Source organism: Chamaea fasciata, unplaced genomic scaffold, assembly GCF_029207755.1.
Source record: "Chamaea fasciata isolate MVZ Bird 193981 ecotype frontalis unplaced genomic scaffold, bChaFas1.0.hap1 SCAF_17, whole genome shotgun sequence".
NCBI lineage: Eukaryota > Metazoa > Chordata > Aves > Passeriformes > Sylviidae > Chamaea > Chamaea fasciata.
Window position 1 is genome coordinate 8,915,648 of NW_027094102.1, and position 69,085 is coordinate 8,984,732.

General features: G+C 49.9%; 4 protein-coding genes across 8 annotated transcripts in view; 3 read left to right on the forward strand and 1 right to left on the reverse strand.

Annotated features, from left to right (window-relative positions):
* The first annotated feature begins 918 nt into the window (after positions 1-918).
* On the forward strand, positions 919-4,709 carry R3HDML (R3H domain containing like). Its single transcript, XM_066199043.1, has 5 exons — positions 919-1,179; positions 2,194-2,312; positions 2,844-2,976; positions 4,017-4,132; positions 4,229-4,709. The coding sequence occupies exons 1-5, from the start codon at positions 919-921 to the stop codon at positions 4,359-4,361; spliced, it is 762 nt and encodes a 253-aa protein (XP_066055140.1). The 3' UTR covers positions 4,362-4,709.
* Positions 4,710-22,011: 17,302 nt separating this feature from the next.
* HNF4A (hepatocyte nuclear factor 4 alpha) lies at positions 22,012-43,240 on the forward strand. Its single transcript, XM_066199102.1, has 10 exons — positions 22,012-23,808; positions 27,400-27,574; positions 29,812-29,906; positions 31,983-32,089; positions 34,578-34,733; positions 37,667-37,754; positions 38,276-38,431; positions 39,320-39,556; positions 40,219-40,341; positions 40,989-43,240. The coding sequence occupies exons 1-10, from the start codon at positions 23,694-23,696 to the stop codon at positions 41,129-41,131; spliced, it is 1,395 nt and encodes a 464-aa protein (XP_066055199.1). The 5' UTR covers positions 22,012-23,693; the 3' UTR covers positions 41,132-43,240.
* Positions 43,241-51,125: 7,885 nt separating this feature from the next.
* Positions 51,126-60,492, forward strand: TTPAL (alpha tocopherol transfer protein like). 5 transcript variants are annotated; one of them, XM_066199321.1, is made up of 7 exons: positions 51,314-51,615; positions 52,345-52,797; positions 53,513-53,706; positions 55,457-55,567; positions 56,292-56,489; positions 57,764-57,803; positions 58,194-60,492. In XM_066199321.1, exons 1-6 carry the CDS (start codon positions 51,609-51,611, stop codon positions 57,773-57,775), a joined length of 975 nt encoding a protein of 324 aa, XP_066055418.1. In that variant the 5' UTR covers positions 51,314-51,608; the 3' UTR covers positions 57,776-57,803; positions 58,194-60,492. The 5 variants fall into 5 exon arrangements, with proteins under 5 accessions (XP_066055415.1, XP_066055418.1, XP_066055417.1 ...); XM_066199320.1 differs by having other exon boundaries at positions 57,764-60,492; XM_066199318.1 differs by lacking the exon at positions 51,314-51,615 and adding an exon at positions 51,126-51,173 and having other exon boundaries at positions 56,292-60,492.
* A 77-nt stretch (positions 60,493-60,569) lies between these two features.
* SERINC3 (serine incorporator 3) overlaps positions 60,570-69,085 on the reverse strand; it is a 14,965-nt gene continuing 6,449 nt past the window's right edge. Inside the window, exons 7-10 of the mRNA XM_066199316.1 lie at positions 63,855-63,945; positions 63,276-63,453; positions 62,251-62,478; positions 60,570-61,494 (exon numbers count right to left, since the gene is read on the reverse strand). Of these exons, the coding sequence (XP_066055413.1) occupies positions 61,356-61,494; positions 62,251-62,478; positions 63,276-63,453; positions 63,855-63,945 (636 nt within the window). The 3' untranslated portion in view covers positions 60,570-61,355. The remainder of the gene's footprint in view (positions 61,495-62,250; positions 62,479-63,275; positions 63,454-63,854; positions 63,946-69,085) is intronic.

Here is a 69,085-nt window from a genome sequence, read left to right on the forward strand (position 1 = left end):
AACTTCAGGACGTTCCCCGGGGGAAGAGTTAAGATGCAGCTTGTGCGTCAGCGGCCGCAGCGGGCTGCCCGCCGGGGCTGAGCCGAGCCTCCGCATCTGCCCCAGCGGGTTGTTCCCGGAGGTCAATCCCACCGCCGCCGCCGCGCTCCGCCGCTCCGGGCTCAGTGCTCACGGTACGTAGGAACATCCTCCCGCTGCTCCGGGAAGGGCTGGCAGGGATGCTAGGAGGTGTATCGGCTGACGGATGAGGGGATATTCCAGCGTTTTTTCCAGTTTTTTTTTTTTTAATAAAATACTTTGCTTTTGCAGTGGCTATTTTTCTTTTCCCGAGATAAAAGAGTTGTTAGGATTTCTCGTCAATCCTTTTAAGTCTTGCCGTGCGTCTCTTTATCTGTGTGAGATTTCTGATTGTGCTGGGGATTTATTCAACAAACTAAACTCCTGGGAAGTTACAGGGCAGGCGGCTGCAGTGACTCTCAGCATACTCCTAACTATTCCCTTGTGCCACAGGTACGTGCCATAAGTGAAAAAAAACGGGGGAGACTTTACTGATTTTATCTTAAAAAAAAAAAAAACAATCAAGAAAACCGATTCCCTAGCCATCTCCCTGCCAGTCCTGGGGAATTTTGCTCTAATAGGGTTATTAAAGAGATTAATTTTAAATATTATATAATATTTTAATAGGGGGAAACTACTATTATTAATAGGGAGAAAAAAAAACAACAAAAAGAAAATTTGTTTCCACCTCATTTTGGGAAGCGGTGCTTGCATGGTGTTTGCAATCCTGAGTGGTGCCTGTATTGTCTTCTCTCCTAGATCTGCACATCAGCAGCAAGGACCATCAATCCCCCTTGTCCTTGCTTAACTCCAGAACAGGAGCAGATTCCAGAACAGGCTGATTCCACCGGGTGGGCTGGCATGGCTGTGCTGCACTTGCACCTGTACCTCACGGCCCTGGGCTGCTGGGTGACACAGCTGTCCAGCTCCTTCCTGCTGCCCAACGCCACGGAGCTGCTGTCCCCGCCCGGGGACGCGGCGGCGGGCCGGCTCTGGGGCGAGGGGCTCCCGCGGAGCCGGCGGAGGCGATACCTCTCGCCCCAGGACATGAGTGTCATCCTGGACTTCCACAACCAAGTGCGGGCGCAGGTGTCCCCCCCTGCTGCCAACATGGAATATATGGTGAGTCGGGCTGTGGCAGGGGAGTTTTGGGTCCACAGCTCTGGTGGGCTCAAGGGGCTCAACTCTGATGTGGGAGCCTCAGCCTAGTAGGGATGTCAGGGTGCTGGCCAGATTCCTGGCTGGACACGTGCCCTGGGCGATTTTTGGTGTCCCAGGGGCTGAGCAGACCCATGCAGCCTCTGTGCAGGAGGGATGGAGTCCCAGAACAGAGACATTTCCCCATGAGGGAAGATTTAGGATCTGTGGACCTGTGTCTGGGACATCTGGGAGGTGGCTACAAGCATGAAAAGGTCAGGTCCCAACCCAAAGCCCAGGTAGGAGCCTCTCCCCTGATTGCATCTGTGAGAGATGATCCCATCACAATCTCCAGGGTCTCTTTTGAGAGTTCCAAGTGGTGCCAGCTCCCAGGAGAAGAAACATGCAGGAGTGAGTCAAGGAGGGGACATGCAGCCTTGACAGGCTGGGTATCTCCAGAGGGTCACCCTGGGCAAAGCTTTCCTCAAGTTCTGTCCACCCTGCTTGGAGCTCCTGACCCAGCCCTAAAGGTCCTCCAAGAGGAGCTATTTCCAGCCTACACGGGGCAGGACTCTCAGGGTAGGAGGTGCCACATGCTGCTCTGCTCCCAGGAAGGGGACCAGAGTTCTGAGGGAGCAGTTGGGTGGTCCCTGGATGTGGTTTGGGAGAAGCACACAGCAGCCCAGCTTGCTGGGTACCAGGGCAGGTCAGACATGCCTGGGAGCATCCTGCACTGCTTCTTGCTTGGCCTAAATTCCTGCCTTCCAAAATAACTCACACAGGCATCTCCCCAGAGGCGTTCAGGATGGGTGAGGAAGCTTTAAATAATGCATGAAGGAACCAGCTGTGCTCACTGGTCAGGGCTGCACTGAGGGCTGGGACAGCTGTGACCTGCAGTGACTGCACAGGGCTGCAGGGTTTCACAAGGGAGCAGGTTTCTCCTCTTCCATCGTCTGGGAAGCCAAAACTCCTGCCTGCCTTTTCCTTTCCTGTGGCCAGGTGTGGGATGAGCGGCTGGCCAGGGCAGCAGAGGCGTGGGCTGCACGCTGCCTGTGGGACCACGGCCCCCCCGAGCTGATGAAGTATGTGGGACAGAACCTCTCCATCCAATCGGGCAGGTGAGTGCCCTGCAGGCAGAGTGAGCTCCTGGGAAATTCCCACGCCCCACAATGCTGCAGGAGGAGCAGCAGCAGCCCCTCAGTCAAGGAGCAGAGGGGCTCTGAGCTGGCATTGCACAGGAGTGAGATAGAGCTGAGAGGCACATCATGGACCCCGGGGTGCAGGAGGATGGCCCAGCTCCTGCAGAGGGGTAAATACAGGAAAGCAGATGTGCCTGCTGCTCGTTTGGGAAGTATGCCATTATCCCCCTCTCTGCCAGGTGCCTGGACCGGGGGGTATGAGTCCTGCATCTCCTCCATGTGTGTCTGAGCCCTCAGGTGTCTCTGGTCTTGTGGCCTCCAGCACAAGTGGGCTTGGCACAAGGACGTCATTGCCCTCTTTTTCCCAGGAATGCTCATTCCCAATGAGCCCTGGCTCCAAACCATTTCTCTCCTCCACTTCCTCAGTGTGGAGCTTTCCCTTCCTTTCCTTTGTCCATGACCTGTGATGAGGAGAATATCCACCACACCTCACCTGTAGCCCCGTTGCAGGTACCGCTCTGTCATGGACATGGTGAAATCCTGGCACCAGGAGAAGCAGCACTACTCCTTCCCCCACCCCCACGAGTGCAACCCCCGCTGCCCCTCCAAATGCAGCGGCTCCGTCTGCAGCCACTACACACAGGTGAGCACTGCAGCCTCCCAGGATCCAGATGCAAAGGGGGGCCTTGTGCAGCTCACAGCAGCAGCTGGGATCCAGGATCAAACCCCGGCAGCTGCCAGCTTCAGATCAGGCAGCGGTCCTGGCAGCTGGAGGGATGCTGGGGATGCCCTCCCACCCTGGGCTTTTCCAGCATTTGGGCTGTTGCAGGAAGGTCCCGGGGTTCACAACCCAGCTGTGAGCTTCTGGCCAGTTGACACGGAGGTTTCCATTTTTTTAAAAGCTTTTTTCCCGTCCTTTGGCCTTTCTCTCCTCACTGCACCTCTGGCACCTTAAAGGTGGTGAGGAGAAAAAATAAGCCGCTTTGTACTTTTGCCAAGCATGAATCCTCATCTCTGTGATGGAACAGCTTCATAGCACCCAGCTGATTCTAGCTCCCTGGGAATGCAGCCCCTTCATCCCTTGGCACATCCCCACAGAGCCTGGCCAGAAGAAGGTGGAAAACTCCTCTGTTTCTCTGCCTGGCAGCAGAGCTGTGCCAACTCCTAATTACCTCTTCTTCATGGCTCCAACCTTTATCTGAACATCTGCATCCCCATGTGGCTCATCCATGGGGATACTCAGAGATGCTTTCGGTTGCAGAAGGGGAATATACACTTTTTATGGAAGAGATTTGACTGGGAGAGGCTTTAAGAAAAGCTTTTGTCATTGCTTGACAACCCTGTGTGCAGGGTAAACTGTTGGCCATGATTCAGTGGGAGGTTTAGGAGCTAATCTGGGTAAATTGGAGCAGTGACCCAGACTCTGCTGCTCATGGATGTGAGCTCAGCAAGGCAGTTCCATGCAGGGTAGTGCAGGTTCCAGGTAGGAGAGGGAGAGCAAAAAGTCACCCTCTGGTAACAAAGCACTGCCTGCGATGAGACAGCATCCAGCCAAAGAGACTGGGGCAGTTGGGATGCAGTTCCCTGGTGGGACAGAGCCCTGTAGTGACATCCTGGGACTATCAGCTGCGGGATGTCTGGGTAGATGGACACCAACAGTGTCTGTTCTCTGTCCTGGCACAGATGGTGTGGGCAACCTCCAGCCGCCTGGGCTGTGCCCTGGGCACCTGTGCCAACGTGCGGGTGTGGGGCAGCACGTGGCGTCACGCCATCCTCCTCGTCTGCAACTATGCCATCAAGTAAGTGACTGAGGGACAGTCCCCCGTGCCATCCTCCCTCCCCACACCAGTGTCAGCTGATGATGCTCAGAGGTGACCCCCCTCCTCTCTTTTTAGGGGCAACTGGCTCGGAGAAGCACCCTACAAGGTGGGGCGGCCGTGCTCAGCCTGCCCCCCCACCTACGGCGGGGGCTGCTCCAACAACATGTGCTTCACCGGAGTCAAATCCAACCAAGTCAGCTGGTTCTAGGGCTGCAGCCCCAGGAGGAGCCCTGGGAATGGAGATGGGGTGAACAAGAATTATTTATAACACTGACCCCCCCGGCAGCCTGGCTGTCCAACCTGCTTCATCCCTAATGCCACGTAGGAAAACGCTTTTCTAACACACCTCTCCAGCAGGGTTGTCTGGCTGCTTCCCACTTTGGGGGAACCCGAGACAGTTCAGGTCCCTATTTTCTGAAATAGGGATGGTTTAGGGGTGCATGGAGGGAGTGGGGCTGGCTGGCATGGTCCCTGCTCTGCAGACTCGGGGGGCTTTCCCCACTGCCCCCCCCCCCCCGGTGCTAAGGCAGAGCCTGGTGTAAATGAATACCAAGATGTTCCCCTCGTGGTGAGCAGCTGGATAAGTGGGGAGCCCCAAGCATGCTCCTGCTTCACAGCAGCCCCTCTGAGTGTGGGGCCCCCAGCTCTGAGCCCCCCAATAAAGCAGCCTGGAGACCCCCATGCTGTTGGTTCTCCCTCACTCGCAGCCTGAAGCCTCGGGGTATCACTGAGCTGGTGCCTTTGCTCTGGTTTTGGGGGTAAGCAGCAAAGGAGGGGCAGAAGCCCTTGGTGGGGCCACGGGCTATGAGATGCCTGGGCGCTTTGCTCCATCGTGTGGGAGAAGCCAGCACTGCTGGGACACGGGGTGATGACGACGCTGAAGGGCCACAAGCTCCCTGTCCCGCCCAGGCTGACCCACACCATCCCACTTCTCCACCTCACCCCCAGTGCCACTGAGCATCTCATTTTCCACATCCCCTCCCTCTCTAGAACCTCTCAGCACTCAGCAAACTCATTACAAGTTTTGAATTACAAGTCCTTGGATTTGAGCATCTAGCTGTGGATTCCTGTGCTGCAGCCCTCTGCATCCAGCAGCACTCCCCTCACTGCATGCTCCCTTGGGATGTGCTTTTCCATTCAGAGGAGCAGATATCCTTATTTTTTCCCACTCAGGGCTGCAGGGTTTCAATAGCTGAGGTGTTAAAGGGATTCTGGGACTGCCAAGGACCCCTCTGTGCTTCCTCCAGCCTGGCCTCTTCCTGAGGTGTACAGGAGATACGGAAGGCTCTGTGCTGATGGATAATCATTTTTGCAGCCTCAGTTCTGGATTCCCCATGTGTATGGTGTCCTCTCAGCAACACTTCTTGCACATGGCCGTGCTGGCCTCAGCACAGCCCCTGGCAGCCTGGACTGCTCCTGTCATGACACAGGGGCTGCCACAGCCTCCTGGGGAGGTTGGGGAGCCCATCTGCACATCTGCCACCATGAGGTCTGGCAGAAGTCCCAGAGGGAGCACAGATTGTGGCACATAGGTGGCTGTGGCACCTCATGAGTACCCCCAGTTTGGGGAGCAGGGAGACAAGGGAGAAGTTGCAAGCATCCAGTGCCCAGTCCTGCGCTCAGGGAATCACCCTGCATGCCCCCACAGCATCCCTGCAGCTCCCCATCCCCAAACAACCTCTCTGGTTTGGCATCAGGTGGACAAGCCCCGACTAACGGCCTGGGCATTTAGCTCCTTGTGCCTCAGCCAGGCTCTGCTCTGCCCTTGCCAGTCCCTACACTTGTCCCAGGGTCCCTGGCCCCCCATGCTGTGTTTGCCCTTCGCTGTGTACAGGCTCAGACCTGGATTTCCAGTCTTGGGTGGGTGATGGCACAAAACGCAGCAGCACCCGGGGCACTGCAGAGTTGGATCTGGATGCTCTGACTCCTCGTGGCCAGGGGTGAACCCCAGCCCAGCAGCTGCCCCGGCCTTGACACCATCTGCAAGCGGGAGCCCCAAAAGAGTCCAGTAAAAGCCGTGTTTGAGTTTCTAGCTTGGCAGCAGTTACTATAGCTACAGCAACGGCACCTTGCAGATTGGTTTCCATAAGAGCTTGGTTACTATTTAACATCTCCACCCACATTAGCCCTGATTAAGCGAATCAATAAGATAACAGGAGAGGCAGGTTTCCTCGCCCTGCCTCTCCGCGCTGCCTCCTGCCTTCACCCAGTTCCTTAGTGAGAGACATTTTTTTATTTATTTATTTAGATTTCTTTTTTTATTCCTCTACTTCCTCTGGTTTTCGCCCCAAGTGTGCCCATAGCAGTAGCCGGCGAGACATGGTCAATGTAAGCACCCAGCTAAGCGCTAAGATGGAGGCTCCATATGGTGAGTACAGCCTTCCCCCCGCCTGCCGTTGCCCGCGGGGAGCGGGGCCGGGAGCGCCCGGCAGCCCCCAGCCCCATGGCCCGGCCATCCCACTGGCCCAGGCGCCTGCAAAAAGCTGGAGATGGAGGCAGGAGAAGGGTTCTGGTTGGTTTTGGTACGATGTAAATCCTCTGTGTGTGTGTGTGTGTGTTTTCTCCCTTTCACTCGGCTTGACCCAAAGAGGAAGGCACGTGCCCCAGGGAGCAGGGCGGCCCCACGTGCTGGCAGAGGGGCTGCAGCAGGAGTGGCAGCAGTGGAGAGAAGGCGAAGTGCTGCCCTAGGACACACAGCCAGCCCTGATGCACAGGCTGCGGGTGGCCCGTGGCATGCTCGGGCTGCAAGTGGGCACAGCGGGCTCCTGCCGAGGGCTGGCGTTACTCCTGCCGAGTGCTGGTGTTATGGCTGGGCAGGTTTCCCAGCAGGGAGTGTAGAGCCTGGACAAGCAGCAGCCTCCAGCCTCTGTGGGGCACAGCATCAGGTGGCACAATGCTGCCTGGGCACCTGGCCACAGCGAGATGCCTGCCAGACCTGTGTCCATGCTCCTGGCATGGCACAGTGAGCACCACCCTGAAACAGCCTGGTGTTGTGCTCCTTGTCTGTGCCAGCTGCCAAGAAATGCACGTGGGCCCCAGGGGACAGGAGCCCCTGCCTGGGCTGACATCAGCCCTCAGTTATCCTCAGGATGTGCCTGTGCTGCAGCATCCCCACATGACTGGTTTGGTCCCATGTGTTCTGAGAATCCCAGTTCCTGGGCACGGCCAGGGTGTGGAGTGAGGTCCCAGCAGCTGAGGTCTCATAGTTACAAGGTTCTCCATCACATCCTCATGGCTCTCCAGCACTTCCTTGTGGCTCTCCATCAGATCCTCATGGCTCTCCATCACTCTCAAGGGCTCTCCATTGCTTCCCCTGGCTTTCCATCACGCTCCATGGAGCTCTCCATCATACTACCTTGCCTTTCCTCACTCTATTTTTCATGTCCTTCTCCTCCTCTTTTACAAGCATGCAGCCCCTGTCCAGTCCACCTTTCAGGTACTATGTGTGCAAACCCAAGTCCCAAGAGGGTTTGTGGGACACCCAGGCCACCTTCTTGCACTTTGTTCGTGGCCTCTCTTTGGGTGGTTCCTTCCCTTGATCCAGGCCTGCAGCCTCCCATGGGTGTCACCTCCAGCCCTAACCCACCTCTGTTGTGGCATTCATGCTGCCTTGCGCCTCCCTGCCCCAGCCCCCAGCACTTTAGTACCCTGCAGATCACTTTATTTCAGGTCACATCACCCCATGGTGAGCCATGGCCAGGCATGGGGCATATCAGCATTTCAGTGGGTCCATGGCCTGTGGCAATGGAAATGTGTAGGAATTGTACAGACTCTGCTGTAGTGTCACTGCGCTGGGCTGGGCTAGAGCAGGCAGGTGTGATCAAGCAGTTGTGGAATGCTGACTTTTAGTCTGCTTTTATCAGGTTGCTCATTTGTGCATCCCCAGCCTGCAGGAGTCAGCTCTCTGGAGGAGCTCTGTTCACTCCTGCCTCTGAGCTGCAGGAGCCAGCAGCAGGAAAAGGCCCAGAAAACTGTCCAGGTTTGGTCTGTTTAGTGAAGGTTGTGTCTTTGTGTCCAGCTGGTGCTGCATGGACAAAATGCAAAGAGCTACATGGTGAAGGACACACGTGAGCTGGTGAAACAAAGGATTGGTACCTCTGAGATGTGCAGAGGGTCAGATCCTGGAGTGAGAACTGGCCCAGGAGGAGCCGGTGTTGAGCATCCTCCAGGCTGAAGCCCCTGCTGCTGGTGGGGGGTGGCTCCTGACCCACCCAGCTCACAGGGACTGACTTGCACTTCATTTGCAGGAAAAGGGGATTTTCAAGGGATGTTCCCATCAGCCTGGGAGACCTGGTGGTGCAGGGTGGCTGGGTCTGGCTGTTCCCACATCCAAGGTGCCTGCATCCAGCTTTGCCCCAGGGTGCAAAGCCAATTTCATTTCTGCAGTGAGCAACCAGCTTTGCCTGACACAAGCAGCATGAGGAGCTGAACCAGCTCTTTAATCACTTAGGATGAAGTTATTCTGTCCACTTGCAGCTGGTTCTAATGTGAGCAGTCACTTGCCAGCCCTGGCACACCAGTGACCTTAAACACAGGCAGTAATTTCTGACAGTAATTTTCTCTTGATCTTTTTAACAATTATTTTTATAAATTATGATTTTTAAAGTTGTTTTTGTTTTAATTATTTAAGTCTGAGAGTCAGTAACTGAGCCACGTGCTGAGGTTGGGCAAGTGCAGGCAGAGCCAGGTGCTGTGGGGTGGATGGGGAGGAATCTCTGCCCATCCCACCTCTGCCACTCTCCCCATCTGCTCCCGTGGCCCAACAAAAGCAGGCTCTGGCCAGCACCCTCTGCAAGCCTGGGGCCAGGCAAGGGGGAGACAGAAATAATAAGAATAAAAAAGTGAGATGGGCCTCCCAGACTAAAGTGAGAGGAAACTGAGAGTGTTGGTAGAAGGAAGGGAGTCCTCATAAAGAAAATGGGTGAAAAAGTTATCCAAATAGAGGTGAGGAAGAGTTGGTGGGATGGAGAACTGGGCAGTGCCTGGCTTCCCTCACAGCTCTGTAGTGTTGGGCTGGGACTGGGCAGCAGAGTGGGCACAGCACAGTAGGATGCACCATCCTGCAGATGGCAAAGTGGTGGCCAAACCCTTCCCAGGGTCACTGGGAAGTTTATTCCCTTGCAAAGTGGTGTGGAAGCCCACACAGCAGTGGTGGTGCTGAGCCCCAGCCGTGCCCATAATGATGCCCTTGCTGCCAGCAGCTCCCTGCCCTCAGCAGGACAGGCCATGGAGCTGGCATGCCTGATGGAGGCACACCAGAGTCCTCCAGAAGAGCCTTCAGCCTTGGAGAGGGTCACAGAGTTATTTTCAATTTCTTCTGGTAGATAGAAAGATTTTTCTGATTTTCCCTTCTCCCCATCCATCTTAGGAGCTTCAGGATTTCAGCATCCATCTGAAGCCAGGGATATATTCTAATGGGGAAGCTTGGCACTGGCATTCAGCCTCGGGACAGTGAGCAGGTCTGGCCCTCTCTTGGCAGTGGTGGCATCAGTAAGAGCATCCCCCCACTGCAGATACTCCTACCCTCCCCATCCATCCCTGCCCCAGACTGTCACCAGCATTTCTCCTAAATGACACCTTGGGGGCACTTACTTCCCTCCCATCAGACCTGTGCCTTGTGTAAAGGACTTGGAGGATGCCCTTCCGGGCATAGCTGGCCTGACCCCAGCAAGCTGGGTGGGTCCCCAGGGGAGAAGGGAGTGATGCTGCAGCTCTGGAGAGATGTGGAGCTGGAGGCACATTCAAAATCCTCACCAGCAGCTGCTGAGGACAGGCTGTGAGTTGGAAAGGGCTCCACTGGTGGTAGATCCCTGCAGGAAGCTGCAAATAGGTGTGTGAGAAGGTAGAGGATGGAGAGAGGACAAGGGGAACATTTCCTCCTGGGCAGAGAGGAAGAGATGAGCCCTTTGATCCACCTTTTTCCTCCCACTGAGACTTCGGCACAATTTGGGCAATTGGTCTCAATCCCAGTGCAGGCAACACCACTCCTTCATATTTTGGATCTTCTCAGAGCTGGAGATCCCCCGGGCCAGTGGTTACAGCAGGGGCCAGTGCATGATCAGGGCTGGCCCAGATCAGTAAAGCAGCTTTGGAAAACAGCTGAAAAATGTGAGACGTCATCGCTGCCCTGGAGCTCTGGTCAGATGTGGGGAATAGTTTCAACTGAGAAACATAAGAGGGGGCTGATTTTCTGAGTATTTTTAATTTTCACTGCCAAACGCATCAAATTTTTTACAGCTTTCCTCTAGATATGACCTGAACTGAGCTTTTCCTCTTCGACTGCTCATGTCAGCTGCTCTTTAATCCCTCTGTTTACTCCTTGTTCTCTGTGTCCATGGCCTAGCAGCCATCAGGGACCGATAGGTCTTAGGACACCGGGGACAGCCCCCTTCCTTGTCCCCACTCTGGCCATCCCTGCTGGATGTTAGGGTGGCTGTAACACCAGTGCTGGCAAGGTCAGCACTTTCCAGTGCCTGAGCAGAGTATTGGTGCAGCCAGGAATAAGCACAGGTATTTGCTGGGATGCAAAAGGGACGATCACTGTGTTAGCACCTTGGTCTGCTCCCAAGAGCTGTTTGCTGGTGCTTGGTGGAGGTTTTCTTGGGGAAGAGCTGGGATGCTGCTCAGTGTCACAGGGTGTCTGCACTTGCCCACAGGGCTGTGACTTCTCCCACCTCATTTCAGCCATTTATGGGGCCAGCAGCACACCCTCAACTTTGGCTTTGCTTGAAACACAACGGTATTTTTATAGGGGAAATGAGCCCAGAGGGCTGCTGTCTGCAGGAAATGAACTCCAGCTCTGGAAGATGAGCAGCAAGAGGCTCAGGAAGGCTTGAGGAGTGTCTGAAAGATGTTCTGAGCTCAGGAGGGCAGGTGCAGGTCTGCCAGTCATACTCTGTTAGTCATCTGCTGACATTTCTTAAATGGCATTAAAAATGTTTACTTAGCATGAGAGCAAAGGGGTGGTGAGTGATGGTGGTCCCACAGACAGCAAGGGCTGGGTGAGTTTCTTTTACATACAGCAGTATTTGCAGCAGGAGCAGGGCCAGCAGTGGGGGACAGGGCAGCACACAGGGCAGAGCCAAGGGGTACATCAGGGGATGCCTGCAAGTATCTCTGCCTGCAGGCTTGGGGTTAGAACAGGGCAAAGACTGCAAAAAAACATCCATGACTGTTTGTGTTCAGGCTCCTTCTCTGTTTGCTTTCCTCAAATATTCAAGCTAACAAGGTTGCTGGCAGAAATGTATGTGGAAATGGCAAATGTTGCAGAATTTTCAGGGCAGGTGGATTTCAAGGTAGCAGTTGTATGGTGAACCTGGGGCTGAGGGCTCTGCCCTCCTGCCCTGGGCAGAGGCACTGGGGCCTCTGAGCAAATCTGGGTCCCAGAAGAAATTATTCCCAGGAACAGCTCCTGTCCAAGCTTCAGCCTGAGCATCAACAGAGATTACTCAGCAAATCCCTTCAGGAAATACATGTCTCAAAAAGTAAAGGTAGGTTCAGGATGCTGCACCAAAGGGGCGGGAGGAGGAGCTCATGCAGAGCAAGTGGCTGTGGAAATGCACCAGCAGTCAAGGAGCAAACAGACCCTGGTTCTGTGAGGCTGGACCAGATTTTCTATCCCCAAATCCTGCAGTCGCCAGAGGGATTTCAGCTGCATCCCCACAGTAACGGAACTCTGGTGCTGACAGACAGATGGGGACCATCCTTGTGAGCTCAAGCCCTCTGACCCTCCAGCACCAAGGTGTCCCTGAGGGCACAACTGCTGCTGGCAGCTCCTTCTGGGAAGAGGATTGGAGGTAGGGAATGGGTGATAGAGCGTGCTTCCATTGTAGGTGACCAGGCATAGCCCATATCCTCTGTGACAGTGCTCTGGGAGCATCTTCTCCTTCTCTGCCCATCCAAGTTGGTTTGACAGCTTGTTTCTCATCACAGCCCTACAGACCTCAGACCTTGCTCGCTCCACTCCAGATTTCCCAGGGCAGCACCTTCTCTGCAGCTTTGCTCATCCATCTGTCAGGGTGGGTGGCTCATCTCCTGTCACTGAGCACAAGAACCCAAACCCACCAACCAGTGGTGGGGACCAGCAGACACCTTTCACCTGCCTCTGCACCAGAAACCTGTCCCAGCCATGGGTGTGTGTGAGATTTTATAGGTGATAACCCCAGGGAAAGTGGGAAACACAAGGAGAGAGGCACACTCAGCTTCCTGGCATGGCCCAACGCTCTGGTTAGGAGAGCCAATGTCAACAGATAGACCTGAAGGAAGGAGCAAAACCAAATACATGGCACTTCTCAGAACAAGGGCTGTAAAACCTGCACAAACCTGAACAAGTGCCACAACACTGGTTTATATGGTCAGAATCAATAGTCAAGCCCACTCAACGTGTTTGCCGACACACAAACGACACTGTGCTGGGTTTATGGCCCAGGGCCCTTCAGGGAGGCAGAGCCAGCCCCTCCTGCCCCACTCAGCCACTTCTCTCCCCCTCTGCTCCCAAGGGATGCTGATCATTTTGCCACACGGTCCCCAAAGCCTTGATACCCCATGTAAGAGGCTGCTGCTGCTCCTCTGCAGCATTCCAGCCTGCCCTGGCTTTCATCCAGCAGGTGGGATGGCAGCATCCACCCCAACCACCCTGGTGAAAAGCAGGAGCTCAGCATGGGAAGAGGATTCACTGGTGCCAACAGCACCCATGGAACCTTGCCATGGGCTGTGAGGCTGGGCATGGTGTCAGGATAATGGACAGGGCAGCACCAGGGGGCTCAGCAGAAGGCGTGAAGTAACAACTGCTGCAGGACCCCATGCAGCTCAGCAGCCTCTCACCTGCAGTCACTGCAGCTGGAGCAGGTCCTGTGCCAGGGACAGGCACACTCAGGTGGAGGTGGCCCAGCAGGGAAGAATGGACAAAGCACTGATGGATGCCTGAGGGAACCAGCTCATGCAGAGTTTAGTGTTGGCAGGCCAAAGGCAGCAACAGGAATGGAAGAGTGGAATGAGGAGGCAGGAGGGACAAGGGGACAAACAGCTGGGCTTCAGATCCGCAGCCCTGGCTACTCCCCTGCCTAGAGTCTGCTGCCACCAAGGAGGTGGGACTGAGGTGGTGGAAGCAGAGCTGAGTTCTGCCTGTGGCTCATCCATGGGTGTGTGCCTGCAGACTGCCATTGTCTGGGAGAAATGTCTGTTGACTTGGGTGTGGTTCCCTGTTACAGCCACTAAAACCTGTGTGGCAACACAGGGGTGCAGGGAGGTGTCACGGGGTTACACACAGTTCAGTCCCAGCCCTGCCTTGATGCTGCTCCCTGCTCCACATGGGAATGTTGGGCATCAGCCCCTGTTGCCAGCACCCCACTCCCTGGGCACAGCTCTGAGGGACAGAGCTGCTGCTCACTCCCCGTTCCTGGCCCACCAGGAGCATTCTGGAAGTTGCTGACTGTGGGCACTCCAAATTAACTCAAATTCACCTCAGGCAGGCCTGAGTGGAGGCAGAAGCTTGTGGAGATGGGACAGGAATGATTTAGGAACGGTTTTGCTGCATTAGACCGGTGCCTTTGAGGTGGTGCTTGAGGCCCAATATCTGGAGGGCAGGAATTGAGCTCTCTTCTCCTTGGCACAGCAAAAGCAGAGGTGGGCTGGGCAGGAAGAGAGTCATCCGAGGAGGAAGGAAAAGGGGTGTTTCAGATGGGCTTGTCCCTGAGTTGGCTCTTCTGGGCACAGAGGCTGATGAGACCTGGCCCTAGTCGGGTCACAGCCATGCAGCCCAAGGCTGAATTCAGAGGTGCCCAGGTTTCCCTTTCAGCAATTCAGTCACTCAGTGCCCGTGAAACCCTAGTGAAGTGCCACTCTATTCCCTCACATGATTTTCCTCCTTCATTATAAACAGGGCCACACTTGCCAGAACACACTTCCTGCAGAGGAGAAAACTCTGGGTGCTCAGCAGCCTCCCTGCTCCCCTCTGGGCTGAGCCACCCTGTGTTGTGATGTTAGCTGGGAGGGGAGCCCAAGGTTGTTGCTCAAGGATATGGTGTTCTGGCTATTGATATGGAAACACTTTAAAGCAGAAGCAGACAGCCTCTCCCTGAGGAGCCAGACCCACTCCTGCTGTTAGACACACCCAGGCAGATTTTCTGCATCAACCTCCTGAGCTGCACATACAGTCAGCTACCCCCTGCCCCAAAGAAACCCAGTGTCAGACCAGAGACCAGGTGAGGGATCTCAGAAAGGAGGCCCAGAGAGCAGCGGGCATTGCTGCGGGCCCTGGCAGCAGGGCACGCACCCAGAGCCACCTTATAATTCTCCTCCGGGTGGTGGCCAGAACCCTTTAAAACCAGCAGCTCTGCGGCACAAACTCCTGCTCCCCATCAAATCTCATTGTGACCAGCATTAAGGGATTAGCCTGGCCCTGCCTCTGCGCCACAACCAGCTCCTGGGCATGGCTGGTGCCCCGCTGCCCGCGCGGGGCTCGCCGGCTGCTTGGCCCCAGCCAGGGCCCAGACTTCCCTAGCTCTGCCCACGGAGCTCAGCGCCCCTGGAAGATGAATGGCAGCAGATACGACCTGTTCCAGGAAACACCAGGTACCCCCCTGCTCCCCCAGCACCTGCAGCAGGGAGAGAAGCAGCTGCATAACCAGCGCTGCAGAGTTTATGTGAGTGAAGGGTGTTGACAGGATCTCCAGTGTGGGTTTGGAGCTGCCAAAATACGCTCATTCCCACTGCTATTGCTGGTCCCCATCGGATGAGACCCCCATGTGTCTGGTTTCTGTTTTGCTTTGTGCAGGGTGAACATACTGGGTTTGTGGGTGGTGATGGCTCATGTCCCCAGGTTGGTTCTGGGGCTCAAGAGAGAGACACCCCAACATGGGCAGCATGGTGGGTGCTGTGACTCCTGGGGGGGAGGTGGTAGGCTCAGGCTGGTGTCCCATGGATACTCCAGTGATTGCCTGTGCTGTCTGAGAAGTGGTTCAGCTATTCTCAGGCCAGTTCCCAGTGGCTGGCATTACTGCCCCGGGCTGCAGCCTCAGCTGGCCTGGGGACAGATCCTGCCATTCACAGCACAGCCTCTACTCCTGAGCCAGGTCTGCAGCGGGACTTCCCAACCCTCATAATGAAAGCTTCAAAGCAACTGAGAGAAGAATACTTCAAACTTTACTGGTTGCATGGAGTCCTTACCAGAAAGGTTTTTAGGGTTCTCCTCTGTGGCCCCCTCCAGCCAGCTCTGTGCTCAGCCCCTCAGCCCCAGCACCCACGGGGACCTTGGTGTGGAGGCCAGGAGGCTGGGTGGGCTTGGGATGCCCCAAACAAATGCAGGTTCCTGCAGACCACTGCCAGCACCGTGAGAAACTTGGACATATTTGGTGCTTCCTGAGCTCTAGACCCCTGTGCCTCACAGAACCTCATCCCCAAAACACCCCAGCAGCCTCCATTCCACTCCGGGACTCAGCAGAAATTGAGCTGCTCCTCTCGCTTGAGCAATTCCTCCCAAGCAGGGCTTGTGCTGGTGGTGGGGTTCATGCTTCCCAGGGTAGCCTGCACCCCCAGTCACCATCCCATGATGCTCCCCATGCCAGTGGGGAGTCACATGCTGGGGGCTGCTCCCAGCAGTACCTGCGCTCTTTATCAGCTGGCAATTGATTTAGGAAAGTTCATGGCTTCAGCGTCCCATGATACGTTTACTTGAAGTGGTTCATTTCCTCAAATGATGTAGTTTATGGTCATAATATATTTTAATTTCTTTATGATTCAGGAGGCCAATGGCACTGCGACTTGCAGGAATGTCAAGAAACAAACAATAGTGTTATCCAGTGTTGCAGACCTGGGTCGAATACTCACAGGCTGATTAGCAGTTTCCCATGTTGTTAGCTGGCAGCCAGGCAGTTGGCCCTGCAGTGTCCTGGCCGTGGGTTTCTGGATCTGCAGGGACATGTGATGCCCTGCCCTTGCTGTCCCCCATGCCACAAACCTTGCATGTAGATGGCTCCCAAGTTCCCATACCTTGATTTCTGCTGTGTTTTTGTTTCTCTGGCAGGGGACAGGAGAGTTGTGTCACACAGGAGGGTGTGTGGTGGGCGTGCAGCTGCTGTGGACATGGAGCTCCTGAGTGTTGTCTGGTTCTCACTCACCCCTTGCTGTGCTCTGGTGATTGAGGACTGGGGACATGACAGGTTATTCAGGCACTCTGCACACTCCTGCAGAGAAAAAGCATTTTGCACTAACTTGTTTCCTTCTGTCTCCAGAAACTAGAATCTCCCAAATTTTAACCCCCTTGTGGGGTTTTTTGTTCCATGCCCAGCCTACCTTTCCCAATTCAGACCTGCCAGTGCTCCCACCTGCAGCAGCCTCCCTCCTTCCTTGTGCTTCCTCCCAGCAGGCACACATGGCCCTGTCCTGAGATGTTCCCCAAGTTCAGCTCCCCAGCTGGGGCTGACTTTGCCAGCCAGCCCAGGGCAGGAGGGCAGCTGGAGCTGTTGGGTCCAGGAAGATGCTTATTGCCCTTGAGGTGCCCTTGACTTGCCGTCCTCCAGGGCCGTGGGCTCAGACTGTTCCATGACACCCTCGCCCTGTTGCAGCTCTCCCTCCACCCCACAGCAGCACTGCTGACTTTTGCCTTAATTTTGAGGGAGGGCTGATCCCAAGAGCCCCAGCAGCCACTGGAGGTCACTTCCAGATACAGCTTGGTCATGCACCCAGCTTTCCAAAAAGATATTTGAAAAAAAAAAAAAAAAAAAAGTAAAACTTGATGTGTAACCAATGTTGATTTTGGCTGTTCTCCTCCTTCACCTATTGCTCCACAGCTGAAACGATTCAGGAGCTGTTTCATGTGTGTATAATGAATGTATAAAGTCAATGAAACGCAAAAGCCCTGCAAACAGCTGGCAGGGCTGAAGGGAGAGACTCACTGGCCTGCCAGACTGTGAGCTCAGTAGGGATCCTTTTCCTTGGAAGCTTCAGGATTACTTCAGGCCCCAAGGAATCATATCCACCTGCTGAACAAGTTTTCCCCAGGTCCAGAGCGGGCAGCTGAGATCCCTACCACACTAAAGGTGTGAGCTGGTGAGGCATGGAGAGCAACAGTTGTCTCTTGCTGGCAGAAAACCCTCTCTTCACTGCTGCTGCTTCCCTGAGGCTCCTGATCCCCCATTTAAATGGGGCTTAAACCAGCCAAGCTTTTGCCAGTGTAGTCAGTGAACCTGGAACAGCACATGGCAAAGTCAAAGCTTTTCTGGACTTCTCCCAAACAGGCAGGAGAGTGTTTAGCAGGAAAGTGTCCGTGTCTCTGCTGGGTTTGGGGATTGGATGGAGTGCAGTGTTGTGGTGTAGGGTTTTAAGGGGGCAAGTGGGATCAGTGGTGGGAGCTGTAGCTTGGGCCATGTTGCAGCCTGTGGTGTAATGGAAGAAGATGAATCTATTCCCCTTCCTCTCCTGGTCCCGGGCTCATTGAGCGACAAATGATATGAAAACAGAGCAGACGGATTTGCAGAGTCACAAAACTGCAGGCCCCAGAGCCAGATGCTGCTGTCAGGGGCTGCAGTGCAGGCAGGGTGATGGCAAACACACATCAGCAAATGCCCTGGCATTTTCAAGTACAGCCACCCTTCTGGGAACAGCTCAAATTTACTGTCCTTGCATAATAACAGCTCCCAGGAGAAATAATAATTACTTCCTCAAGAGTTCAGAGCCCTTGTTAGGCAGGGTAATAAACCCCTCTCCAGTCCTGGGAGGAAAGGCAAGCACAGTGTTATCACCAGAGCAGTATATGCTGAAATGGTCTGTCTGTCTCCATGTCTGCAGTTCTTTCCCTACCACTTCTGCAGAGCAGCTATTTATTTTAGCTCCAATAATTGCCTCCAGGCCCAACATCATCCCAGCTTTGGCTGAAATGCAGGTTGCTTTTGGAAAGAACTTCAGGCAGAAGTTCTCTCCAAAAGTCTTATACCTTCTTTAAAATAACTCTTGCCTGTGCCCAAAAGCTGCCTTGATTCTCCATACAGGGATTTTGTGGTCTAGGGACCAGGACAATATTGGTTGGTTTGGCTAATTTGTGATAACTTTGGTCAGAAACAGTCTAAGGTTGCAATGAAGCTGCCTCTGCCACCCCCAGCTGTGCTGGAGAGCCTGGGGTGCCACCACATGTCACATGCTCATTAGTGACAATGTGTCTAGGCTCTGCTCAGGGATTGTCTGTCCTGGGCATTGCCCCCAGCTCCAAACAGCAAATCTGCCCCAAGCCCAGCTGGGGCCCCTCAGCCCTGGGGAAAGTAAATCACCAAGAGTGATTGCTGCTGAACAGGATGATAAAATTGATTGCATCTTCCCCAGGCAAGGTCTGGCACATGGCTGTGATCTTCTCCTGCCTCTCATTGCTGGATCTTTCCAATCCACCTCCCTGGATGGGGCTGGTGGCTCATTTTCACCTCCACAAAGTGTTTTGCTGGGGCAGGGATGTACAGTGTGTAGCTGGCAAGGGTCAAACAGACCCTAAACAACCTCTGCTGAATCATCTGTTTTCCTGGAGCCTTCTCAGAGCTTCTGGGGACGTTCTGGGGAGGGACATGGGAGCAGACCCCCATCTGTGTGTCTGTCATATGATTGCCCAGAGCAAAGGCAAAGATCTGCCACCTGAGCTGGGGGCTTGTGCAGCTGCACTGACCTGCAGCCCCCCAGCCCCAACAAATTCCTTGGAGCTGCTTATTAACACACGGACAACTCTGCCCTGGAGTCATGGCATGCCGAGGTAGAAGGCAGGAGGGTTTGACAGTATGGCCTAAATACCCCTGTTTACAAAAAGTCTGACAAAACACAAGCCCTTGGCTTTATCTTTCCCATTTGGAAATAGTCACCGAGCAAATATACTCAAGGCATGAAAGGAGGGGGGTTTATATTGACTTTAGAAAAAGCTGTTCTTTAAAAACAGGAAAAAAAGCTCATCCTCGAGCTGTGCAGACTGGCTGCGAGACCCAAAAGTCCTGTGTAGGGGCTTAAAGCATGCCTGCTAATCTGTAGCAGTTCTGTGTGAGCAAGTCATGCAGTAAACTGCTCTCTGTTAATTTTTTAATGCAGAATAAACAGGTCAAGAAATGATTAGCATGAGAATAAGTTGAGCTTAATTGGGAGAATCAGAAAAGATGAGAGGGAAGAGGCAAATTGGAGTTATCAGTTAACCATACAGAGTGGCTCTGCCTCCACAAGCTCATGTTCCCTCTTGTTTTTCATCCCCTCTGAAGCTGTTTTCCCCCCACCTTCCCTTACTTAAATGATGAGCTAAAATTGCTGGTACAAGCACAATGGAAGCCCTTGTTTCTCCTTCTCATTTTCTCTCTGCAATGGCTGGCCAAATGAATTGCAGGTGATAAGGCTCCTACCTGGTTATTCCTGAGGTTCTTCCCAGAAAGGAAGCTGCTGACATTAAGAGCAAAATCCACTTCGTGCAAGTACCAATGCTGTGCTCCAGTGCAAAATTTTCAGCATGATTCTAGGAGATCCAAGGGCTGAGCAGACAGGTCCGTGGGCAAGGGGAAGAGCAGTCCTCGGGACTGCTTCAAGTGGAGTTTGGTCAGTGGTCGGAGATCTATATTCTCAGATAGGCAGGACTTTGTCCACAAACTGGAATTTGAAATTTCAAAGGGGAAAAAAAAAAAAGGCAGAAGGGACCTTTGCATGTGTGGAGATGACTACGCCAATGACGTTCCCCTGGGACTTTTGTTCTTTGTCTTGTGTCTGGGCTTCCTGCTTCCCCACAGCTGGCTTGTGAAATGGCGACGGGCTGAGCAGGGCCCTGGCCGTGTTCAGGGCTTTGCTGCTCTGGAGAGGTTTCACACCTGAGCCCATCTCTGCTTTGTGTGCATGTGGGGAAAAAAGAAAAAAAAAAAAAAAAAAAGGAAAAAAAAAAGAAGAAGAAGAAAAAAAAAGCCATGTGAAATATTCCAGCTCTACAGTGGCCCCTTGGAGCTGTGAGTGACACGGGAGCAGAGCTCTGGAGCCAGGGCTGCCAGGGCCAGGGCATTGCCAGTGAAAGCTGAGGGGGGTCCTGCTGGCTCTGGACACTGGCTTTTCTGCTGGGCATTTCTTAAGAGTGCAGAGCTGAGAGTGAAAAGCAAAAGGCCAGGAGGGCCCCTGGTCATGGTCTGAAGAAAGCCTGCAGGCAAGCCCAGACTGGGGTGCCTGGTCAATCCACTGGCAGGAAGGGCTGTGTCCTGCATCGGGCGGGAGAGATGGGCCAGCAGGAATTGCAGGAGCATAGCACACACAGGGGCATCAAAAAGATGGGTCCAGGCTCCTCACAGGGTGTATGGCTGGAGATCAAGGGGCATAAAAACTAGAGAGATGTTCAGCCAGTGTCTAACCATGAGGCCAGTCATGCACCAGCTGGCTGCTGAGGCTGCTCTCCATCCTCAGAGGTGTTCAAGACCTAACTAGATAAGGCTGCAAGGAACCCATGCTGCTCTCACAGCTGGCCCTGCTTCCAGCAGGAGCCTGGAGCAGAGCCTCTAAGGTCCCTTCCAACATCAATTATCCTCTGATCCTACGGCACCCCTGTTCAAGAAGCAACAGGGAGGAGCCCCTTGAGAGGAGCCTGCTCACCTGCTTGACATGCGGAGCTAGCAAGCACAGTATATGCTTACAGCACCCCTACCAAAAACGGTCTATTAAATACTCTGTTCCTGATCTTCACCTATTGAGTAGCACAGATCTTATTTTCAGGGAATCCCCTTTAGGTTTGCATACATTTGCCAGATGGGGGCATATAGATAAGGCAGAATTAGTGCCATGATGTTCCAGTTGGGAAAGGATTTACTGCTCAACAGATAAAAATTGAATTACTCACTTGGCACAGAACAGATCATGGCCCAGAGCTGTCATGGTCTCCTTTGCAACCATGTCCTGACATAGGCAACAGTGGGTGGAGCGTAGAGAAAATGGGGACAGGAGAGTGGAGCAGATCTGGGAGCTGAACTTCCCTGGAGCACCTAGCCTGGGAACAGCCTTCACCTATCAGTGGGGGTATTCCAGCTACGAGTTGTCTCTCTGTGGAATAAAAATGGCAAAACCTCTTCTGTAGCCAGAGGTGTTTGTGACAGGCCCACAAGCAGCTGCTGACTCGAACATCTCCCACCTAAAACAGCTGTGGGGTCTTGTTGGCCAGTACAAGTCGTGATTGCATTGGCAAGCTGTCCCAAAACTCACCACACCAGGATGCCAGGGGGAGACAAGGACTCCCCAGGCAGAAGACACCAGGGGAGACATCATCTCCAGCAACAGTGCCCAGGGAGCAGACAGTGCATTTCCATCAGAGCCCATCTCCAGAGCAAAGAAAGTGTGTGGTGTCCTTGGCTGGTCTGGCCCTTGACCTCCACACCAACATGAGGGATTTGGGAGGGGGCACTGCTGACTCACAGAGGACACTGGCAGTGAGAAAACAACAGTCAACACAACCCTGGGAGGAAAACACCACGTCCCATTGACAGCCTTGGCCTCGTGAGCCACCTAATGCTCTCCAAACTTCCCCGCTCCTTATCTGCCGCTGTCCCGCACACGCTGCCTCTCTAATTTCTATTCCTGGCCCTTTTAATCCTTCCTGCCTGGGAAGTAAATGGCCTTTGCAGCCTCCTTGCTCAGCAGGCTATTGAAGCAAAAGGTTTGTTTTGCTGAGCAGAGCAGAACAGGCCCTGTTTTTACGATATTTTACTAGACGCTGTGGCAAATCCTGCACATATTTGACCTGGTGTCTGTAGCATTTATCTAATCAAAGGGATCACCATGGCCTGGCTGGGATTGAGATGGAGGTCTCTGGGATGAGGCTATGGAGGGGGCTATGCTCTATTCTTGCATCTCCATCCCAGTCTGCAAATCGTAAAACCAATTTTTGGCAAGGACTGTGTCTGCCTAAAGGAAGAGCCACCAGCACATGAGCTCTGGCCTGTCCCTCAGGAGCACTGACTGACTGAATGACTGTTTCCCCTGCAGCAAAGGCTCATTTATCACCATTCCCAAGTGAGAAAGAAGGGGCTCTCTCCTGTGCTCAGATTCACTCCTGCAAACCTGTAGCCTCAGGCTAGAAGAGGTGTTTAGAAGTGCTATGTAGGTCATGGTTTTGGGGAGCAAAGAGCTGCTTGAACAATTCTGTGTGCTCCTAAAATGTGAATAGAAAATCATCACTAGCATAACGGCCCAAAGGCATGTACTGGTGTGGAGCCAGAGACCTTGGATTCATGTTGTGGCAGTGATGGCACTGTGGCCAGGGCAGCTTGTGGTGCCAGGGGGGTTGGGGCTGCATTGGGGTGCCTGGGAAGAACAAACACAAGGCACTGGGAGCCCAGATCAGCAGCGTGTGGACTCAGTCGCTGCTGGTTGCGAAACCATGGGGCTGTTTTCAATGCAGAGTGAACTGATACCAAATCATTAATTGCTGGTTCTCTTGCGCCATGCAGCCAGTGTCATTCAGAGATCGATTAAATTCCCACTCAATGATCCCTCAATTGCACTGAAAAGTCTCAGTTCTGGCTGAAGCGAAGGAGTGATGTGCCACGGGGCAGCTGGGGAGGAGAGCACAAGGCAGCTCTGGCCCCAACTGCCCAGCACCAGCGGGGTCAGACCCAACATCTGGGCGAGGCACAGAACCACTGTTGGTGCTGACAGCAGAAGGAAAACTCCTGCTGTTCTGTTGTAACACGTCTCATGAAACTTTTATGACATATCAGCCAAAACCCAAGGCTGGGGGGTTGTCTGGCATGGAGTGATTTCAGCTGTGGGACAGGAGCCACCCTGGCGATTCCCAGGGTGTCTGTGCCACCCATCGGCCCCGCTCACTGTTTGGGCATGGCTGCAGAATGGGATCTGTTTATAGGGCATCCAGCCCCCTGTAAAACTTGGTTTATAGGGAAGTAAAAGGAGTCATATGTTTTACTTTGCATAGCAACGTATGAATTTCTAGGCAGGAGCTGACCTTCTCTGACCGTGAGGGAGAGAAAAGGAGAAGGAGCAGAAGGGATGGAGAGAGTAAAATAAGGGAAAACCGGGGGTGTAGGCAACCAGTGGTGAGGAGAGGAAGGCAATGACAGAAGTGGAGAAGAACTTTGCTCTCTTGGTAGGGTTTTTCCCAAGTTTTCCACCCCAGGTAGAATTAAGAGCAACACCAGCAGCTCAGCATCAAGGTCAATAGCCCTTGGTGAGTGCCTGCTCCCCTGGTGCTGCCTACACCCAGGAGTCAGGATCAGAAACGCCTTGAGATTCAATAATAAACAGTCAACAAGAATCACTGCTGCTCCACCAAAAAAAAAAAAAAAAAGAAAAAAGAAAAAGAAAAAAAAAGAAAAAGAAACCAGCTTTGCAGTATTCGGCAATGGGTGAGATGATTAAAGATTAACCCCCTGCCTCCTGCCTCCACCCCTCTGGGAGTATAGGCCTTGAGGCTCAGCAAATCCTTTCAGAGAAATATCTGAATTAAAAGACAACAGGTAGGGGACGCAGTGAAGGCACAGGAAGGCAGCAGGGCCAATAGCCTCGGGCAAGGGAATCGGTACAATCTGGCCCGTGTTTGCCGAGGATAATGCGCCTTTCCAAAGCCCTCATAGACATGGAGATGGCAGATTATAGCGCAGCGCTTGACCCGGCTTACACCACCCTGGAGTTTGAGAACATGCAGGTGCTGGCTATGGGCAATGGTAAGTCAGTCCCCTCTGTCTTCTCCCCTCTGCTGGGTGGGATGAGCCGGGGGCTGCAGGAGAAGTCCCTGGGGTGGCCACAAAAATGTTCCCGGGGAGGGAAGGGGTGTCAGAGGGGAGCTCCTGGGGGGTTTCTGTTTCCCCAGGGGAAAATAGTGCGGGCAGTGCAGAGCTGTGTTTGGTACAGGTGGGATGGTGTCCTGCAGCCCAGTCCTTGGGAGCAGGGACACACCAGGAGCTGGGTGGAATGAGAGGTCCCCTCCAAACATTCCGCCCAGGGAATGGGGCTGAGGCTGGGGCTGGGGCTGAACATGGTGGGGATCTCCCAGACCCCAGGCAAAAGTTTCTGTGTGAAGTGCTATTGATGGTTCACCAGACAGACAACTGGCCCTGTGTCTCCAGATTTGAGAGCCAGTCCCTGGAGCAGAAAGGCATTTAGCACCTGGAAAAGGTGAAAATCACTATCAGAAGTGATTCAGGCACTGCCGCTGCAGCTGCTGTGAGACCACTGCTCTTCCCCAGTGCGGCGCTGGGGTGTGGGGTGGTATCCCCTTTCCTGGCTCAGCTCCCGGTAAGAGGGACAAGGGGACCTTGAGAGGATAGACAAATGTTGCCATTTCTTCAGGAGGGTAGCATCACACCTAACCCTCCAGAATTCACAATGCTGGCCCACCCATTTGGGGACCAAAGAGTTTTGGTGATTAAATCTTCAGAGGTAACAAGAGATTCCTCTCCAAGTCCCCCCTAAAGTCTCTCTAAAAATGAGGTTAATGACTGAATAAAGCCACAGAAAGTGGCCCTCTGAGCTCTTTCCTCCCATTGCTGTGTCACCGGGGCTGCTGGGTACCTCTCCCCCAGAAGGGCTGTGCTGGCTGTGTGGACTCTTCCATCACAGCCTGTGTGGGTCTTCCCTGGGTTATGGCTGTGCTCTGTCAGGGATGTAACACTGTGCTGCCAAAGTGGCTCTGCTGTGTAATGACCCCCCACCACTCTGGGTCCCAACCCCTTCTCCACTCCTGGGGGCTGGTCCTACCCATTCATGTGCCTCGGGGCCAAAAGTCAGCCCCTTTGGCTCTGCTGATATCCATCTGGACACTCTGGGACCAGCTCAGGCCTTGCTCCCTCTCTGTGCCCCTCTCCCATCCAGGAGGCATCTGCACAAGGGGCTGTGTGGGATCTGCCCACCCTGGACCCAGGGCTCCATGGAGCACGGGGACAGGACAATTTCCTGTGACAAGATCCAGTGTGCTGTGACACTCCGGGGGTGGATGAGTCAGCTGGGGCAGGCAGCACCAACTCCTCTCCTGCTGGGCCCAGCTCCAGGCCAGGGACAGCCCTTGCTTCCAGGGCTGTTTTGGCACTGCAGCAGCTGCCCTGGAGGACACACCTCCTGCAGGACCTCCACCTGCACAACTCGTGCCTCTTCTTCTGGCCAAGGACTGCATCAGAGCCCAGCCACTGCCCTGCACAGCTCTGCAGCTCCAGCCCCGGGGCAGCTGCTCCGCAGGGACCAAGTTTGCCTCTCACAGGAAAAATGTATCCCGTGTCCAGACAGGCTCAGGAACCTCTAGAGCAGCTCCTGTCCTAACACAAGGGTCAGCTGGGAGGTCTCAAAGTTTTTTCTTTCCTCTATTTACCTTAACTCCAGCCACTTGATTGCAGCAGCCAGAGCTCACATTTTTGGCACATATTTGGCAAAATAAACTTAATTGGAAAATTATCCATTAGGCAATAATTTCATTGTTGTTGACTATTAGACTGAGATGTTGCAATTTCTTTGATAAGAGTGCCAGTTTTTCCTGCTCTATGTCCATCTGATAACAGCGTGATAGATTGCTAAAAAGGGATTTATCTGGGCTGTCACAGATATACAAGTAATGGGATTACAGGCAGATCAGCTCTTCCTCTCACATCTGAGTCCTATGTTTAGCTGAAACTGGGAATCTGACTTTCCTTCTGCAGTGACCTGCATCCAGCTGAGCCCTCAGGATATGTATGGAGGAAGGATGTTTTCAGAAGCAAGCTGCGCACAGGGACAAGAGTCAGCCAGGACAGCCTCGGGAAAGCTCAGGGCTTTGGGATTGGGGACAGGAGCTTTGCACTGCCATTGCTGTAGCTGTGTGGCAGGGTGTGGCAGGCAGGGACACAGGAGACAGCAAACTCACTCAGAAATACAGGAGGGACACGAGGAATTGGAAAGACAGAAAACAGGCAGGGAAATGAAAGATGCTGACAGAGGTAGGGAAGGCTCAAGAGCCCCAGTGCTCACTCACTGCTGGTTCTGTGCCAGTTACTCCTGCTGAGGGGTGACATGAGTGGGATGTGCACCACCTCCTGAAATACCCCTTTCTCTGCAAAACAGAAGCTAAAAACGCAGCCCTGCCCCAGCCAGACTTGCCTTAGCACCCCCAGCACCCACAGCTGGGCTACCATGGGGAGCCCAACTGTGACCAGCCCCTCTGCTGGGTGCCAGGTGGGAGCAGCTGTGGCCCTTCCAGGGTGAGCTTTAACTGAGTCCCTACAAAAACCCAGAAATCGGGGGCCAATAGACTCAAGCATTAAAAATCCCAGCAGGTTTCTATGGTTTTGTAGATCCTGGGTATGATCTGTGACTGGCATTTCCACTGAGGGAGGGGGATGTGCCTGTGCTGACACACAAAAATGTACATGGGAGGGGACAATTACATCAACTGAATTAAGGGCTGATCCCTTCAGCCTTGAGGTTTGTTTGGCTTGCTGGAGGGGTTTAGTGTAGCCCTTGTATGGTTTTTAGCCTTTCAGATGTCCTTTCCTCCAAAGGCTGCTGCCATTCCCTATCCTCCAAAAAAAAGCTGTGCAAGTCCCAGTCCCCCTTGGTCTGTAAGGACTTCAAGACATCAATGTCCACTGTGATCCTACCAGAGTCTGGAAGACACCCAGCCTACAGCCTTCTCCATGCCAGAGTGACACTTTTTTTTCTTTAATCAGTCCTTCCTTGCATGGGCAGCCTTTGCCCACATGGGGTTTCCAGCTGAAGTCATTTGAGTTTGTCATTTACCTAAAGTCTTGTTTTCCAAAAGAAGGGCAGTGCAGGCTGGAGCTCCGTGCCTGAAGAAGGGAACTGTTCCCCTCATCTGTGCAGAGCTGTCTTGGCCTCTTTCAGTGCTGTAACAAAAACACCTCCCTAGTAAATCAGCCGCTCACCCTGAGCTGTAATACCTCAGCTTTAACTCTGCATCAGCTTTTTCTCTGGCCACACTAGTGCAGCCCAAAGTGTCTGCAAATCCCCGAGGAATTTTGGCTCTGACCTGTGACTCCTGCAAATGGGCTTCCACTTTATTGAAAGGCATTGCTGCAGCCAGAAGAGCTGGGTCTCACCATGGAGAAAAGGGGTCTCACCATGGAGTACAGGATGTTTTAGTACACCCAAAATGCCATTACTTAAGCATTGAGAGCTTACGCCCTCCCGCCTTACACACCTCTCTGACCGTCCCCTGCCACACAGCCAGGCTGCAGCTGCCTGGTTTCTCCAAAGAGTCTCTGACAGGTAGCTGAGCTAGCAAATATTGGCTGTCTCACTGCTTTCTTCATGCTGTGTCCTTCCCCAAGCAGACACGTCTCCATCAGAGGCAGCCAACCTCAGCACCTCCAGCAGCCTTGGGGTGAGCACGCTGTGTGCCATCTGCGGGGACCGCGCCACGGGGAAGCACTACGGTGCTTCCAGCTGCGATGGCTGCAAGGGCTTCTTCAGGAGGAGCGTCAGGAAGAACCACATGTACTCCTGCAGGTAAGGACAGAGGGCACAGGGACCCATGGCCCAGACAGAACAGCCCCTCACAGCTCAACAGCAAAGCCCTCAAAGCGCACAGCATGGCCCTGTGGGTGTAGGACACGAAAGAAAGATGAGAGTCTCCGAATATTTTGGAAGGCAAAGAGCATAGAAAAAAGGCTGTTTTGTCTAATTCTTACTACCTTTTATTGTCTAATTCTTACTACCTTTTATAAGGTGTTTCAATACAGACATGATTGGTGAATAGGAAGGACACCTCTCTAATCCCACTGGTTAAACTAGAGAAACAGCAAAAACACCGCCTGGAGAAAGATTGCTTTGATAAAGGAGAGTTGTTTGCCAAGATTGTTTTGAGAAGAAGCTTTCTTGAGAAATTTTTCCTTGGGAAAAAGTTAGCAGCTGCTAGCAGGCTAAAATCTCTCAGACCCAGAAATATCAGGCCCACACGGCCCTTCATCCTCTTCATCCTCCCTGCATCCTCCTCCACTTTCCCTGACCTAAGCCCTCAGCTGGGAGGGGTCAGTGGCTGCCCTGACTTTGGGACTGCCCTCCACTGATCACTGGGTAAAATCCCTGGCAGGTCTTGCCCCATACTTTAGGGGCCAAGCACATGTTCTTGCAAATGAGTATGGCCAACCATGGATGTGGTCAGCAAGCAGCAAGATGCCAGGGGAGAAGCCCCATGTCAGGGACTTAGCACCTCACTACTCAGTGCCCTGAGTGCAGCACAAACCTTGCTCACTCCCTGGGGGCAATCCTTCTCCATCAGGAGATGGGTGTGTGCCTGCCATCCAGCTACAATGCTGTCACTGCCTGTTCCATGCAAGAACACCCGAGGGGCACCATGAGGAGCAGCACAACATGCACTTTTCTGAGGATCAGGCACTTGTGTTGCTCCTGAAACTCATGCACTGCACCTTGTGCCATTGGTGGTAGCCCATGGCTCTCCTGTGCCATCAACAGCTGGGACCTGCTTACTGCTGGCTTTGAGCAACTCACATCTAGAGAGTCCCAGAGAAAACTGAACAATCCTCAGTTCAGTGTCTAAATCCCTTGGGCTTTTTGAGTCAGTTACTCCTGATGGTCTGACAGCCCCTTGGAGAGCATGAAGAGCAACATGACTCTAAAACCTGAGTGACAGAAGGAAGGCCCAGGTTTATGAGTGCCTGTGAAGCACATAATCACTTCCACCCCAGGGTTATTTAAGGTGGCTGCCCAGGGAGCCCCCTCCCCACAACTCCATCAGAAAAGCCAAGGTGCCCGGTTCTCTGGAAGCTGAGGCTTTTATATGCACTACAGAAATATTTTAAAAGCTGCTTTCAGGCATCCATGGGGATGATTTGGGCAAATCATGGCTTGGAGGTTTTAAAAAGCACAGTAGAAGGAAGCCTTTTCAAAAGCTACAGAATTCAGCATGCCTGGGACGCATGGCTGGGAGCTCTTCTCCAGCTCTGTACTACATTGTCTTTACTCTGCAAGCTGGATCAATCTGCTGTAAATTAGAGCAAATTTGCAAGTGAAATTCCTGCTGCAAGTGGCCACCAGGCTCATGAGTCACACACATGGGAGATCAGTGTTTTCCCCACCATGTGTAGAGGATTTGATGACACAAGCCTGGAGGGAAGGAGCTGGTTCCTTCCCAAGTCCTCTCTGAAGTGCAAGTGGCAGCAGAGCAGCTTGCACACCAGCAATGCTGTCCAGAGGTCAGAAACAACCTCTAAGAATCCCAAACACAGCCCTGGAGAGATGCAGGGACTTAAACTGATTTCTTAACCTCACAAATGGGCTATTACAACCTTCCACCTCTTTTTAAAATTCAGAATAAAAGCATTTTTGCTTCCATTCTACTGGGATCTAACTTGTAACCCCAGCTTCCAAGATGGTTCTCACCCTCCTAGATCACACTTCCCTGGGGTTTGTTAGTCCACTACAGATATTCTATCCCTAATGGTTACAGAGTAAGACCAGCAGCCTGAGCTCCTGCTTGTGTCTCAGTTCTAGTCTGTCCTTATTGAACATCCGGAGGTAGAGGGGAGAGCTGAGGTGTTTGGTGCAAAAAAGAAACCACAAGCTAAAGCAAGAGTGGAAACATCACAGACTGGGGCTCCTTTCTCAGCCTCTGGGAACCTGCTCTGAGCATGGCTTGGAGCTTGGGGCCCTGTCTTGTCCTGCCTTCAGCCTCAGTCTTGCTGCTCCTCACACCTTTCTTTCTTTCTTTGTTTCTTCCTTCCCAGGTTTAGCAGGCAGTGTGTGGTAGACAAAGACAAAAGAAACCAGTGCCGGTACTGCAGGCTTAAGAAGTGCTTCCGAGCAGGAATGAAGAAGGAAGGTGGGTGACTCTGGCTTTCCTCCAGCAGCAGTCCCTCATGTTGTGTATGTTTGAGGAAGCCCTTGCAGTCCTGGTCCCTGCCAGGTGCACACTTGCCCAGCCACCTTAGTCCTGTCTTCCCTCCACAGTGCTCTCCTGGGCACAGAGCCTGACCCCCACCACAGGGGGATTGAGGGAGAGTCCTTGCCTGTGTCTCAGAACTGCCCCTTTGTGCACACAAATCACACCCAGGGCTCTTCAACTCGCTCTTGCTCACACTGACGCACACATCACCTGGGCTCCCACACAGCCAGTCCATTGGAGGGGTTTGGGAGTGCTTCTCCACATCACTGAGGAGCAGAAACTTCAAAAAAGCCTGGAAATTTGGGAGACTTTGATCAACCTGCTCCAAGTGCTGTTGTCCCAGAGCCACCACAAAATCCACAGCTGGATGGGTGAGTCCAGCAAAAGTCACATTGATATTTTGCACCTTTTTTCCCTGATAGATATATCAGTTCTTGCTGACCCTCTGCAGAGAGGCTGTGAGTTTAGTTTAGTTTCAGCCATAGCAGAAAGGATCCAGAGTGAAGTGGAGCATTTTTGCTATTTAACTGTATGAAAAGAGTAGAGATATCCCTACATGGCCCATGCTCACCCCTCAGCTCCCTTACCTCCCTGTCTCTGCCCTCACAGGTCCATGGCAGGATTCTTCCCGTGTTTAGCCCCGTTTTGATAAGTAGCAGGAAAACCTGGTGGCTTTGATGGTGGTCCTGTTAGTGGAGGGACAAACTGCCAGGAGCAGAGGCATCCCACAGAGCTCACCCCACTCATGTCTGAGAAGGGACAACTGGGAGGCATTTGGCCCTATTATTCCATGCAGGGAAATTAAACCCCATGCTCCTCCCAGTTCACACCGCCTCAAGGAGAAACTTTGGAGTTAAAGGGTCCTTGAAGACAACAGGGAAGTACCAGTGGTGTGCTGGTGGCTGCAGGAAGACATCTGAGCAGGAACATTTATTCCGTGTAAAAGGGGATGAAGTATCACAAGCAACTTTTCTTGACTTTTCCTGAAGAATATAGGAATCCTCCTCTCCATGCAGCTCATCCCCTGCCCAGAGCTGTGCTGTTGTCTGTTAATATTCAATAGAAGTTACATTAGGTGCATGACCAGCTAATACTGAGCAAACATTTGGAAAACATCATGGCGTGACTGAACTCGGGGGCCTGCTACTGATAACAAGAGCATAACCTTGAGAGCTCCTATTTACAGCCGCTGACTGCAGGGCTTTTCTCCTGGCCCAGCCTCATTATTGCTTTTTATCAGGCGGATTTATACATGGAGAACGTATCAATTCAGAGAGCCACCAGCCCAAGGCAGGCACTGCGCTGTGTCCCCTGCCATGGATCAATAGCTTATTTGAGCAGATGGCTTTGGCCAGCCCAGGCCTCGTGACTGACAGAGCAGGCAAATCCTCCCCTTCAAAGCCCTCAAGGCTCTCAAGACTAGACCAAACAGGGAGGAACACTGGGGTCAAACCTGTCCTGGGATGCTTTTACAGTAAGGTACAAGACACCTCTTTTGCTCTGGAGGGATAAGCAGGAACAGTTCTGTGCTTCCTTCCTTATTGTAGTTGAGACAGAAGTTTTCCAACTACACCTGCCCAGTGCAACAGCTTTCTGAATGGAGCTCACAGGAGTCATGTGGGCAAGGAAACCTTGCAGATACTCCTCCATTTCACACATCAGCTTTGGGCTGCATACATGAGCATGGCCACCGTTTCAAACCCCATATCATGAAATCAAAAAACTCAGATCCTTTGCCAGGAAATTTTCCCCACTGAACTCTGCAGGTGTTTGGGTTCTGAATCAACCCTGTCCCTGGAAAGTCTAGTAAAGCAAATAAGAAATCAGATGCACCAGATGTAGTCAGCTCTCGCTGGCATCCCATCACAAACCAGACACAGCTGCACCTCCGCCCTGCCTGGCAGGGAACCTGGGAAACTGCAGCTAAGGAAGGGGAACGCCAAAAGTCTGTGCTAGTTTTCAGTGTGCACTGCCATGAGCGACCTGCAGCTCAGCCAAAATCCTCTTTTGCAGCTGTTCAAAATGAACGAGACCGAATCAGCACCCGCAGATCAAGTTACGAGGACAGCAGCTTGCCCTCCATCAACGCCCTCCTGCACGCAGAAGCCCTGGCACAGCAGGTACCTCTTCTTTCTTCTTTAGCAAATGCAAAAGCATCAGGCACTACCTGGCTTGCAGAGCCAGCTGAGTATTTCATAGCTGAGTCTTCAAATTATCACCTCTTTTCTAAGTGGCTTATCTGCCAACTCAACTCTGATTTTTCGAAAATCATTTGTCACCTGTAACCATCCCTTTAAATCTCCTTAGTCCAGAACTCAGTTGTAACAATATGCAATGATTTGTTCTGTTTTAACGGGACACAGGGAGGCTGGAGAGCCTGATGGAAGAAAATAGGATAGAATCATTGCAATCCAAAGAGCTGTGACTGCCCAAACCCCCGAGGGGCTGGCCTTGCATGAGCAGCCTCCCTTCCCCATGAGCTGTTAGGAGCTTTGGATTCCTGCACAGATTCATGAGGAATCAGTTTCCTGCTTGTTTTATGCAGATACCTTTTCCAGTGCTTGCTTGAAATTCCCTGTTTCCACTCGCACACTGCCAAGATTCGTTTCCTAGAGTGTTCACATTGAAAAGATGTCTCTGATTTAAGAGACTGGATACTGCAAATGGTGTGCACAGCTCAGCACTCTCTGGGAGGACACAGGACAGGATGGGCACACACAGCCTGCAGGGAGGGTTTGTCTGTGAGAGCAAGTGATGAGGATGGAACTGTGCTGGAGGCAAGAGGTGCCACTCTCCATGGGAGCTGGGGAGAACAGCACTCTTTGTCCTGGGGAAGATGAACAGGGGGTTGACTTGGCAGTCCATGCTGCTTCAAGGGTCACACGACCTGAAGGCTGCCCTGGGAGATGCTCCAGGACAGGATGTGCTGTGCTCTGGACTCCACATTACGCTCAGGCTGTAAGGTCCATTTCCCCAAGGAGGGGATATGCCAGAAGGGTCAACTTGTACACAAAAAGCACATCCAGTCTCATCCCACATCTCCCCTTGTCCTATGCAGGTCCTAATATATTCATATACCCTATAAAAATAAGATTAGTGCTGCTCCCAGAGGTGTGGGATAATGGGGTCTCAAGTCACCAAATCTACAAGGGAAAGACATTTCTGGGGCTCAGAGTTCTGCAGTGCCATCACATATAAGCAGGGTCTGCTGATAAAAACTACAACCATCGACAAATCCAGGGGAGCTCCTGCTCTCCCACAGAGCACCGAGCGACTCATTAAACAAGGCAGGCTCCAGCATGGTAATTGGTAACTTTTATGTGCCTGGCTAATTAGAACAAGATACTGCTGAGGAGCTGCTTTCTCCAAGATCTAGGGTCACTCACTCAGAGGTCTTTATTTATTTGCTAAGCCTTCCGGGCCCTCTGATTAGGGTAATACATGGTGAGATTTTTACAATCTTATTTATTCAATAATAGCTACTGAGCTGGAAAGCCTCCAGGTAATGCAACCTGAAAAAAAAAATGCAGGTGGTATTTGAATTGCATTTCCTTGGGGAGGCTGGCAGGGTCTGAGCTGAAAATGCTGGCAGGAATAGGACAGGAAGAGCTGTTGTTGTACAAGAGCACAGAGGGCAGGCAGAGGGCAGTGATGGGGTTGAGTTAATTGCTTACAGAAGCATGAGGATAAAGTAGTGACTAAGGGCAAATTTTTAGATGACCTGGGTGAGCAGCTATGCATGAGAACCAGGCAGGAGGTTGGGTGCCTGGTTTGGGGGAGATGTTCTGTCCAGCTCTGTGTGACAGTACTTGCAGACTTGTCAGGTTTGTCCTTTGCAAGTAACATGGCAATCACAAATAATTTGCCATGTAACAAATGTGACCTGTGTTGTGGGCATGTTTGCGCTTGTCCAGTTTTGCCAAAAGGACCTAAAAGATAATAGAAGGTGGGAGACAGTTATCTTTAAAGTCCCTTAAGCTATTCAAAGTAGGTGATGTCAAATATTGATGACCTGGTGCTCACAGAAGGCAACCTAGAGAGCTGTGGCCTGGTGTGCTCATGATGACACAGGAGAGAAGAGCCTGCCTGCCTCCTGTGGAGAGCAGATGGGGCAGCTCTGGCCAAGCACTGCCTGTGGAGCAGGGTGGAAGGGGGAGCAGTGCTCTGCACTTTGGTGGCACCAAGTACCTTGTCCAGCAGCACTGGGTGGACGTGTCCTTTCTGCTGGTGAGGCTGACTACCACACAAGCCCCTCTGTTCCCTCCTGGATCTTGACTGAGCACATGTGTTCAGTGGGAGGAAGAGCCTGGCTTCAGGAATGTTTCTTCTGTGCTTTCCAGTCTATTCAAGGCATTACAGCCTATCAAAATGATCCACAGCATCTGCTCTGCAGCGTTTCATGTTCACAGATCCCCAGGCTGATCTCAGTTTAAATGAGTCTTGTTGGGTCACCTATTCTGGGAGCTGGGTGTGTGCAGCAGAAAAATGCAATTGTAATTTCTGGAGTCTGCATCAACACAACGCATGGGCTGGGGACTTTCCTCTCTGTGGTTCCTCTGTGGTTCCTCTGTTGCACTGAAAGCTGAAGGATCTCTTCTCTCCTTCCAGATATCATCCCCGGTTCCTGTGCTCAACGGGGACATCCGAGGGAAGAAGATTGCCAATATTTCTGACGTGTGTGAGTCCATGAAGCAGCAGCTGCTGGTGCTGGTGGAGTGGGCCAAGTACATCCCCCCTTTCTGTGAGCTGCCCCTGGATGACCAGGCAAGTCTCCCCATCCACCCCACCTCACCCTGCCCTGGTAAAGGCACCGGGGAGCCAAAGCCAGCTGAGACCTTCAAAGAAAATGCTCATTGTGCACTCTGTTATCCTGACTGCTGCAGCTGATTGGGAACAGCATCCATACAATGCCAGCACAGGCCAGGCATCCATACAATGCCAGCACGGGCCACTTGCATGTGCTGCTAATCAGCCCATGAGCACAGCCAGATAACACTGAGCTTGAATGACGTTGTTACCAGATGAGCATTTTGGGGTCAGCCAGTCATTTATTAATTATGGTTTGCGCAGCACTTTGAAGTGCTATACAAATGCTTGGGGTGATCAGAATCAGTAGGAGAGATTTCTGGCCTAAGGGCTGCCCAGAACTTAAAATCTGCCTGTCTCTTGCTGCTTCCTGCCTAGGGGTATGTTTGTGTCCATGCTCCCAGTGTGGAATTTTGAAACTGAACATTAGTTTGCTCCCAAGGCAGTAGACAATCTTTTTTCCAGGATTAAAAAGCAAGAATATATTTGCATTTAACAGAAATTACTAAAATGACGTTTGTGGGTTCCCTAATGAAGATAAGCACAGTGGGCTTGGTGTCCTCTGTGGAACTGCACTGCAGGAACTCAGGCAGCCTCAAAGAGGCACAAGGAGAGGCCTCCCATGGAAGCCTGAATTCCAGAGGTCTGCAGCAGGTGTTGAAGGACATGATGTGTGCCCAGCCTTGGACAGCACATGTGGCTGGGATAGCACATCTGGCAGGGCCAGCACAGGTCCTGTCACAGTTAGGAAGGGATTTCCAGTCTGTCCAGTGAACAGTCACAAAACCAGCATGTGTTCTCTTCAGCTAGGACCAGTCTCCAACCCTATTGACCTAGAGGTAATTTTTATATAATGAAGAAAAAGGATATCCAATTGAGAGTATCCAGCTGATCAAAACCCCCTAAATCCTAAATCTGAGCTCTTTAGTAACCACCCAGCAGCACCCAGAGCTCTGGGGAATTCAGTGCTCCTAAAATGGGAGCCTGTTTCCTTCTTTTCTATTGTGTGCAAATGCTAAATTGTTTTAAATGATAAGAAATCTGTTAAATTGCTAAGGAAAATACAATTCATAATTTATGGAAACCAAACTGGACTGCAATGGCAAATGCCATTTACAGGGCAAAGAGACTGAAGCCCAGCACAGACCTGGGGCAGCTCTGCACAGCCCATCACATCCTTGTGCCTTTTGGAACAGAGGCCCTAACCTGGCCAGTAACTCTGCAAACTACAGCAACATCCACATGAGCTCATTTTACAGATGTGGGGCTGCAAAATTCCTCAAAGGAGAAAAAAACCCCTAAAGATGGCACAGTTTGAACCCGGCCTTCCCACAAGGGAGAGGCTACTCCACAAGCATGAAATAGATCTCTTTTTGTAGAAAGGATCATACCTAACCCCTCATTCTCCTTCTGCACCAAAATGGCAGAACTACCATGCGGGACAAAGCCATTTCATCTCAAAGTTCAAGTTCTCCTTTGTTGTGTTACAACTGTATATTTATCCTAGTTCACAATGGAACAATGTATCTCAGGTTCATCACTGCAAGAACAAATATCGGATGAGATGGTTTGTCCTTCTTGAAGTTATTCCCTTTAATTGTCCTTCTTGAAGTTATTCTCTTTAATCCTTCTCAAACAAGGAAATTTTCTGGACACAAAAAAGGTGGTTACAAACTGAACCTTCTTGAATTTGCAGTAGGCAGGAAATTTCTAGGTGAGAGCTTCACTCCCCCCTGGGACTGGTAGTTCTCTCCTTGTCAAAGTTTTGTCAGGTAGGAAAGCTCAGTTTTGTGCAGCTCTGGTAATTCCAAGCAGCTCAGCTAACATATCCACCCCTGTTTGGACAGCAATAGAGAGAGGCTAGATTTTGGCATCTAGATAAGATTCCCCAGTATCATGTGTGCACAGTCTTTTTGCAAGGATCTCTATTCTGTTTATTTTGCATAACCTTTTCTTACCATCTGGGGAAACAAACAAACAAAAAACCAACCAATAAAAACTCCCATCTCCTAGACATCAGCATCTTTCCTAACCAGAGCTCTCATCTATGGGTGATACATTCTCCTGGCATTTCTGGTAGAATAAGACTTCTCTTGACTTTGACAGATGCTGAGGATAACACACTGGAAAAGGGGACCATTCCCATCAGGACATACTTTTCAGCATTTCTCTATTAATGTTTAATGATTGTTTTCTCCAGCAGAAGCTCCTGGCTGGACATTAAGAAGCCTCTGTGTGTCAGGATGTCCAATTGTTAACTTTTCTTTCTGCCTAAATCCCTGAAATTTTTAACTGAAGGAGGGCAAAAGATTCAGAACATTCTCAGGAGCCACTGGAGGGTGTAAAGTGAAACACTTCAATCATTAACATCAGGGGAGAAAAACATCCCTTTGGCTTCCCTCTCCCCAAGTCCTGTTGCTGTGGAGGGGATGAATGGCCAGGGGGTGACCCCACTGGCCAGCCATAGGTCCCCATGGGTGTGATTTCACAGCCCAGAGGGACAGCAGCTGTCCAACAGCAGAGGATTGCACGTCTCCCCACTTCCCAGGATGGAGTGTGGTCCCTGGTTCTGCACTTGGCAGCAGTTGTCTGCAAACAGCCCACACTCCTGGGAGGTCCTGGGACAGTCTAGCATGGTCCTGCTCATGACATGTGTCCTGAATATGGGATGTTTCAGGTGCTGTCTACTATCTGCTGGTTCTGCTGGATTTATAACTGGTTTAGCACAGACCATTTTTTAGTCTCTTTCTCTGCCTGTAACTGAAGAGGGGCCCTCACTCCCCATCCTTGAGTGCAGTACAGGAATGCTGAGCTTTCCCTCCTGCTTACATGAAATCACAACTTTGTCTCAGTCTCTGCATCACCCAAATAACTTTTCCCTGCCCTTGCAGGTAGCACTGCTACGTGCACACGCAGGGGAGCATCTGTTACTGGGAGCTGCCAAGAGGTCCATGGTGTTCAAGGATGTCTTGCTGCTAGGTAAAAATTGCACTTCTGCTCCCAGCCCATCTGCTTCTGTGACACTCCCCTGCTGGGGTGAAGGAGAGGGTGGTTCAATGTTTGTGGACATCCTTTCTGCAGGGTGGTGGCTTGAGCTGTTGTGTATTTTAGCAAGCTCAGCACAACCTTTGGGTGCAGCTAGGCCTGGCTGACGTTGACATCAAGGCCACCATGTGTGGCAAAGTTGGGGGCTGTGTGAACATTCCTGGTGCATCGTCAGGTGTGTGTAAGCAGCCTGTGGTGGGATTGAGAAAAAAGCTCTCACTCCTTGGTCAGCTTTATCTCACTTGAGTGGCTCCTGTGTGATGAGAAGCTGCTCTGGCAAAACAGATCAAATTTTCCGGTGTTCTGAGACAGGGTAGAGGCTGCAGGAGGAACTTCCTAATTTCTCCACCCCCAGAATTATCTTAGCATTAGTTACCTGCATTTTGAACTCCTTGTCACCCCAGATAAGTCTTGAGCAATGACAGGGTGATGGTCTCTGTGCTGCTTGTCTGAAGGAAATGATCACATCATCCCACGGAACTGCCCCGAGCTGGTGGAGGTGAACCGTGTGGCCATCCGCATCCTGGACGAGCTGGTCCTGCCCTTCCAGGAGCTGCAGATAGATGACAATGAATATGCCTGCCTGAAAGCCATCATCTTCTTTGACCCAGGTATGCCCCAACTTGGTGAGAGTTACTGTCAGAGGGGCCTAATTCTGGACTATGCTGGCTAACACTGGTCCTGAGAGGTGGAAATGCTGCCTGGTCTCCTATCTGGGCCAAACTGGTCTTAGAGAGGGATGGGGGGAAGTCAGTTCAAGAAGAAAAAAATTGTGCATTGTCGCTGTAGGACATGAAAGACTCCAAATACTTCAGAAGGCAAAGAGCATAGAAAAAGAAGCTTTATTTTTTAATTCTTACTACCTTTGATAAAGTGTTCTGATACAGACTTAACATGGTTGGTGAATAGGAATGACACCTCTCTAATCCCATTGGTTAACTAGAGAAACAGCAAAACACCACCTGCAGAAAGACTGATTTGAAAAAGGACAGTTGCCTGCCAAGATTGTTTTGAGAAGCTTTCTTGAGAAATTTTTCCTTGGGGAAAAGTTAGCAGCCGCTAGCAGGCTAAAATCTCTCAAGCCCACAGTCCATCACTGTCGCAGTAGGACATGAAATAAAGACGCTTAACTCCACTCAGAAGGCAGTAGAAATCAGAAGGCTTTATTTACAATACATTCAGCCTTTTTATAACACGCTGCGCTAAAAAGACACGTTATTGGTCCATAAGACTGACACCTCTCCCATTGGCTAAGTAACAGAAATAGCAAACAATACCTGCTGTTATGGGAAAGGAATACTGTTTACACAAGGTTGTTTTGGGAAAAAGAAAACTGTTGAAAAGTTTCCCTTGGGAAGAGCTCAGGCTCAGAAAATATCGGGTCCACACATCACAGCAGACGATGGGCAGAGGCAGCTCACCTCAGGCTGTGCCCAGACTTCATGCCAGGCAGCTGCCAGGGCAGCAGCCTGGAGGGTTTGCTGTGTGTGCTTTTGCAGATGCCAAGGGGCTGAGCGACCCGTCCAAGATCAAGCGGATGCGGTACCAGGTGCAGGTGAGCCTGGAGGATTACATCAACGACCGGCAGTACGACTCGCGGGGACGCTTCGGGGAGCTGCTGCTGCTGCTGCCCGTGCTGCAGAGCATCACCTGGCAGATGATAGAGCAGATCCAGTTCGTCAAGCTCTTTGGCATGGCAAAGATTGACAACCTGCTGCAGGAGATGCTGCTGGGAGGTGAGTACTTGAGGGTCTGACAAGAGGCCTCTCAGCTTGCTGTGGTTGTTGTCCCCTTGAGACCTTCCTTAGTCACTGCTCCCTATCCAGAAAAGTCACAGACAGCCAGTCTGCAAGTCAGCCCTTGTGCAAAAATCATCTCCCCTGTCCTTGACAGGGCTAACCAAGGGTCCTCTACTTCTCCTCAGCTAAAGAGACGAATTAGCTGTGTGTCTGTTTACAGAGAGGCATCCCCAGCCCTTTGCACACAGACAAACTTTGCTGTGCACCCCCCAGGCTCCTACCTGGCAAACATTTCACCAATCCTCCTCTGGCAGAAGGGACTCATCAAAAGAAAAAGGTCTGAAAGCTCAGGTTGAAAGAACATCCCAGATTTTCTAGAGGGAGCATCCAATGGGACAAAACAAAATGAAAAGTTCCCCCTGTGTTATTATTCATGTGGAGGTGTGACTAAGGAATATAATCCTGTATAAGAGAATATGCAGGCAGCAGGGGTTAGTTAGTTCAAGGCATCCATGGAGGGAAAAGGGAAGGGTGTGCTCCAGTCAGCTGTGCACAAGCAGATCATGCACAAAGCCTTGGACATTTGGGTGCACTGGGTCTGCCTATCTGAACTGTCTCCTTCTGCCATTTGGCAATTAATGTCTAATGCATGTTCTCAGGCTCATCAAGTGAAACGCCGCACGCCCACCACCCCCTGCACCCTCACCTGATCCAGGAGAACCTGGGAACAAACGTCATTGTGGCCAACACAATGCCTCCTCAGATGCACAACGGGCAGATGTGTGAGTATATCCAGAGACAGGGAGTTCCTGGGAGAAACCAGGAGCTTTCCAGTGTGTCTGTGGAGGGAGTTTCTACCTTGCAAGGAAATCTGCAAGCAAGACAAAGTCTCTAGTAATGAGCATGTGAGAAATTCCTATGCAGAAAGGAGGGAAAGACAAACAGAGAGGTGGGTTAGATTAGATTAGGCCAGACTAACTGATTCAACAAGATACTCCTTGGCAGACTGTAACTTTTACATAGGCCTTAAGGGATGAATGATCCTATCCAGAGCTTAGTGAAATCAGTGGAAAGGCTCCCCTTTCCTTGAGTGGTTCAGGCACACCTCAGTTTGTCCTCTGCAAAAACACGGGAGGATCTGGCCCACCACATGGGGCCACCACTGGGGACCTTGTGCTGGGATGACCTTGGCTGACCAAAAATGTGGTTAGTACAGGTCAAAACATAGCAGCTCCCCTTATTTGATGTTGGTTATTGTGGTTCTCCTGGGGCATCAAACCATGCCTGCGTGCCTGGGCTGCCCTACAGCAAACACACAAGCCTTTAAGAGCTCTGCTGTGCTGACATCTGAACCCTGCATGACTGAGGACAGATCCCAGTGCTGTCAGGTTTGTGAGGCCCTCTTTTAATTTGGTTTCTCTCTCTTCAGCTACTCCAGAAACTCCACAGCCTTCTCCACCTGCGGGCTCAGGATCAGAGCAGTACAAGCTGCTGCCTGGGGCCATTGCAACCGTGGCAAAGCAGCCCACGTCCATCCCACAGCCTGCCATCACAAAACAGGAGGTCATCTAGCAGCCCCCACACCAGCCAGCCTCCTTGGGAACACTGTGTGGGAGAAAAGCCCGACCTGACTCTGCCACTGTGAAAAGAGAAGCCATCCAGAGGTCCCTGGGCACAAATACACGGACTTGCTTATTGGACTGACCACCACCAGGAGCTGTCTTCCTGCAGCTACGGACAGCACGTGCCATGGGCAGCCCCAGAGACCCAGAACTAAGGCTGAAGCCTTGCTGAAACCCTCAGTCCTTGTAAGGAGGGCCAGATCCCTGCCCCTCTCTGTGGGGAGGTGGCAGTGACCGGCTGGGGACAGGCTGTTGCCCCACTGCCACCTCAGCCTTAGCTCAGCACACAGCAGACCCTGCGAACAAGCAATTCCCTGTGCCCTGGGAGTGGAGGGCTTCCCTCCCACAGCCCTGCCAGCCCCCCTGATAGCCCCCAGTCCAGCCAGACTTGGTGGAGGTGGAAGCTTCCCCAGGAGCATCACAGCAGGTGAAGCACGTGGGGTTTGCCCAGGCAGCACTGCCAGAACTGCTCCTCAGCCTTGGCTAGGCCCAGGTCTTTGCATGGTGTCACCCCTCAGCACACTAAGCCCCCCAGCCAGGCCTAACAAATCTTTTCAGCTGATGCTGGGGCAAAGTCTGGCCCACCAAGATACTGCACTATTTGGATCCCTCTGCCTCTTGAGGGGTTTTGATCTTTCTGTGCCATCCCTGCCCTCTCACAATGCTCAGAGAGGCAACCACTGCCAAGCCCTTCCTTTGCACCACTCACTGCCTCCTGGGAATTTGAGGGACCATTTGAGGGATTCCAGAGATTTCAGGTAATGGGGTGGGGTCACCCCTTTACAGGCTGGTAGCACTGCCCAAAATATCTCTGGCCCAACTCCTGCTTCTCAGCAGTCAGAAGAAGACAACTGGATGCCTATTTGGAAGGAAGTGGGGGAAAGATGTAGGAAGGGGAGAGACCTATGGGGTGAGGAGAGCTTTAGCCTCAGAGATTGGACCAAGGTCTTGGCCTTTCTGAGTACTGGGAGCATTGAGACCCAGGATGTCAGTTCAGACCCAACTTTACTGCTAAGATATGCCACACAATCTACTTTTCCAGTGCAGTGCCACTCCTTCAGCTTAGAGTGAGTGGCTGATAACACATTTACAGGTCTTCATAATATGATTATAATTCATTATGACTCCTTCAGACCTCAGAGTGTTCAAGAGCACCAACCTCAACAATACAATTCTTCGAGTCCTGCAGAGAAAAGCGACAGAGGTCAAGCAATAACCCTGTCTCACCCAAGCCCCTTGGGTCTGCCCCAGCCTTGGGTCTGCCCGCCCTGCTCTGCTCCCTCCTGCCCCTGTCCCTGCTCCTCTGTGCCTGCCTGTGCCAAAACCCGCGGATCTGACCTTTGGTTTACAGCTGGAACCAGGAAAGGAGCCCTCCTGCTGCAGGTGCCAGCAGGGCTGCAGCTCCCAGAGCCCTGCAGCACTGCAGGCCTGAGTCACTGCTGGCCTCTCAGGAGGATGAGGATGGTGACCCACGGCTGCCAAGAGGTCTCTGCTGGGGATAAATCTGAGCCGGCTCAACCAGAGGAGCTGCAGGTCTGGCCCTTGATTTTCAATGCAAAAATGAAACACCTCGTGCTGGGGTGTCAGAGGTGTTGTATGGTCTCAGTGCTGGTGGCATCGTACCAAGTAATTTATTGCAATGATGAATCCAATCATTTTCTGTAAATTATTTTGTAAATCACATTGATTATTTATAATTGGGAGATTAGATGCAAAAAAACCCCCCAACCCTGTAATAACCAGGCTGTCTTTTCCAACAGCAGCAAACTGTTTCCCTGTACGTAGACATATTTTGTGGGGAATCCTTTTTGGTCCATGTGCACCAAGTATTCCTCGATATTGTACATTAATTTTTGCTGGTTTCTGCCTTCCAATGGAAACAGAAGAATATTTCTTCACAAGAGTTTGTATTCATTAAAAAAAAGGAAAAAAAAAAGAAAAATAAATGCAAAAATATTTTCTAACTTTTCCCAGACAAATGGATTTCTTTCTTCTGTGAGGATTTATTTTAAATCAAGGGGCTAACTTCCCTGTTGGTCTGAGCACAAAGCATATGTGTATGGAGAAAAAAAGCCCAAACAAGTGTTTGATGCTGTTGCCAGCTGTCACTATTTCCTGGCAAGCCCATGCTAGCTGGTGTCTATCCTGAAGCTACGTGTGCTGGAATCATAAGATTGAATGACAATCCCAATTTTCATTAAAAGAAAAACAAACATGAAGAATAAATATTTGCTTTCATGATTCCAGGGAGCTTAAAGGCTTGAAGTAACTACTTTCTGAAAGCCAAGCAAAGGAAGCTAAAATATGTTATTCACATTTCAAACATGTTCATTTTTATGTCCCTCTTGTCTTTCAAAGGTAATTTCTGAGCACTTCGGGGTGGGTGATTGTCCTTTGTTTCAAACACAGCCACCCTACTGCTGGCAGCAGGTGGGAGCCAGACTGAGCCTATGGGGCACAGTAAGATGATCAAGTGAAAATCAATTTATCACTGGCTGTAAAGGTAAAGAAATAGACTGGCAATTAGAGAAGGCTCTTAATGACCTGCTTTTCTGACCACAGGAGCCTGTGCTCAGCTGTAGCATGCCCAGGAAGAGAACAGGAAGAGGGTAGAGAGGTGTAGATGGTTGTAAAGATTAGGTCTCTGGGAAGGAACAACATCCAGCATTTTCAGCTCTGGTCTGCAGGAGTTGGCCCTCATGTTCCCTCATCTCCTGCCTCTGATGAGAACTGAGGTGGGCAGTCTCACCTGAGGTACAAGGGACGAGAAGCAGCCTGATTTTCCATCCCATTAACACATCCAGTGGCTCCCCAGTGACAGTCATGCTGGTGAAGTGTCAGCAGGGATGAGATGCAGGGGTGAGATGCAGGGATGAGATAGAGACTGTGTTTGAGGACTATGCAGAGACAGCATTTAGAGCCTGTCTCCACTCTGAGTCAAGGACCTGGGAGAACAGGGCAGATCTCAAATAACCTGCCCTCACTACCTGTGCACCTGTGATGATCCAGAGCCCCAGCACCAGTGCTGCCAAAGCCAGCCACAGGACATTATCCCAGCACACAAAGGACTCAGTGGTTAGTCCAGTCAAGAGAAAGAAAAGGAGTCTGTTCATTCTTTTTAATGTGGAATAAAAAACACCTGGGACTCCTCTGCTGTGATTCATGGTTGGTTTTACCTGGGTATATGCCCTAAAAACTCCATATATGTAATATCAAATCTTTGAAGCAATAAATTCTCTTGGACTCCTTCCCATGAACTGCTCTATCAAGGTTGCCCTTTTTCTGGTTAATCTTAAATCAGTGCAGTTCCTACAGGAGATTTCTTATTGCTGGATTCAGCTCACTTGGGAAAAAAAACCCATGAACTGTCCCAGAAGCAGCCTTGTCCTTAATTGGCATCCTCTCACCTCTTTTGTCCCTCCAGCCTGGAATCATCCTGAAACACTGGTCTTGCCACTCGTGGGCTGTGTTTTATCCTGCTGGGTTCCCTGGAGCCTACAGGCCATGTCCCATGTCACAGGAGATGGCTGCTCTGAGCACTGGCTTTTGACACACAACTTCCCTTACATTGCTTTTGAACACAAGAGCTTTCTATGCCTGCAGCTCAGCCTAGGGATGATTTCCTGGAGAGCACCATCTCCAGCTGCGGAATCTTTTCATGATGTCCAAGCAAAGATCTGCGAAAGTGGTATTTTTAGGTCCTTTGGCCACTATGAAATGCATTCTTTTCATATTCCTTATATAACTTCCATCTGAAAGAGCCAGCAGGCTTTGGAGCCTTTTCCACAGCTTTCATATCTTAGTGGGAAGGGGGAAAAAAAAGGCAAACAAGTTTTATGGCCTGCATATCATCTCTGACAAAAGCAACTATTGCTGCTATTAAACTTACAAGTGCACACACAGGCACAGATAGTCATGAACACCAAGAGGCTCAGCAACGTGGCACTGCTGAGCCAGGCAATTCCATGTGCCAGGCTGGCCAGTTCCCTCTGGGCTTAATGCAAATATCACCAACCAACTGGGGAACTCAGGCCACACACTGCACAAGAAGTCCTTTCCATGCAGAGAGGCTGGAGGAGGAATGGTAAGGTGTGGTGGGTATGTCTGAAATCCCTCTCCCCGTTCCGAATTGAGGTGTGACCCTGACAGTCATAAACACACCTAGCACCTGAAAAATTGCCAGCCAGGCCAATAAAAATGGCAATATATTGTCAGGTTCTTCGTTATGTGACAGTGAGCAGGAGAGCCTGGCACAAACAACTCTGCAGTCACGACCTGCAGTTCAGTGTCCTGGGAGAGAGAAGAGGCTGCTGGGACCAACAGAGTGCTCCCAGTTCAAACCCAGGGGAAGAAGAGCTGGGAAAGAGGGTGGTTTGGGAACTGTATTTCCTAGGCTTACTCTAGCTTTGGATCTGGAGTGATGCCAGGCTTGCCTGATTGTGGCCAAAATCTTCCAGAGGCCTGAGGGCACCCCTAACCCAGGGTTCAGCCATGGGTTACACAAAGCCCCGGGCTCTGCTGCCAGGCTCCACTCCAGCCCCTGACATCTGGTGGCTCTGCCTGGCTGGAACCTGCAGTCCCTTGGATTCACTAAGACCAGAGACCTCTTTTGAGCCTGGGGGACCCCACACTAGCGGAGAGGTTTGGGGCAGCTGTTGTGATTCTCCAGCTCCTCCTAGAAACTGCTCTGGGTGCAAGAAACAGCAAAAGAGCTGCGTGAGGGAATGCCGGGGTAGACAGCCACCACAGAAAGCTTCCCAAGTCAGACAGGAATTCCTCTCTGCTGCTGCCAACCCAGGTGTCAGCACTGGCTGGAACATGACATGTTCCCCCTCACTGACCGGGAAAGTCATAACAATAAAGTAACTCAATCTTCTGTTCCTTTTCAGGACTCTCCAAAACGTCACTGTGCCTTAAAACCACTTTTTAATTAATCCTGCTGATGGGTTACTTACCATGAACCACTGACATGGAGCACACTGGCTCATGCATATCCTGGAATCCACTCAGAGCTGATTTGCAGGGACAAGCCACTGAGAAAAAAGCTTGAGGCAGAAGCAGCAAAGAGAAACCTTAGTGCCAAACCCAGAATGCCTGACTCAGGCCTACAGCACTTCCAGCACAGATAAATGATAACCATTGGGATCCTCACTTCTGAGTGGGTTTCAGCCCTCTCTTAATCATATTCTAAGGAATGGGGTTAGAGTGGCACTTTTCCACCTGGGAGAGCACATGGGAGACCATTGAGGAGGCACAGGAGAGAGCTCCAGCATTCCGGGCTCTTAATTTTCCATTGAAATCCTACTATTTCTTGCTTGCAGCTCCTCCTCTCACAGTCCATCATGCAGCTGCATTCCTCCACCCCAAGGATGTGCAAAAATTTCACTCAGGGGTTACTCTAAAACTCAGCCCTGTTTCACTCCTTCCCACTGATACAGGGGCTTCTGCTGAACCCAAGGCTGAAAGCCCCAAGAGCCGGAGCACCCAGTCCAATCCAGCAGTGCTTCCCTCATTCTGCCCCTGGAAAGCATCCTCCACCATTTACCAACTGGTTTCTTGCAGGAGCAAACCTGAGTGTTTCTACTGCTCCGACAGCTGCAGCCTGTGCCATGGAGGGGCTGCAAGGAGCAGCAGCCAAGGTCCCATCACAGCCCCTTTCCTGGGGGTTAATCCTGCCAGGGACCCACTCTGCCTCGGAGACAGCTGCTCTCCTTCCAGTGTGCAAGAGCATCATGAAACACAGTGAAAGGAAATGCTCAGTTCAGAGCAAACTGGGCGTTGGATTAGATGACCTTTAAAGGTTCCTTCCAACCTAAGTTATTCTGTGATTCTATAAAATTAAACTACAGAAATCCTGGAATATTTAAAACATTCAGAGGCCCTGCCAAGCACATTCCTCACCAAGCTTTTGCAAAAACACTGCTCATCTTGAAGCTGGTAAAGCCAAGGAGAGGGGAAGTCTGCCCTCAAAGCCTGGGCTGGGTAAGGCTGTGTGTCTGTGTCCCACCACACGCTGGGCTTTCTGGAGGTCTTTCAGCACCTTAGCACAGCTTTATGTGCCTGGGTGGTGGTGCCTGGCTGTGTGCAGCTGCTTGGGCAGCAGATGCTACAGATTTGTGTGCATTTGCACATTAGTGCCTGTTTCCATAGTTGTGCATGTGGGTCTGGCCTGCCATCTGTGCATGGGGAGGACATGAGCAGAGCAGGGATGGTCTCCTGCAGCCCAGTTTGTGCTGCTCTCAACTGAGGCTCCCACCTGCGAGATCCTCTTCTCACGCAGGGTGACAGCAGGCACAGAAGTCTGTCCTGGAGGGTGCACACTTCCAGGCCCTGAGTGGAATATTTATGGTCATTTAGGGCATATTTTCTCAGTCACTTCATCCTCTGAGCGCAGAGGAATAGCTGTTGGATTGTACCACAGCCAGGCACCATGTCTGGAGACTGGTATGGCCTGGGGTGACTAGTAGGGATTTCTGCTCCCCCACAGCCCTTCCCATTCTGCTGCACTGGTGCAGGAGAAGCAGCTCAGGCTTGAGATGGAAACCCTCACACTCAGGCAAACCTTGTCCAGCACTGCAGCATGAGTGACTCTGTGCTCTGATGCTGAGTTGCCCAAAAGGGTTCTGGAGATTGTGGGGCCCAGAGGTTCCACCTGCAACCCAGAGCCCCTCCTGGACTGAACTGCTCACAGATTATCTTTATTACAGGACTGTTATGTTTGTGCAGTTTAGTGATCTAATATCAGTTTAAAGCCTTCTCTGTGAGCAGTGCTGTTTGAAGTCATGCTCTCGCTTTTCAGCCTCAGCTTGCCAAGACTGTAAAACGTTTATTGCTAATGGTGGAAAAGCTTAAAGAAGCCAAGATAACTTTCCCAGGCTGGGTATTAAGACTGGGATTGGGTAAGTAAATAAGTGAAGAGTATTACATGGACTTCATTAAATATCAACCAACACCAACAGCCACTCATTTATAACACAACGGCAGAGCATGGGAGCACCCAGGAGTGGAACTGAGAAAGGTATGAATCACATGTGATAGCAGAGATGAACAGGAGAAGGGCTGGATTCCCCACAGGGCTCCAGGTGTGGTTCCCAAGGTCACAACTCCTGATGAAAACTCCTGCAAAGACTGTAGGTTTGGACCTGATGGAGTGGTAGAGTTGGTGGGGTTCATCTCCTCTCATCTGGTGAGGGTTGTGGGCATGTGGTGCTGCATGTCCTTCTCCCTTCTAATGCAGTGGTCAAGGACAAAACTCTCCTTCCTAGGAAGGAGAATTTTAATTTGGCTACAGCTATCACATCGCCTGGAACTGTCAGTTCCTGGATGTTTGTTTTCAGGTTTTAGCTTTTACTTCCTTATAGACAGGTTCAGCTTTACTGGTTTCTAGTCACAGGATGCTAACACCCGGAAAAGTAAATTACAGCAGCTCTTGTTACAGTTCCTGTGATTTCCTGTGCCAGTATTTCAAAGTCCCCCAACAGCTTGGCTTGATGCTTGAACCTCCTCACTTCCATTCACCACCCACTGCTCTCCCTGAGTTCAACATTCCCCACATAAGAAAAGCTGCAGTAAGGCAGTCACTTCATTTGGGGACCAGCCCCAGATTATATTTCACTCCTAGCTCTCCCTCATTGTGCAGTAACCTCACTTCTATTTTCCTTCATCATTCTCTCTCACCTGCCTAAGGCTCTTGCTCTTATTTTAATTTCGTTTTCTGTATCTCTCAGTTGATTGTTACTGATTCTCCCTTATTTTCTGCCCTTCTTGCTCCCCAAAACAGAGTTTCATTCACATGTCACTCCTTTCAAACGTCCCTGCTCACTCCTAACACCCTGTTGCAGCAGCCATTAACCAGTCAGGACTGGAACTGTCACCTCCCTGCTAAATTTTCCTCCCTTGTTTGAGAGGTACAAATTCCAAGCAGATTTTGCAACCTTTAGCATAAATTCCTGTTAGCAGCTCCAGTACTTCCCAGCTGCTTGGTGTTTTGAAGCCTGTTCTCAGATCAGCAATTAGGTGGATCAGGTGATCCAGGAAATTCTGTCATCCCTTCAGCTGGGAGGCCACAGATCCATCTCCACAGCACACACTGGGACCCCAGGTGCCACCTGGCTGCTCCTGTCACACTTGTGCTGCAGGTCTCTGTGCCCAGGAGCTGTATGAGTGGAAATGGGAGCAGTGCAAAATCTCTTGACCTCCTGAGGTCCCTTCCAACCTCTTTTATCCCACAAATCTACTGGAAAGGGCACGGAGCAACATCAGAAATAGGTCCAGCTTACTCAGATCCGAGCTGGACCCAGCTTCAGGCACCAGCTTGCCAGGTTGCACCCAGGTCTGGGCTTGACCGTGAGCACAGGCTGGAATGAATGTCCTCCCCTTCCCGGGAACACAGGCGGACACCTGGGAGGGACACACTCCCATTTGTTTCCATGTCGGCACATCTCTTACCAGGCACAGCGTCACTGAAACATTTTCTACTTTGGAAGAGCGAAGCCTTAGCAGAGAAACAAATCAGCTGAATCCTGTCTGGTGCAGAAGGGCCTTGATTCCCACTGCGGAATCCTCGGGATTCCCGCTCTTTGTCCAACTATCTTTGACTCCCTCTCCTGGCTGAGAACACGGGTTACAGCGAGAGGGAAGAGCAGGAACCACCGCGCCCTAGAGACAGACAGTCCCTGGCAGGATGCTGAGGCGTTTCCAATCAACCTCTGCGTGATCTGCGGGGATAAACGTGGCATTTCCCCCTCCCCAGCACTCCCCGGTGAACCTTTTTTAATGCTGCAAACCTGGGAGTGACCACTTTTTTTATTACAAATTCCATGCAGACAGGCATCACCACCTGACCTCGCGCGGGATGATAAGGCTTTCCTGTCGTGTCAAAAACCAAACCAAAGCCAAACTACCCCAAAAATCTCCTTCAGTCCCGCAGATGGTGCTGTGGCCCCGTTCTCGGCTGCCTTTCCCCTCTGTTCGGGTCGCTGCTGCATCACAGGTACTGCCTTGGCCACAATAGGGAGGAAAAGGCTGTGCTCTGGCTGGGAGGGGCCCTGGCATGCATATATATATGAAAAAATATAGGATATCTATGTTTTTATGTATGTGTGTGTGTGTGCATTGATATGTAGATATATGTATATATGTGTGTATATATATATACATACATAAAAATGTATTTTTATATGTGATTATGTATTATATATAAATAGTATGCCAGCTCCCGATTATAATAAAGATATTTAAATAACTTTAAAATTATATACGTAAAGATATTTGCTGTATGTTATATAGTTACGTACGTTATATAGCAACATTATATATGTACACATAACATACATATATCCATGCGTAAGTGTATTTAAATGTAGATGTATACATACGTACATACACATACATATATATACGTAATAAAATATATCTTTTATACATAATACAGTCTATACACAAAAAACTATTTTACAAGTGTAAAATGTATTTATAAAATGTGTTGTATAAAATACATGTATTACTCATAGAAATGTTTGTGCATATATGTATGTATGTGTACATAGACCCACACATACATATACATATATATACATGCATATATATGTACACACACATATATACATATGTATAAATGTATGCATGTATGTACGTGTATATATATAAAATTCTGCCTTGGTGGCTCAGGGCTGGAGGCAGTGGCCTGCCGTTGTCACAGAGGACGAGGCGGAACTAAAGGACAGACACCTTGGGGAGCGTCCCGGGCCTCCCCCCCACTGCACGGAGCAGATGCCAGGGACAGGGGCACGCCGTTTTTGGGCCGCAGACCGAACCGCGCCACGCTGGCCCCTCCGGCGGCCGGGCTCCCCCCGAGGCCGCGGGCCCCGCCCCGGGGCCATGGCGCAGGCGCGGCGGGGCCGTCACTTCCGGGCGGCGGGGTCGTCACTTCCGGGTGGCGGGGCCGTTCCGGGGCGGCGGGGCCGGGCCGCGGCTGCTCCCCGGGAGCTCCGGTACGGGCGGGCCGCGGGGGCCGGGAGCTCCGGTACGGGCGGGTTGCGGGGGCCGCGGGGGCCGCGGGGCCCGGGAGCTCCCGTACGGCTGTGCTCCGGGGGCCGCGGGGCCCCGCGGGGTCTGGCGGCCCCCGGCAGCCTCCTCTCCCCGGCGCTCGGGGTTGGCCGCTGCCCGGCCCAGGCTGTACCCGGGTGAAAGGCGTCCCTGGGAGCGATCCCGGCGGCCGTCCCGGGCAGCTGGGGAAGGCGAGGTGGGGGCGAGGCGTTGAGAGTCTGTCAGTGCAGGAGGAAGGTGGATGTGGGTGACAAGTGTCCCTGTGGCAGGCGGTTCTGTGTGATAGCCGGGAGCGGTGTGATGTGCTGTGAGTGACTCTGGATGTGAACGGCTCAGCAAAATAAAGCCATGTTTTCCTGCCAGGCCCAGCTACAGGAATTATGGCAGGTGATTTTCTAATTTTTACTCATCTCTAAACACTTGTGACTGGATTTGGAATTTCAGCTCCCAGGTCAGACATATTGGCATCACACTGTAAAGTTAAAATTAGATTAAGCCAGCCTCCATACCCATGCAGTGCTGGTATAGGAGTCTGTAATTTTCTTACCTGCTCCTCCAGTCTGTGCACTGCAGCCATTTCTTATATTCCTGAGTGCTGCTCCTCCTGAACTGCTCAAAACATTCACCTGGGCAGAGGTGCTGGTAAGTGCATGTGCTTGCCAGAGAAGTTAAGGACAACTCTTGGCTGGCTGGGCTTAGATGGGGGAGCTTCTCAAAAGAGGGTGTAATTTGACCAAATGTGAGAATCCTGACAAACGGGGATGTTTGCTTTGCTTTTGTTTCCAGCTGGACATAGGAAATAAACATTAAGGCAAATTAAGTGCTGTGTTTTGCAATGAAGCTGTGTAATTCTGTATTTTAACTTTATTTGGTTAGGTTTCATCCAAGGCAGCATTCTACCTGCTAGGTAGGATAAAGAGATTAGAGTAACTTGCACTTTCTAATCCTGATAGAAGAATTAAAATGAATTGAGTGCCTTTACTGTAGCGCTGGTTCTTGGAAAGGCAGGTCTTTAGTTAGGAGACAGGGATACAGAACGTAATAAATATGTAAACAGTCAATGAGGTTCTAAATCTGTGGGTTTGTTTGTCATGTGCAGCACTTATTTTTTGACAGATTCCTGCTGCATTATGTCAGGAGAGAGCGACTGCACCAGGACAAGTCCGTCAGCAGGGTCTCCATCCGACAGTGAGCTCCTGCCAGACCGACCGAAGTATGTTTGTACCCTGTCTCCTGATCTTGTTACCAAAGCCCGGGAGGAGCTCCAGGAGAAGCCTGAATGGAGGCTCCGTGACGTGCAGGCACTCCGAGATATGGTGTGCAAGGACTATCCCTCCCTGGGGACGTGCCTGGACGATGCTTTTTTGCTAAGGTTCCTCCGAGCCAGGAAGTTTGATTACGATCGAGCTCTTCAGCTCCTGGTGAACTACCACACCTGCAGGAGGACCTGGCCAGAGGTGTTCAGTAACCTGAAGCCATCTGCAATAAAGCCTGTCCTGGAGTCAGGCTTTGTCACTGTGCTGCCTCACCGGGACCCGCAGGGACGCCACGTCGTCTGTATCCGCCCAGGTACGCACTCCTGAGAGTCTGTTGCCCGTCCTCCAGGTCTGTCTGGCCCAAAAGCCTGCTCCCGGCCCTCCTGTGAGCAATGGGGACTTGCACAGAGCATGTGGGCTCTCTCAAATTTGGACAGCTGACTGGGGAAGGCACATGCTGGTCCTTAGCCAGCATTATTCCAGTTCCTTTTCCTGTGTCAGCAATAACTGCGGTAACGGCAAAATGAAAATCCAGTGAGGTGGGCTGATGAGATATTAGGCAATTCAAGAAAAATTAATGCACAGTAACTCAAATTGAAGCAGGGCTGCCGGCCTACCCTTAGAGGCTTGTGATTTGTTTTTACAATAAACGGAGAGAGAAGCCTATAGCTGTGACTCCTGTGTAAATAATGAGAGTCTTTCATGTGCTTTTGGTGCTGCCAGGCTTGCTGTAAATTTCCCATCATTCATTCTCCTCTTTTCCATTTACCTGCCTTCTTTCTGAGCTGAAACTGCTATTAATGAGCTGTGCTGGGTGGAGAACGGGGTTCTTAAAACCATTGCCTTTGCTCCCTGAAGTAAACATGAGTTGCCATTTACCTCTTGCTTAAGCAAGGCTGCTCTGAACTAGAACTGTGGCTATACAGACTAGCTTTTGAGTCCAGGAAAACAGCAAATCAGTTTTTTGGAATGTGTATTGTTAGCTTATCTTCATTCTCCGACTTACCATCCCTGTCTTGTAACCTCAGACAGATGGACACCCAGTAATTATCCGATTACTGAGAACATTCGTGCCATATACTTAACCTTAGAAAAACTCATTCAGTCCGAAGAGACCCAGGTGAATGGAATTGTAATCCTGGCAGACTACAAAGGAGTCAGCTTATCTAAGGCGTCTCATTTTGGTCCTTTTGTAGCCAAAAAAGTGATTGGAATTCTTCAGGTAAGACCTGAACTGGTGGGAAAATAAGCTTGTGCATTGTAAATGACTGCTTCTGTGTGTAGAGTTCTTGACTGCATCACCACAGACTTCATCATCTTGGCTTTCACTAGCAGAGTTAAACATGTTTCTGCACAACCAGTTTCTCACACCCTTACAGCCAACTTACCTCACTTGCCCCTTTTTTTGACTTTTGCATCCCTAAAACTAAATATGCATTAGAAATGCAGACTTCGAGTTGGAACAGACAAAAAGCAGTTCTGCTCGGTAGTGGTAAGGAAGAAAGAGAGCAGGTAATTACAGTTAGAGAGGAGACAATGAGGACATGGCCTGATATTTAAAAGGTTCCTGTCAGCCAAGATGGAGGCAACCATGGGGCAAGTGCAGGTTCCAGCTCAAGTGCTGCTGCAAAAATTTTAAGAGGACTTTTGAATGGGTTTGATTTGAGGAGGATTTCGTGAAAGCAGAGGCTTCTTTAGCACAGGGGCAGCAGAAGAGACAGCAATGAAAACACCTCTGCCTGCTTGTGTGGAAGGAAAGTGTTGGAGAGCAAGTTAGAGCAAGGGTGTGAACACAGTGAAGCTGGACAAAACAGGAAGGGGAAAGGACTCAGGAGTAGCCTGGCCAAAGTGGCAGGAATGTCTGATGATTTCAGTTGATGTTGATACAGTCTGGAGGAGTGAGATGAGAAAACTTCTCTTGAATGGGTTCATTCCATCATTACTTTTGTTCTGGCCGTGGGGGGATCAGGAAGGATAGGGTGAATCAGGGGAATGCATGGAGATGAGACTGAGTTAAGGAAGGCCTTTGTAAGAACTCACTCTTTACATTATGATCTAAATGTGTGATTTAACTGTAAGCCCATATTTAATTTGTACAAATAAAGCCATGGGTGTCCTGCTGTTCCCACTGGAAGATATTCACAAAACAATAGTTGGACTTGGGGAAGGACATAAAGGTATGGTGGAATATAAATGTGTTGCATCAACCTTGCTGAGCTGCAGCTCCTGTAAAGATGAGATAATTCACTGATGTTCCTATGGAGAAAAATGCTCCAGCAGTGCCTCTTGTCTGCTTTTCACTCCAAGCACTGACTGATTTGTATATGTAGAGCTGGTTATAGGGGAAAGAAACTTCGCTGAGTCCTTAATTGCTGATCATGAGCTTTTGCCTATGAAAAATATTTCTGCAAATAAATTTCTGCAGCAAAAATCCCATAATAAGCTGTTGTTTTAAAGTGTCCTGTATGGAAAACAGTGTGTCCTAGTGATATTAGATTCCTTCTTCACTTAAAAATACATTTTAGAGTGTCTTGGGCACCAAATCTTGTTACTGGACACACTGTTGGAAGCAGCCTGCTCTGGCACTGAGTGTGGTGCACTCCCCAGGAGCTGCAGACATCCCTTTGTGGCTGCATCCTTATCAGGGCTGGGCATAGCCAAAGGACAGGGATTATCTAAGTGTTTTTGTCAAGGGAGATAAACATCAACATTAGAAATGAGGATTTACTGACTGCAGTGTAGTTTTTGATGGAGGGTTTTCTTGTCCCTTGACTTTGTTTATGTGCTCACAGATGTCATGCTAGAAGTGCTCTTTGTGACAAGTTCAATTTCTGTTGTATTGGTTTCTGTTGGTACCTCAGATTAAAGCTGGGGAGCCAGTGGGTTGTGCTGGTAGTCTCAGGTCATTTTAAAAAGAGAAAGATGGCAAATGTTTTTTAAACCGCATTATAAAAATCTTCTTTACTCTTCAGGATGGATTCCCCATTCGAATAAAGGCTGTTAACGTAATAAATGAGCCTCGTATATTCAAAGGCATTTTTGCAATCATCAAACCTTTTTTGAAGGAAAAGATCGCAAACAGGGTAAGGATCTGTGTGATTTTAACATTAATATTAATGTTTGTAAGGTACTTGCTTGGCCACTCCTAAGTAAAAAAAAAAAAAATCAAAAATACAGTACTTGACAGTTAGAAAAATGTTGGTGCCATTTTACTTTCTGCCTTAATTTTTAAAAATATGCCTGTTGGGAAAATTCTCTGTGAGACAGAAACTTTGAGGAACTCAATACTGGCAAAATATTGATATAGAACTTTAGTACCTACACTCTGTATCCAGGACATTATCCCTGTGGCTGGATTATTTCTGCCAGTAGCACTTTGTTCATGAGGTAGTGTCACAGGAAAACTGTGTTGCCCTTTCCTTGCTCTATGCAAGGGTCCTCTGTGGCACCAGTGTCCTCTCCACAGGAGTGTGGTTGCCAAGGATGATTTTTTTTCCCACAAGGATAAGTTCTTTCAATCCCATGAGTGAATTTGGGGATGAACTGAAGTTGGAAGCTCAGCCCTGGCACATGTCAAGTCTCTCTTGCTGGGATTTAATCTGCACAAAGTGGATTTTGTCTCAAGACTTCTTTCACTGTTGTGTCTGCCTGGACCTGCCCACTGAGCTGTGCTGCCACTTGCCCATGAACACATCACTTCTTGAAGTTGTTCTTTAGCTCCAAATAAGCTTGTTAGCTGACTTTTCCAGCAGTTTGCTGCAAAGTGTTTGATGTGCACTTCTAAACCTCTTTTGCTTTCTTCTTCAGTTTTTTCTTCATGGCTGTGATCTGAATTCCCTTCACCAAAACATTCCCCCAGTGATCCTTCCTGAAGAGTACGGTGGTACTGCAGGCAAGCTGGACATCTCTGCCTGGAACGAGCTGCTGCTGGCCTCTGAAGAGGACTTCCTGCATGATTTCTCAGAGCTGGTGCTGCCGTGTGACAGCTCTCCCCACGACCTGCTAGTGAGTGGGGATGCTGATGAGCAGCAGTGTGATGATGCCCTGCGAGGGATGAAACCTCAGCTCTATTACTGTTACTAACAAACCACTGCAGGGAAGTTTTCCAGCACAGTTAAGATCTGCTCTGCTAGGTGATGTTGTGAACTCTGCCTTACTCCTAAACCTGCAGTTTAGGGACATACTGCTGAGGCACTTTACACTGTAGAACCAAAGGAAGCTGGAGAGGGCACAATGGGAGCAGGGCAGAGTTCAGGGAGGGTAAAAGCAAAGAGCACAAGTTATGTAGAAGACTTGAGGCTCATAGACCTGTGTGAATGGTGCAAACTGGCCTATTTCTAATGATAAAGGGAAAAAAAAATATTGCAGATAGGTAAGCTTGAAGATTTCTTATCCCCACCTGACACAGGTGAAAAGTAAGGATGATTTACGAGCTTTGTGATCATCTGGTCCCTTCCCCTTCTGCAAACACCAGTAATCCAAGACAAGAAAATGGCTTTTGAACCCTGCAAAATATAATTCTGTAGTGAAGATTGCTTAAAACCATAAAAGTCTAACTTGGCCTAGCCTCTGTTACGTGGTTCAGATTGTGAGTTGGTATTTCTGAAATATCTCAGTGAATATTTGTTTCAAATTAATACAGAACAAAATTTACTCATGAATAGCTGTATGGAGATCATCTCTTAAACTTCTTCACAGTTGGAAGAACTGTGATGGATTAACTATCACAATATCTATACGAAGGTTTATACAGCAGATGCAATCTTCATTTTCAGAAAACAGCAAGTTTTTCAGATCATTTACTAAGGCTTTTGATTGGACAACAGCCTCAAACAATGAGGTTCAGGACCAAATAAAAGAAAGCTGTGTCAGCCACCTTCCCACACTGACAGTTCTTTTCTGGTAGAGATAAGGAACTGGGTAAGTACCTCATACCCAGGATGTGTGAGGAGGTTTTGTAGCAGTTGACATGTGATGTATGGAAGGCAATACTTCATGTAAGACAGCAAGGTGCTGCTTTAGCTTGTTACTTTGGGCTGAATTTGAGTTTTAAGTCTTGTGAAACCAAATGCAGACAGGCTTTTTAAAAGCACATTCTTAAATTTCCTGATATTGTAGCATTTTGTTCACTGTGCTTGTCAGCTCTTCTGTGAAATGTTAGAACTTGGTTTTTTAACTTTGTTGACCTCTTTTGTCTTTGGTTGTCATGTTTCTGTATGAAGTTAGACTTGAATCATCTCTGTGATGTTTACCCATTACTTGTATGCCTGTGCTTCTAGGTCTTTGTCTAGAGACAGAACTAACTGATGTCAAACCAGGGTAAGATACCTGTGTCTGAATAAGCTGTTCCCACTCCCCAAGTTCATTTTGTTTAATGGTCTTGAATTAGAACTTAACTCTCAGCACGCTCTTTGCACACATTTTTCTGCACTATAATGGTGTGGAGATGGGAAACTTCACTAGGACGAGGAAAGCTCAGTCTGTTACTTCAAGGTGAAATAATTCACTATTCGGTGGAAAAGAACATCCCTTCTAATTGGGAACTTATCACTAGAGCACTTTCTCTGGATGAAATCTTGATTTAGTGCCAAATGTGATTACAGGCACCAGTTACCTTTCTGTAAATATAAAACTAAATTATCTTGAGGATCTCAGACATTCATTTTTCAAAGTGCCAAACTCTGTTTTGAATGTCTTTCTTCCTCTCAGCCCCCTTGCAGCATGACTGCACTGCCAAAAGGAGGCTCCTCTACAACCGTAATGACTGCCTGACCTAACAGCAGACCTCATCCTGGAACTAAGGGGTGGCAAATGCCATACCTGTTATCCCAACATTAGGAAAAAGAGAATGGGTTCTGAAAAGGGGTAAAACCATGAAGCTTTTTTCCTTTTTTGGGTGGCAGTTCAGAATCTGCAGGAGCAGAAAACTCATCATATGAACAGTTGTAGATTAAAGGTGGGAAGAGATTAATTTTCCTCAGTGAAAGCATCTTGTTTTTCTTACCTTTAGACATCAATTGTAACTCCTCTTTGATAACTATTACCTCTAGTGCAGGGAAAAAACAAACTACCATTTTAATCTACATAAAGTAAGGTAAAGGAGTACTGCTAGGCAGCTCCTCCTTTGTGACCAGAATATGCTCTGTGTTTTGCAGAAATTAATTCCATTTTTTGCCACCTAGAAGCCAGTAGCACACAGCACCAGGACTTGGACAGATAAGTGGCTGCCCACACTGCTAAACTGCTAGAACAGAGTGGTGCCTCTGTTGTTTTAGTGCCTCTTTAATTCCAGTCACAATGTACAACTGAAAAAAAAACAGAATGGACCATTTTACCTAGAGATGAAGGCCTGACTGAGTGTCTTTCCTTAATTTTGTTGCAGGGTTAGAAGTGAGGGTATATTGACTGTAGGAACAGCTACTTTCATCCCCTTATGTAACTACTAGAGAGGGAGGTTGGATATTCCAAATTCAATTCAGTGTTCTTCAAAAAGAAAGAAATCTAGTGGTGTTCAGCAGAAGGCTGAGGAACCTGTACAAAACTTGCCCTTTTCCAGGTTTTTTTATTTTCTTGCATGCCTTAAATAGTAGGCAGACTAGGTCCACCTCACCCTCTTCTTTCCTCTGCTCACTAAGAATAAAGAATATGGTTTAAACATAATAAATGAGGCTATAGGGTTGTGCTGGGTTTGGCTGGAGTAGAATTTTCTTCACAGGAGTCGGTATGGCATTGTGCGAGTGAGCGGCCACGGTGCTGCCAGGGGTTAAACCACCACGATTGCCAATGCTGAAAAGTGCCGGTCTTGTGCCTCCAGAACTTCTTTTTCTCAAAGCTGGCTCCTGGGCAGTGGCTGGCAGGATGCTGGATTAAGCCAGGCTTTATCAGGCATCTGTTATTTCTAATCTGCTGTTCCTTGGCTTTAGAACTCAGCCAGGATTGCAGCTTCACTGAGCTGTGTCTCTAACCCTGAAGTATCTCTGACCAGTGGTTGGCATGTCTTTTACAGAAAGCACAGCTCTGGCTTGTGTGTGCCTGGCTACAGAGCTAAGAATGTTCTTTGAGCTTTAGCACTTCATAGCAAAGAAATCAGTTTGTTTCCAGAATTTCTCATATCAGCTTTTGGAAAATAAATGTTTGTGTCAAGTATAGCATCTCCTTATCTGCACGTTAAGGGAATAGCTAGGAAATGCTTACAGGAGGGGGTAGTTTTTTTGCTTGGGAGTTGTTTGGGTTTTTTTACAGCCAGCAACCACTTTTTTCCTTCTTCTCACTTGAAATAACTTTGTGTTCCATGGTTCTATGCCTTTGCCAGTACATAAGCCATCCCAACCCAATCCAGCACATAATAAGGAAGGATACTTGAACTGCATTGGCATTAGGTGGCACAAAAGGTAGCTGCAAACTGTACATAAAAGTACTTGAATTTATACTCTTGCAAATGGGTGTTAAGAGCCCTGAGGTATTTTCAGGAACTGGCTGAAGTATTGTTTGTGTTAAATCTCATTTTGGCATGAGTTTAATCATTGTGTTATTCAAATATTAATTTTGCCTTCTGTTTGATGTGGGCCTAGAGGTGTTGGGTGGCTAAGTGTACATCTTATTTTGATAAAATTTATTTTTATATTGCATTTTATAAAACAAAGTCGTCAAAAATGTGTAAGTTTATGATGCATGACTGGGTGATTAAACACATTGTAACAGCTGCTCATTTGATATTTTCAATACATTTGTCTTGTGTCATGTTGGGATATTTTACTGTAAACGTCAATAACAACATACAAATTCCACATTTACACACAGTTGCAACTACACATAATCACCACAGCACTGCATTAGCAAAAGGTGTTGCTTTCTGCTGGAGAAGTTTACTTGAACTGAGCAACTTCATGGAAAAGGATTTGACATTCACAGACTCACAGGGAAGATACTGTTTGTTTCAAAAGAAATTTGTCACTTGGTATTTACTGCACAGAGAAAACACCCAGTCACCTCCACCTGGACACTGCAGCAGCTGATCATTGCATGTGGTATTTTCCACTGGAGAAGTGACTGCTGTTTCTTAACACTTCAACACAGCTGGGCCACTTTCAGTAGTTAGTCTGCTTTATTCAAACGAGTTTACAGTGCAAATGCCTTTAGATCCAATAATAATAATAATTCCATGTATGTGACTTTTATTAAGCATATTGGACAACTGAAATCAATCAACCAATAAGCTCTATTTTTCCAACATAATCATAAAGTTGATTAAGCTACTCATACACTTATCACTCTATTTGGCAACATCCTAAAAAAGTAAGTTACCACAGAAATTGCCTCTTAAAAAGGGCAAGTTTGTCTTAAAAAGAATTAACAGTTAACCAGTTTTTCAACTTCAGAGTTCTGTTCTTTTGGTGAGGAATAAGGGTGCTTTTTGCCAAAATACGAAGTTAACTAATTTAAATAAACTTTTTCTGTAAATAAACTTTAGCAGTGGAATGTAGAAATCAAGCAGCATGGCTTACACTTCCAGAAACTGAAGCATGAGCATAGTAGTGCATTATACTGATTATAATTGTTCTTTAAAATATATATACTTCATATTTAACTAAACGTTAACTTCTATTCAATAGAAGGTTGTGGCTATTGGACAGATTTCTTTTGTGCTTTGACAGCATAGCTGTAGTGAATTTTAAAAATGCAGTAATAACCCTGGTAAAGGTTAAAATAGAACTGATAACTTTGATGCTGCATCAAGCATTATGCAATATGTAACTCTATCCAACTGCATTTTAATACCAACATAAGAAACAGTAACTAAAGCAATAAATGAACATTTTGGCTTTCAGCAAAGAGTTCCCCACTTTTGTAAGCTCAGACAGGTTCAGGAACTTAACTGAAGTCTCTATTAGTAAGGACAAGAGGAGCCACTAAGGTCCAAAGGTAGAGAAGAAGACAAACCCAGCTGGAGGTTATCTTCACCCACACGGCTGGCCACTTACTTGTCATGGTTTTGAAATCTGCATCAGGGCTAAAAAGTAAAGAAGTCCATTAGCAGACACAGAAAGCACCTCCCACTGCTCCTTGGTCCCTCTCATGTGACTCTGAAGTGAGGGCAATCCTTTGGGACACTCCAATGCAAGACCCTTTGTGAGAACAGAGTGAGACAACTAAACCAGCACTTTCCTGTGGCTCCTTCATAGGCTGTTGTTCTTGGAACCAATCTTCCAGCCTGCTTGCCCATGCTGCTGTGCTGCTGTTCAAGGAATATTAGCATGAGCTGTGCAATAGACTGAATGGTGTCTAGTGTATTTGCTCATTTACACAATGTCCTGGGAGCAGTGGTTCTGAGCTGCAGCAGCCAAGGGTATGTCCAAGTGTTTCCAACAGATGTAGGAAATCACAGCTCTGATAAGGCTGTCCCTGCACACATTCCCCAGGATGAAGAGCAACTAACAGCAGGCTGGCTTCTAACAAACTTCGCAGGAGGCCACTGAAACCAATTCCATGTGTACCCTTCCTTCTGCTGGTCCAGCTGAAAGATGGCAGCCACGCTTTCTGCCCTTGCAGCTCTTAGGTAGTGCCCTGGAACCACAGCTGCCGATTGTGCTGTGCTGCCTTCTCACATCTGAATTCAGTAACACTAAGCTAAGATGGCACAACTCTAAAGCAACTAGCACAGGGGCAGCACCTTCACCAGCCTGGCAGGAGCAGCCTGCAGGGCAGGAGTTTCTTATCCACATGGAAACACTGTCATAGAAACCGTCACTTCCCATCTGGCTCTTACCTGTACCAGTTTGTGAGTGTCATCATGATGTAAAGAGAGGCCAGGAAGAGCATGAAGTGGAAGAAGGTGTAGCTGTACTGAACCCCATCCTTCTCATTGTCCGTGACACGGCGCACGTCTCCCTCCTCGGCAGCGCCGCTGCCTGTCCCCACGGCCTCCTCCAGGAAGGCAGTGTCACTGCTGGACAGGGTCAGCTTGTTCACCTGGCTGTTGCTTGAGGAGCGGATGCTGCAGTGCAACCCAAAGAGAGATGTGGTTAATAACTCCCTTCACAGCTGTGTTTGCTAATAAAGCAAGCAATGGACCACAAGGTATGTCTGGGACTAGCAAATAATAATATGCTATATATGCAATATGAAATTCCTCCAACTGTTTTCATTTTGTTAACTTAATTAAACAGCATTCCTAGTCCCAGATCATAGCAAGGTATGGTTTGGAAGGAACCCTAAAGATTATCTAGTTCAAATGCACCTGCTGTGGACAGGGACACATTACACTAGACCAGGTTGCTCCTAGCTCCATCCAGCCTAGCCTTGAACACTTCCAGGGACAGAACACCCACAACTTCTCTGGACAACGATTCCACTGCCTCACAGTAAAAAATTTCTTCCTAATATCTCATCTAAACTTACTCTTCCAGTTTAAATCCATATCCTTGTAAAAATGTCTCTCCATGTTCCTTGTAGGCTCCCTTCAGACATTGGAAAGCCACAATTAGGTCACCCCAAAGCCTTCCTTTCTCCAGGCTGAACAAACCCAGTTCTCCCAGCCTTTCCTCACAGGAGAGGTGCTCCATCCCTCTAATCATCTTGTAACACATGTTGTTCTGTTATCTGGATTGAGCTTACAAGGCTTATCCTCGTGCACAAAGCAAAACACAAGTTTATGAGCCACATTTGGCCTCGGGCCTGAGACAGCATCTGGATACGAATAAATGCAGGTACATTTTCTACTAGACCCAGATTCAAACAAAAGAGGCAGACAAATCCCAAATCTTTATCACTGGATAACAGTGCAGATCCTACCTGGAATACAAGAGGCAAAGGACAAAGATAACCAGTCCAACAACACTCTGGGCATCCCACCACTGCAGGGACTTGGGCGGAGCAGGAGTGGCAGGTGGGACAGTGGCATTGGCTGGAACAGCTGTGGGTGCAGCTATCTGGGTGATGATATTCAGCAAACTTGGGTTACAGTTTCGTTCTGAAAGGGATTTTAAGGCAGATTAGAGAGATGAGCTTTGCCAGCATTTAGCTAAGAAAAGATGACAGGTAAGCTTGCAATTTTTCATTCCCTTTAACTGCTGATCTCTTTGATTCTCCAGAAGCAGAAATTGCCTGCAATCTTTTTCCTACCTGTGAGCTAGACAAGGGTATAATAAATAAATAACATCAGAATGCTCTGACACTTTCTTTCCCCCCCCCTTACAAACACCCCAATTTAGTTCTGCAGAGGCAGTTTGATGGTTTCAGTCAAGTCAGCTTTTCAGCCTCAGTGGATTTGGTCTGGACAGATCAGCAATTCCCACAGAGTGATCTGTGATAACCATCAGCAGCTTCTGCTTTCACACCAAAATATGTGACTCAAGACAGCATGTTGCTTACCAGGCTCATTGGACATGGCTGCCCAGGTGAGGTACATGGTGTAGAGTGTGATGACAGAGGACTGCAGGAGGCCAGACCGAGGCTGATGCTCCTGTTCCAAAGCAGAAGAGCAAGCCAAGGTCAAAAGAGCAAGTTTTACCTGGAGTTGGACAGTTTTACCCCACTGCCACAGATTAAACAACTACCAGAATGAAAACCATTGCTGTAGAAATGCATTGTGCTTTGTTCTGTGTTCAAAAGACTGAAGAAGCTCCTTAGAGTCATATAATTTATGCAAAAAGCAACTCAAACACAGAAGGAATAAGCAAACCAAATCCATCTTTTCTGTGCCCAAGACTCAGTTATGGGCTCTTACTGAGTTAATCTCAACCTTTTCAAACAATTTTGTAGATGTGAGTCTAGCATGTGACTTGAGAAATACCAGTTCAAAACAGAGTAACATGGAACTTTCCTCTTATATTAAACAAGCTTACCCCTAATTTCAAAGTCACAGTATTAAGCAAATAAATCTCCAGCTATTTTGCTATTCCCTAACAGATTTCTCTGTTCTGCCAGAGCCTTCACCACTAAAACCATGCCACCAGTCCTCCACATGGAAATAAATCCAAAACCATGTTAGCTCATGTTGGGGGTTAGGTTTGTTCCTTCTTTCTCTAAAGATTTTTTTCCCCACAAGTTACCAAGGAGATCAAGTGTTGGATACTTGAGAGTACTTAACTGAAACAAAGAGGTGGACAAAAGGTGGAAGGGGGAGATAACGCAGGTAAAAGACAAAGCTTGAGGCAGCGGCGTGCTTTTCTGCTTCCGGCGTTCGGGGAGACGAGTGTCTGCCGCTCCTGGAGGAGCTCAGCTGCCGAAAAGCACGCGGAGGGGAGAACGGCTGTTGCTGGCTGGAGGAGTTTCACTGTGGCCAAAGGGATCCAGTCCTGGGAAATCTACTATCACCGGTTTGGCCTGAATCCGGAGTTTTCCCAGCCACCCGCGGGGAGCTGGTCCAGGCCCTGCCTCTCCTTCGGTTTTCTTCGGCGCTGCTCCTCTTGCTGCAGCGTGACCCTGCACCCCCTGCCCTGCCGGGACATCCTGCCCCTGCCTGCCGGGACACCCTGCCATCCCAGCTACCAGCCCGGGACTTTTCCACTGTTCCAGCTTGGTGCTCTGAGGATCCTGCAGGGACACCGAAACCAAACTGCCCTGGGTTTTGTGAAACAAAGCCCTCAAGGTTCTTGGTACTGTTGTCGTTTGTCATTAATGCTGTAGTTGTTTAGTGGGGGGGGGAGTTTTTTTTGTGTTTGTTTGCTTTGTATTACATACTAGTAAAGAACTACTATTCCTATTTCCCAAATCTTTGCCAAAGAGCCTCTGATTGTAATTTTACCTAGCAAATACCTGTCTTCCTAAACCAAAACAGATTTTGGCGCCCAACGTGGGGCTTGAGGGCACTGAGAAAAGAAAAGGGAAGAGAAATAGCAGTTCTTAACTAACCTAGTACTTTCTTTTGTGTGCGTTGGATATAAAAACCTCATTAGGCTGCATCATGTGGTCTAACTTAGCCTGGTTTGGGTGGCATGTGGTTGTGGCTGTATTCCTTCCATTTGCAGGCCCTTATCTAAACATGGGCCCTATAACTAAGGCTACTGTGACTGTCATCCAGTTTATTTTATGGCTTAATAAGGTGAAGAACTCATGGATTTTTAATTTCCTCTGGAAGGCAGGCACATGGATTCAGGGCTATCGTACACTAACTGTGTGTTTTTGGAGTTACTTTAACAATGGTACCTACTGTGAGGAAATGACACCGGGGGAAGTTTCTTTTTCCCAACCCTTTACCCATCTCTTTGGGTCTGCCCCACCAGTTTTTGAAGGGTTTAAATCCTCTCTGAATGCTAATGATATCATACAATGGCTAGTGCTGCTAATATGCGTATTCTGTTTAGCATTCAGAGATAAGGGAAGATTGACCTGGATAACCACCCTGATACCTACCCCACAGAATAGGGATGATACCCCAGAGCCTGACTCTGCCCCACAGCCTGCCTCAGAAAGGACCCACCCGGATTGGGTTGAGGCTCTGGTAAAAGAGATACATGAGATGGGCCAGATGCTGAGGGAGTACATTTCCCCAGCTCATAAAAAACCCTCCCCCTGCCCCGAGAAGGCAGAGACTGATGGTGCAGCAGTGGAACCCACAGATGTTACAACAGTCCAGGTTCCAGCTGAACCACAAGGGCAGCCACAGCCAGCAGCAGTCGCCCCTGTGGAAACAAGGAAGTGTAAAGTGAAATCGTCAGATCCTGATACTAAGGGTAAGAAAAGAGGGTCCTCACAGCCCACAGAAGAGCCACAAGTTGAGATCATCACTGAGTCCCTGACATATGAAAGTCTACGTAATCTGCAAAAAGATATTGCACGACGAAGACGTGAGGCTTATACAGCCTGGCTACTTCGAGTCTGGGACCTTATGGGTACAGGTGTACAACTGGATAGTGCTGAAGCAAGGAATTTGAGACCCTTGACCCAGGACTCAGGTATAAATCAGGTATTTGTAAGAGAGCAAAGGCCCCTTCCCCTTTGGGAACGACTTCTAATGAGTGTGAGAGAGAAATTTGTCCACAGAGACAGAATGCAAGAGCACAACAACAGAATGCGATGGAAGACCCTTGAGGAAGGAATCCAACAGTTGAGAGAAGTGGCAGTATTGGAAGTACTTTTTGGGAGGACCAGACAGCATGATAATGACCCCAACAAGGTTAAATGCACAGGGCACATGTTGTGGAATCTGGCAACTCATGGACCATCCCAATACGCCACATTCGTCGCAACAATTAATGCCGAGGATAACCGAGAGACAGTGGGTTCTGTTGCCAACAAGCTCAGAAATTATGAAAGTATGATCAGTGGCCCAATGCAGGCTCATGTCTCTGCGGTGGTGAAGGAACTCAAAGAAGAGATAAAGGAGGTGAGAGAGGAGATGAGAAGGAACAGTTCCCATGTAGCACCGGTGCGAGTCACAGGCCCCAGAATCAGAGCCCAACATCCCCCAGCGAGAGAGAGAGGGTACACCCCTCGAGCTGACCTGTGGTTTTATCTGCGGGACCATGGGGAGGACATGGGAGCGTGGCATGGGAAACCTACTTCTGTCCTGGCAGCACGGGTACGTGAGCTCAAGGAGAGAAACGCTAACAGAGGGAGTTCCACTAGAATGAAGGTAGCCTCAGCCTCCCATGAGCAAGCTGCCAGGTATTACGGAGGTGGGAATGCTGTGTCAGATTCCCTCGAAAGAACCTCTACCATGTATGTCCAAGAAGGGAATAATAACCAGTGCTAGAGGGGCCCTGCCTCTAGCCAGGAAGAGGCACGGGAAAATCGGGTTTTTTGGACTGTGTAGATTCGATGGCCTGGCACATCAGAGCCACAAAAATATGAAGCTTTAGTAGATACTGGGTCGCAGTGTACTCTAATGCCATCAGGACATGTGGGGGCAGAACCGATTTCCATTGCCGGGGTGACGGGGGGATCACAGGAACTGACTCTGGTTGAAGCCGAGGTGAGCCTGACCGGGAAGGAGTGGCAGAAACTTCCGATTGTGACCGGCCCAGAGGCTCCATGTATTCTGGGCATAGACTTCCTCAGGAATGGATATTATAAAGACCCTAAAGGACTCAGATGGGCTTTTGGAATAGCTGCTGTGGAGACAAAGAACATTAAGCAGTTGAACACCTTGCCGGGACTATCAGAGAACCCATCTGCAGTGGGACTCCTGAAGGTAGAAGAACAACAAGTACCTGTTGCCACCTCGACAGTGCACCGTCGGCAGTATCGGACAAATCAGGACGCCGTGATCCCCATCCACAAGATGATCCGTGAGCTGAAGAGCCAAGGGGTGGTCAGCAAAACCCACTCACCCTTCAACAGCCCCATCTGGCCTGTGCGCAAGTCTGATGGAGAATGGAGACTGACTGTGGACTATCGTGCATTGAATGAAGTGACTCCACCGCTGAGCGCTGCTGTGCCGGACATGCTGGAACTTCAGTACGAGCTGGAGTCCAAGGCAGCGAGGTGGTATGCCACTATTGACATTGCCAATGCATTTTTCTCCATTCCTCTGGCTGCAGAATGCAGGCCTCAGTTTGCTTTCACCTGGAGGGGCGTGCAGTACACCTGGAACCGGCTGCCCCAGGGGTAGAAACACAGCCCCACCATCTGCCATGGGCTGATCCAGGCTGCACTGGAGAAAGGTGAGGCTCCGGAACATCTACAGTACATTGATGACATCATTGTGTGAGGAAAGACTGCAGCTGAAGTGTTCGAGAAAGGAGAGAAGATCATCCAGATTTTGCTGAAAGCCGGGTTTGCCATCAAGAAGAGCAAAGTCAAGGGACCTGCCAGAGAGATCCAGTTCCTGGGAGTAAAGTGGCAAGATAGACGGCGGCAGATCCCCACTGAGGTCATTGATAAGATCACAGCAATGTCTCCACCGACCAGCAAAAAAGAAACACAAGCTTTCCTAGGAGCCATAGGTTTTTGGAGGATGCACATTCCTGAGTACAGTCAGATCGTGAGCCCTCTCTACCTGGTTACCCGCAAGAAAAACAATTTCCACTGGGGCCCTGAACAGCAACAAGCCTTTGCCCAGATCAAGCAGGAGATTGCTCATGCAGTAGCCCTTGGCCCAGTCAGGACGGGACCAGATGTGAAGAATGTGCTTTATTCTGCAGCCGGGAACAACGGTTTGTCCTGGAGCCTTTGGCAGAAGGTGCCAGGGGAGACCCGAGGCCGACCACTGGGATTCTGGAGTCGAAGTTACAGAGGATCTGAAGCCAACTACACTCCCACAGAGAAGGAGATCTTGGCCGCCTATGAAAGAGTTCAAGCCGCCTCAGAAGTGATTGGCACAGAAGCACAACTCCTCTTGGCACCCCGACTACCAGTGCTGAGGTGGATGTTTAAAGGAAAGGCTCCCTCCACGCACCATGCCACCGATGCCACATGGAGCAAATGGACTGCCCTCATCACACAGCGTGCCCGTATTGAAAACCCAAATCGCCCTAGGATTTTGGAGATAATTACAAACAGGCCGGAAGGAGAAAACTTCGGTTTCACGGACGAAGAGGAGCAAGTACAAGTGATACGAGCTGAAGAAGCTCCTCCATACAACCAACTGCCAGCAGAAGAAACACACTACGCTCTCTTCACTGACGGTTCCTGTCGCATCGTGGGAATGAACCGTAAGT

Excerpts from the sequence above, each read along its gene's own strand:
- TTPAL (XM_066199317.1), top strand. Across the intron at positions 52,798-53,512 it reads CGTCGTCTGTATCCGCCCAG|ACAGATGGACACCCAGTAAT; the intron begins GTACGCACTCCT and ends TTGTAACCTCAG. Across the intron at positions 53,707-55,456 it reads AAGTGATTGGAATTCTTCAG|GATGGATTCCCCATTCGAAT; the intron begins GTAAGACCTGAA and ends TTTACTCTTCAG.
- HNF4A (XM_066199102.1), top strand. The coding sequence starts at position 23,694 with ATGCGCCTTTCCAAAGCCCTCATAGACATGGAGATGGCAGATTATAGC. Across the intron at positions 32,090-34,577 it reads CAGAAGCCCTGGCACAGCAG|ATATCATCCCCGGTTCCTGT; the intron begins GTACCTCTTCTT and ends CTCTCCTTCCAG. Across the intron at positions 37,755-38,275 it reads CAAGGATGTCTTGCTGCTAG|GAAATGATCACATCATCCCA; the intron begins GTAAAAATTGCA and ends GCTTGTCTGAAG.
- R3HDML (XM_066199043.1), top strand. The coding sequence starts at position 919 with ATGGCTGTGCTGCACTTGCACCTGTACCTCACGGCCCTGGGCTGCTGG. Across the intron at positions 1,180-2,193 it reads CTGCCAACATGGAATATATG|GTGTGGGATGAGCGGCTGGC; the intron begins GTGAGTCGGGCT and ends TCCTGTGGCCAG. Across the intron at positions 2,977-4,016 it reads TCTGCAGCCACTACACACAG|ATGGTGTGGGCAACCTCCAG; the intron begins GTGAGCACTGCA and ends GTCCTGGCACAG.